The 72,089-nt window shown below is 35.7% G+C and overlaps 3 protein-coding genes and 1 pseudogene across 4 annotated transcripts; 1 reads left to right on the top strand and 3 right to left on the bottom strand.

Moving 5' to 3' along the window:
* Positions 1 to 31,925: 31,925 nt before the first annotated feature.
* On the bottom strand, positions 31,926 to 36,567 carry LOC111892480 (protease Do-like 2, chloroplastic). The gene is made up of 20 exons (XM_023888522.2): positions 36,291 to 36,567; positions 35,745 to 35,921; positions 35,540 to 35,590; positions 35,229 to 35,302; positions 35,065 to 35,128; positions 34,886 to 34,930; positions 34,693 to 34,800; positions 34,535 to 34,612; positions 34,379 to 34,445; positions 34,235 to 34,293; positions 34,062 to 34,161; positions 33,827 to 33,963; positions 33,615 to 33,718; positions 33,413 to 33,500; positions 33,240 to 33,325; positions 33,111 to 33,135; positions 32,922 to 32,993; positions 32,776 to 32,826; positions 32,637 to 32,697; positions 31,926 to 32,557 (listed from the first exon to the last, which is right to left on the bottom strand). The coding sequence occupies exons 1-20, from the start codon at positions 36,486 to 36,488 to the stop codon at positions 32,289 to 32,291; spliced, it is 1,914 nt and encodes a 637-aa protein (XP_023744290.1). The 5' UTR covers positions 36,489 to 36,567; the 3' UTR covers positions 31,926 to 32,288.
* A 612-nt stretch (positions 36,568 to 37,179) lies between these two features.
* On the bottom strand, positions 37,180 to 39,090 carry LOC111892469 (U1 small nuclear ribonucleoprotein C). 2 transcript variants are annotated; one of them, XM_023888512.3, is made up of 6 exons: positions 38,966 to 39,090; positions 38,673 to 38,706; positions 38,516 to 38,558; positions 38,047 to 38,088; positions 37,715 to 37,958; positions 37,180 to 37,629 (listed from the first exon to the last, which is right to left on the bottom strand). In XM_023888512.3, the coding sequence occupies exons 2-6, from the start codon at positions 38,678 to 38,680 to the stop codon at positions 37,349 to 37,351; spliced, it is 618 nt and encodes a 205-aa protein (XP_023744280.1). In that variant the 5' UTR covers positions 38,681 to 38,706; positions 38,966 to 39,090; the 3' UTR covers positions 37,180 to 37,348. The 2 variants fall into 2 exon arrangements, with proteins under 2 accessions (XP_023744280.1, XP_023744284.1); XM_023888516.3 differs by having other exon boundaries at positions 38,976 to 39,056.
* Positions 39,091 to 39,830: 740 nt separating this feature from the next.
* LOC111892993 (uncharacterized) lies at positions 39,831 to 41,563 on the bottom strand. Its single transcript, XM_023889072.1, has 4 exons — positions 41,167 to 41,563; positions 40,611 to 40,908; positions 40,131 to 40,243; positions 39,831 to 40,000 (listed from the first exon to the last, which is right to left on the bottom strand). Exons 1-4 carry the CDS (start codon positions 41,561 to 41,563, stop codon positions 39,831 to 39,833), a joined length of 978 nt encoding a protein of 325 aa, XP_023744840.1.
* A 19,678-nt stretch (positions 41,564 to 61,241) lies between these two features.
* LOC111892984 (AP-1 complex subunit gamma-2-like) lies at positions 61,242 to 64,859 on the top strand (annotated as a pseudogene).
* The last annotated feature ends 7,230 nt before the right edge of the window (positions 64,860 to 72,089 follow it).

The raw sequence follows: 72,089 nt of genomic DNA, 5'->3' as shown, positions 1-72,089 counted from the left end.
TCAACAATTAAGTTGGTGAGTTCATAAGTGTTTTGTATTGAAAAGTATGTCCTTTTGGTAGTAAATCGATGAACGAGGTTTTCAGAAAATCCAATATTTTCTATAAATGGTATGAAAAGTTCCTAGAGTTGGAGTGCGTTAGTATGTTTCATACTTGAATAATAATGATAAACTTTATGCTAAAAATAACGTGGAAAAACTGAATGCATATATGAATCTCGTAAATTAAACTTGTTTTTATACTTTTATGTGAGTTTTATAACCATACTATTGACACTGACTGCCTGTAACAACATTCTTCAGGTGTTGTAGTGTTATGACATTTGTCACCCCAGACCTGCCGGTCTAACTATAGCTAATAGTTTACGTGCGGGGTTGTCAATCCCGTATAGATCTATACACAAGTATCACGCTCTCCCTCCAAGAGATTATGGTATATAATACAGGACTTGAAATGCATACATACGAGTACGTTGAAGTTTGAATACCTCACATTACTTAGTATAAATAGATTTACGATAAGAAAAGACTTTACTTCATTTGAAAGTATTTCATTTGTCAAGATGTATATGTAAAATGTATGAATAACTTGTTAACTATACTCATTATAGTTTCTCAAAAAGTATGTTTCCATTTAGTAAGAATAACTTGGCAATATAATAGCCCTTTAAACATAAAGATGTTTTTATCAATACCCTATAAGATAGATATTATAATTATGTTTCTAAAACGATACTTTGACTTGTAATGTACTTGTATTTCCCCTTAAAACATGAAAGGAATTGAAAAGTAGGGGTATGAACTCACTCGTTTGTTTTGAAGAGAGAGAGGCTAGAGTTGAGCAGAACTTCGACCGCGGAAAGTTGCGTCTTCAGGCTCTTCGGGGATCTCGGTAGCGTAGATCTTTCTTCGGGGGCTCGAGTGCGGAAATCGAGGGCGTTGGGATGATCTCTGGAGCTTAGAAGTATGGGAGAGTGACTGAGAGTTTGAGAAGGTGTGCAAAAACCCGAAGCTCAACCTCTCTATTTATAGGCTGGAAACTCCTCGTACGCGGGGCGTACTACCGGAGTATGTTGGGCGTACTCGGTACGCGGGGCGTACTTCGGTTACGCGGGGCGTAACAATGCGTCACGCCTTACGACTCCGGTCTAGCTAGCATAGAGCACTCGAGCCGATGGGACTTCACACTGGGCCTATTACGCGGGGCGTACTCTTGGATTATGCGGGGCGTAATCCAGTCTTCCATCTTCTAAATTCCGTAACTTTCGCGTACGGGATCCGTTTTTCGCGTTCTTTATATCCACGCGTAGGTGAGATTATGCTCTACAACTTTCATTTAGACTTCGTCGGCTAGTTTTGACTTTATTTTCAATGATATATTTTTAATAGGCCGGGACTCCTAAAGTCCGTTAAAAATTCATAGTTTCTTTATTCGACGTCGGTTTTCGTTTGTCTTTTTATCATTTTACTCCTATTATGGAGATCTTCAACTCTCATTTAGGTTGCGTTAGCTAAATAACACTCGATCTTCAATTCGAGTTTTTAGCCCTCTACTACTATTACGAAACTTTGGAAATTCGTAGCTTCTTCATACGAGGTCCAAATTGGGCGATCTTTTTATGTATGTTTGCAGTTTAACGAACTCTACATCTTTTGTTTAGATACTTAAGGCAAAAATGCATTTTATTGAAATTTCACTTTTTACGTTAAATAACGTTTTAACGGCATGTCGTAAATATACGAGTGGTTATAATTTCTTCAATATAACCCGGTTTTGAACGTTCTTTATGTTTTTGGAAACCTTGGCACGTTATCTAATATTTGATGCATCCCAACTTAGATATTTGAACTCTTTATTTTCGAGGTTAATTTAGTTGGTTCCAAATAGTTTTTGTTATATTTGACATTTGAGCGTTACACTGCTTTGGAAAAATATAGGGTTGTCACAGATAATATGTAAACGCACTAGTAACTTGGTGTTATAAAACATATTATTGCGTATGATTCGGTGAGTGAGTGCAAGCAAGCATTTTATCAAAGTTTATCCTTTCCTTTTATCCAAAGTAGGATAAAAGCGATATCTTTGGGCCCCTCGATGATTTAGTGATGACAAACGTAAATGCTCAGCCGGGCTAGGGCTAATTTGATTTGTTCAATTTGCCAGTCGTCATAAATCGGAAGTCGAGATATAGTACAACGAGAATGATTAGAAATCATGTCTTACGATATCTAGAATGGAGGAATATATGATCCCTTATCTAAGGACATGCGTATCTGATAGGATTAGAGTTGACAGCGGCTTTGGAAAGCTACGATTGCAAATCAGGATCTGAAGTCATACGCATAATAGTTATTAGACTTATCCAAGTGGGAGACTGTTGGATTAGTGTCTAAGTCCATAACTATTTTGGTATGTACTTGACCCGATGGTGCATGGTCCTTTTGGGTTGCCTTCACCAAAGCAACTTGATAGGATGAATTATGGAGAGAAAGGATTAAATATGATTTATTAATATATTATGAGAATAATTTATTAAAGGAGAAATCATATTGTTTAATTAATATCAATCAATAATTAATTGGTAATTAGTTTTGTGACTAAAAGAGATTAATTAAACTTAAGGGACTGGAATTGTAATTATAAGATAATTGTAATTTGGGCTATGGATTGTCTTAAATTAAGGAGTGGACGAATTCTATGGGAAGCCCATAAGGAAATCGTCCAAGGCCTTAATTAAAGGAGTCTATGGGTTGCTTAGGGCTTAAGCATCCAAATTAGGGTTTCCTTGTTAAGATAACCCTAATAGCCTCCTATATATAGATCCCTTAAGGACCAAAAACGTGGAAAAGCAACCTTCTAGGGTTTCGCACGTTTTAGGGCAGCCTCTATCCTCTCTCCTATTCATCCTCTTGCTTATGGTGTTTGTGAACCATTAGAGGAGTGACAATTGTGACTCTAGGCTTTCTAAAGTCAATACAAGGAGATTTGGGATTGTTATTGCTACATAACAATCAAGGTAACATCTTAAACCTATTCTCATGTTAATATGATTACTTGAATGCTAGAATTAGGGTTTATAGTCTTGGATAACTTGCATGTACAATAGAGAAACCTAGATCCAAGCATTAGGGTTTGTACGAGCACATAGGATGTTCTTAGGACCAAAACCCATCACTTGTCACGTCATGAGCTTGCGTAGGTACCTAGGCTTCGCCTCTGGTGCTGACAAGTGGCACTGGACGCAGGTAAAACTAAATATGTTCAAAAATTCATAACTTTTGCATACGAGCTCCGTTTTTTACGCTCTTTATATCCACGCGCAGGTATTTCCGATTACTACAACTTTTCTTTTGACTTCATCAGCTAATTCACAACTGATATTAAATTTAATAGTCTGAGAAGACTACATTGTTAATGACCGTGTAAAATTCGTAACTTCTACATACGTACTCCGTTTGCTACTGTCTTTTTATTGTTGAAATCCCATTAATGAGATATTCAATTCTCATTTAGATCATTTTGGCTAAAAATCAACCGATCTAAAATTCGATTTCTATGCCCGCACTACTGTGGTGAAACTTCAAAAAATCATAACTCCCTCTACTGAAGTCAGACTTTGACGTTTTCTATATGCACGCTCTTAGTTTAACAAATACGATGACTTTCGTTTAGATTACTAAGGCTAAAAAGTAATTTATCAAATAATCAATTTTTTACAATACGCAGAGTCATGCCAGTTTAATCGCAAAACTTCGATGACTCATAACTTCTTCGTTATAAGTCGGATTTCAACGTTCTTTATATTTACGGAATCCTTGTGACATATACCATAACTTTGTTACAATTATTCATCCTAAGTAATATTCTATCAAAAATTCATTTTTAACGCTTATTATTTCTAAATTGACTAGCCCAAATCTGCGGGCGTTACAAGTAAAATGGTCTTTTACCTTGGATAATGGTTCAAGTAGCTTAGATTCTTAATTATGGGTCGAGGTCCATCAATAATTGGATGTTATTTGATGGTGCTAGTGCACGGGGATTTTCTGGATCAGCAGACCCAAATTCTATCTCAGAGATTCAACAACTTGATGTGAGTTTCCTCACTGTGTTTAGCGGGTCGAAGGCATCAATGTCGGCCCATGGTTTGTTATGTTTAGGATGCTATATGTTTGTGTGAATCTTCTATATGCTATGTGTTTATATGTTTACCGGGAAGGGCCTAATGATCATTTTGTATGTTATTTATCTTTGTGATTATTACATGTGTTATGTGTTTATATGTTTATATGTATACCGGGCGGGGCCCGATGATTGTTTACAAAGTGGGGCTTGATGTCGGATGGGGCCAATTATATGTTTATTATGTATGATATGTGGTATCTTAGGGGAACTCACTAAGCTTTGTGCTTACGATTTTCTATTTATGTTTCAGGTACCTAGATTTCAAAAGGGAAGAGCTCAGGATAACTTCATTGCACACACCACATTGTTCTGCATTTTATATAACTCTGTTGTATTTAGATGTTTATTGACATACTCTGAGTTCACTATGGTTTTTATGATATTATTTTGAATAATGGTTTTTTTTAATATAAAATCAAAATTTTTGGTTTTAATTTTTGGGACGTTACACATTCTAAAGTTGTATAAGTAAATTTAATGTCAATATAGTATTTATAGTGGATCATGAACATTTAAGGTTGTAAAACCCGGTTCTCAGGTACTTTGCACTCAAAGCTTAATTATTACTTTTATTTCAAAATTAGTCCCTACGCATGACATACTTGATGTGTACGTGGGGCATAGGTCATTAAACAGTGACACATACCTCATGTAGTATGTTTGGCGTATATGGTGTGTATGTAGGGCATACTCAAGCTAGCCCAAAACCCTGAATTTTACAGTTGAGCCCCATATTTAAACACCTTAAGTCCCTTGAGGTCTCTTCATCACTATCCTCCAGTCTCCCCAAACGGCCATTTCGAAACCATAATCCTTTAGAGATTGTTTTTTACATTTAGAATGTTCTTGGTGCCTTATGAAAGAAGGAGAAGTTCATCATTGAGGATTAGTGGACATGGAGCTTGAAGATCCAAAACATTCATCACCTTTGCAAGCTTTTGGAGGTATAAAGTTCTCACCTTTATGGTTGTATGATTAGATCTAAGTTAGAGCCTTGATTTGCAAGCTTTTGGTCTCATGGTTTTAGTTCTTATGAGTAAAAGAGACTCCAGAGCTCAAGTTTGTCATTTTATGTTGTTTTTGAGGATCACGTGTTATAAAAATGAAGTCTTTGTTGTTACTTCTCACTCATGCAAGAGTTTGAGGTTATTAAAGAGTGTTATGGACCTAGGGCTTGGTTTTGGGCTCCATAAGCCATTGAAAAGCTTAAAGTTGACAAATTTATCAGTTAAGACCTTCACAAGATTAAGATCTATGAGTAGGATTAGTCTTTAAGTATTAAGAGCTTAAAAAGTGGGTTTAAACAACAGAGGGTTACGTAGGGCGTAACCCTTAAGTACGCAACGCATAACAGGTTTGGCCCTTATCATTTTCTATGGAAACTCAATACGCAGGGCGTACGGAAGGAGTATGCATGGTGTGCTCCCAGAAGTGTACTTGGGCCATTTTTGGGCCTTGGGCCATGTTTGGGTGGGTCTAGCTTGGAAAGGGAAAAATGGACTTTTACCCTAGTGAGAGAGAATATGAAATGGACCTTTGCTTATGGGTATTACCCTAATTTTCAATTAGGTTTGATTTTGGATATGTTCAATGTGAGGAGACTTTGTAGCAACAACTCGAGTGGGTGATTGTTTATCATCGGATTAAGGTGAGTCTTCTCATTATACTATGTAGGGTGCTAGTTGTCTTTATGATACTTAGATGGAAAACCCCGGGGGTAGCCTGTGGCATTTGTATGAAAGACCATAGGGGTAGCCCATGGTATTTTCATGAAAGACCATAGGGGTAGCCCATGACACTTGGATCTTAAACCGTGGTGCAACCCATGGAATTTCAAGGAAAGACTATAGGGATAGCCTATGGTACCTGGATGTTAGACCATGGGGGCAACCCATGGTATTTTAGGGAAAAGGCTATGAGTGTTGCCCATGGCAACTCTATGTATGGTATGTGTTACTTTGGGGAAAAACTAACCAAGCTTTGTGCTTACGATTATGTTTAAAATGTTTTTCAGGTACTTCTGGTTAGAAGGGGAGGGCCTGGCATTATCGCACATCATCCACCGGTGTTCTGCATTTTATGATTTTAGATTGTACTCTTATAACTACTTTATACATTGTTATAATTTGATGGTTTTTAAATAAATGTTTGATGGTTTTGATTGATTTAAAAACAAAAAATTTTACTTAGTATTTTTGGTATGTTACATGTTGGTATCAGAGCATTAGTTTGAAGGATTCGGGCACATTCACAGGTGTGTCTGAACTCAAACTGAGGAATTGGTAAAAAGAAAAGATTTTCCAAAGGTTTTTATAAAACAAGAGATGTGATGCGTGCAATCGGCCGAGCTCAAGTAAGTATTTCCCAAAATACTCATACATATTTATCTGTTTTTAGTATGTGTATATGTGTATAACATGCTAGAATAGGCTAAGGATCTACTCAGGATTGTATGATGGAATGTTAGAGATATGCCTTTGTATGCCTAGTGTATGAGCCTCTAGAATTGCATGCTAGAATGGATTACTGACAATATGATATAGTGGCCTGATTAGGCACTGCAATGGTTAGAGCTCGATGCTCGAATGTTGCTTGCATTCTACTTTTAGAAACCTCCACTAGTATCGATTAACTATCATGCGAATATGCTAGGTTACATGTTACAACAATTAGATAATTTTAGAAGGTTAGGTTTAACTCTATGGTGCAACTCTTGTCTGAGTCCAACCGTTCTAGTGTGATACCTTGCGGTCGAAGAATTCTCTAGTCCCCATTGCATGTAATTATATTTGTATGGTAGTTAATGGATATTAGTGGGAATTTCCTCTGCAACTTGATATGTGCATATTTAGATATATATTTAGTATGGATTTTCATTATTTATTAGCTAATTATTTACATATTATGGACAAAAGGTGCTTAACAGTGTTAAAATTGTATTTTCAGTTCAAAAGAGAAGCTCGGAGGTAAAAGGAAGTAGAAGATACAAACAAAAGCTCGGGAAGTGAAGAAAGAAGAAAAATGTTAAATCTTGAAGCTACTCGGCAAGTAGGGACGTCTACTCGACGAGTACATATGAAGATTTATGAAGCAATACGTAAAGTCCTTGCCGCATACGAATTCTTCAAGGGGACTCGACGAGTAGCCCTTGTTTCGAGAAATCTATTAATAGAAGCAACAAACTCGAATTGACTCTCTCTCTCTCTGGCTTTTGGGAAGCTTACTTGGCGACTAAGGAGACTGCTAGAGACCTGAAGAACGTGAGAAAAACCCTAATCCTCAATTCTAAGAAGGATAAGGCAACTTAGATTTAATTTTCCACTTTACCTTTGAATAGAACTATGTCTAGCTTGTTTGAATTCGTTTTTAGGTTTTTATCAACTGTAATTATGAACTAACTTCGTTAGTTTCTGTTTAGGGTAGACAAGTTTGCTCTTATGGATTAATTAACTATTTTGATTAATTGTTATGTGGTGAATCTTGTTATATTAAGCTTGTTAAAGACCCTTATGCATTAACCATAACTATTTTCTGTTAATTGCTAAGTAATTAAGCTGCATGAACATCTCTTAAATGCTTATCTCATATGATTTATGTGAACACATTGCTATATGCCTAGGAATAGTGAATATGAAACTAGGATTAACTAGAGAATGAGTAAATTAATGTGTGAGCTTGTGTGATACACCATCATCAACAGGTTAATTGAATCACCAATTTAATTAGCTAATTACAAGTCTTATTTAACCTGAATAATTAAACTAGGGAATTTATTAGTTTAATCACTTGATCACTGCTTAAACTAATTTATTTTCTAAGGATTGTTAATAACGAATGTGAATCTAATCACCTTACTCGGTAGCCAAATAACAATTAATCCATTACACTATCATAAAAATTAACCATAGGAGTAAATGAGTTGAACCTAAACAGAAACCCTTTTGATCATTGAATTTAGTTGGTTTTTACGTGTTTTTAGTTGTTTGTTGTTTAATTAAGTTTTAGTTAAAGTTCTAGTCTTGCAAAACTAGAGAAAACCCATCTATTTTACTAATTGTTTTAGATAATTCTAGTAGTTAGATTAATTTCTGTTCCCTGAGTTCGATACCCTACTTGCTAATTCATATTACCAATTAATAGGTCCACTGCCTTTTGTGTGTCAAATTCATAAATAAAAAGTAAGTTAGAACTAGTTAGTTTAAAACACATCACAGCTGATGGAAGAGATGATGGGTTTTAGGTAAAACAAATAAACTAGAAAACAATTCCTAAGTTCACATGCAACCTACTTTGGATCTATGTTTTATCTATTGAACATACAACTTTGAATGCAAAACAAGAACCCTAGAGGAGAGAGGCTATAATCGAAATTTACAACCTAGGGTTTAGTAATTACATACCTTTCAATTGTTATAGTAAACAATTGATAATTCCCTTGATCTTGATCTTGATCTTCTTGGAAGCTTAGCACCACAAGTGTAATTCCTCTAATGGAATCACACCCAAACTAGCAAGAAGGAAAGTAGAGGAGAGAGGGGAGAGGGAGTATGCAAAATTTTGGCCCTTAGGGTTTCTTCAAAAGAAAAGAGTGACCAAAACATGAACCGGGTGGCTCCTTATATAGCTGAGGGATCTAGGGTTTAGGGAAAACCCTAGTTATCCTTTGCTTAGGGCCTAAGCAAGGGCCTTATCCAAGCCCCTATGGATGAAATTATTAGGGTTTCCCCTAAAGATTTCGTCCACCCTTATCCAAGGGGGTTCTAGAGCCTTCCACTCAACTATTAGATAATTGCAAACTAGTCCCTGCACCTTATAATCAATTCTTTTAACCCCAAAATTAATTCTAATTAATTTATGGATAACAATTAATTAAACAAAATGATTTCTCATTAATATATTAATCTTTTAACATATTAATAAATTCATTTATATTAATTTATTAATCTTATAATAAATTAATATCTCTCATTTCATAATTTCCTTGTCTGGTTGCTAGGTTTGAGGGCAACCCAAAAGGACTGTGCTGCTATCAATTCAAGTACATACCAATTATAGTTATGGGCTTAGACACCTAATCCAACAATCTCCCACTTGGATAAGTCTGTAACTATAATTGCTAGTATGCCTTCTAAATTTGACCAGCAAATTGTAGCTTCCAAAAAGCTGCTGCCGAACTCTGACCCAGTCAGTTACGTGTCCTAAGATAAGTGATCATATAATCCTTCGTTCTGCTAGATATCCCTAGACAAAAGACATGGAATGCAATCAACCTCTTTGTCCAGAATCTATGTTTCCTGATTCCTGATTTGTGATGATGTAGGACTTCTAATTGAACACATCGCAGAACAGTTCCATAGGCTCCTGGATGGTTGGAACAACTCCGAGATCCCCGATGAAGTTCCTCAACCAAGCTGCTTCTTTCGACGCTTCACTTGCTGCTATGTACTCTGATTCACAAGTAGAATCAGCCACCGTATCTTGCTTGGAACTCTTCCAAGTAACTGCTCCTCCATTTAATAAGAATACCCAGCCTGACTGAGAACGGAAGTTATCTCTATCCGTCTGAAAGTTGGCATCACTGTAACCATCTACTCTCAAAGTATCATTGCCACCAAGTACAAGGACCCAGTCCTTTGTTCTTCGCAAATACTTGAGTATATTCTTCACGGCTATCCAATGAGCTCTACCTGGGTTTCCCTGATAGCGACTGACCATGCTCAAAGCAAATGCCACGTCAGGGCGAGTACATGTCATAGCGTACATGATCGATCCGACAGCGGAAGCATAAGGTACACGACTCATGTCATCTATTTCCTCATCTGTACTCGGGCATTGAGTCTTACTCAATTTGGTATTGCTCTGGATAGGTAGCTCTCCCTTCTTGGAATTTTCCATACTAAACCTCTTTAGTACCTTATCCAAGTATGTGCTTCGACTAAGTCCAATTAGTCTCTTCTTTCTATCTCTCAATATTCTAATCCCAAGAATATAGGCGGCTTCTCCTAGGTCTTTCATGGCAAAACACTTTCCAAGCCAAGACTTAACTTCATTCAAGGTTGGAACATCGTTACCAATGAGTAATATGTCATCGACATATAACACCAGAAAAGTTACTATACTCCCACTAGCCTTGATATACACACAAAACTCATCTTCACTTCTAGAGAAACCAAACTCTTTGACTTTCTCATGGAAGCAAAGATTCCAGCTGCGAGATGCTTGTTTCAATCCATAAATGGATTTCTCAAGCTTGCATACTCTATTGGGAAACTTTGCATCAACAAAACCCTCTGGCTGACTCATGTAAACATCCTCAGCCAACTTCCCGTTAAGGAAGGCAGTCTTGACATCCATCTGCCAGATTTCATAGTCATGAAAGGCAGCTATGGCGAGCAATATCCTAATAGATTTAATCTTAGCCACCGGCGAAAAAGTATCATCATAGTCAACCCCTGGGGTTTGAGTGAAACCTTTTGCAACCAGTCGAGCCTTGAACGTATGCACATTCCCATCCATGTCTGTCTTCTTCTTGAAGATCCATTTGCACCCAACTGTCTTCCGACCTGGTGCACTATCAACCAAATTCCAAACTTGGTTGTCATACATGGACTTAATCTCGCTGTCCATTGCCTCTTTCCACTTGGAAGACTCTGGGCCTGCCATTGCTTCCTTATAAGTGACTGGTTCATCTAAGTTTACCAGTGTTCTGTCACTTATGAACGTGTCACCATCTGAAGTAATATGAAAACCATACAACTCAGGTGGCACACTCACCCTAGTGGATCTTCGAAGAGGTAATGATTTATCAACCGGTTTAACAGGAACTGTTTCCTCTGGTTGAGTGCTAGTGTCATATAAGGTTCCTTCATTAGTTGACTCTTGAATCTCTTCAAGGTCAATGGTACTCCCACTGTCCTCTTTGAATATGAGCTCTCTTTCTAGAAAGACTCCTCTTCGAGCTACAAACACCACGTTTTCACTAGGTCTGTAGAACAAATATCCAAAAGACTGCTTTGGGTAACCAATGAAAACACATTTCTCACTTCTAGCTGCTAGCTTGTCGTGAGTCTCTCGTCTTATGAAAGCTTCACAACCCCAGACTTTAATATGTGCTAACGAGGGAACTTTCCCTGTCCATATTTCGTGAGGTGTTTTGGCAACCTTCTTTGTAGGGACAAGATTGAGGATGTGGGCGGCTGTCTCTAAGGCATACCCCCAGAAGTGAATAGGAAGCGAGGCACGACTCATCATAGAACGAACCATGTCTAACAAGGTTCGATTACGCCTCTTAGCTACACCATTTAACTGTGGTGCCCTAGGAGGAGTCAATTGTGAGACTATCCCACATTCTTTCAGATAGTCATTGAACTCGGTACTAAGATACTCCCCGCCTCTATCGGATCTAAGTATCTTGATCTTTCTGCCCAATTGATTTTCGACTTCATGCTTAAACTCTTTGAACTTTTCAAAGGTTTCTGACTTATGTTTGATCAAGTAGATGTAACCATATCTGCTATAATCATTAGTGAAAGTCACATAGAATCAATTAGCATCCCTTGTGGTTGATCTGAAGGGCCCACACACATTTGTGTGTATGAGATCCAACAGGCCTTCACCTCTTTCACCAGACTCTGTGAATGGTGATTTTGTCATCTTTCCCAAAAGACATGATTCACACATATCATCTAATTTTAGGTCAAATGATTCCAACACTCCATCCTTTTGGAGTTGGGCTATGCGTTTCTTGTTAATGTGTCCAAGACGACAATGCCACAAGCATGCCTTGTCTACACTATTAGACAAGTCAATATTAAGTACACTATTTCCTAAGCTATCAACACAAGTCACTGTTTCATACACACCATCACAAGGTAAAGCTTCAAACACAAAAACACCATTCTTATAAACAGGAATTGAACCATTCAAATCATTAAAAGAATATTTAAAACCTTGTCTGAACAATGCATGAAATGAAATAATGTTTCTCGTCATCTCAGAAGAATAGCAACAATTTATTAAATCTAATCTAACATCATTACTGAGCAAAAGTTGATAAACTCCGATCTTGGTAACTGGTGAAGACTTTCTGTTCCCCATGATCAAGTTTATTCTCCCATGCTTTATCTCCTCACTTTCCCTTAGCCCCTGCAAATCAGAACAGATATGAAATCCACATCCTGTATCAAGGACCCATGAACGAGAAGATAATGAGTTATTAGCAGAAATAGTGTAAATACCTGCCGAGGATGGCTTCACTTTGCCATCCTTGATATCTTGCAAATATTGTGGGCAAGATCTCTTCCAATGCCCCTTCTAATTGCAGTAAAAGCAAATGGCATCTTTTGGATCAGAAACATGGGGAGTGGATAGGCTTAGCCTTCGGGCCATTACTAGATGACACAGCTTGAGCCTTGCTCTTCCAGTTTTGCTTGGGAGGACCTTTCCTCTTCTTCCCCTTTCCCTGTCCAATGGCCAAGACAGGGGCACTTGCAGGTGTGGAGGGTATACTTTTACCCTTCATCCCTGCCTCAGCTGTCTGCAGCAAGTTGTGCAATTGGGCCAAAGTCTGCTCAGTGTTGTTCAAATGGTAAGTTAAGATAAACTGACCATAACAATCAGGCAAACTCCATGTCAATGGCCAATTCCTCATCGAAGTGAATGTTGAGCTTGACCAAACGCTCTATGTAGCGTTGCATTCTTTGCACATGAGATACAACTGATTCCCCCTCTTTCATCTTGCAAGCCATGAGTGACTTGACTACCTCAAACTTTTCTTGACGAGCTCGCTTATGGTACTTTTCCATAAGGTCCTTGTTCGTCTCAAAAGGCCAGTAGTCCTCATAGTACCTCTGCAATTCTGGGGACATGGTTGCAACCATGATGCATGCCACTTTGGTAGCATCATCATAGTGTTTCTTGTAGCCAGCATACTCTTCGGGAGTGGCTTTTGACTCATCAAGTTCTTTGAGCTCATTTTCAAGGACATACTCTTTGTCCTCGAATCTAAGCGCCATCTTGATGTTACGCATCCAATCGTTATAGTTGGAGCCATCCATAACAACTTTGGATCAGATGTTTAGTAGAGAGAAGTTGTGGCTGGAGGATGATGAAGCAGAAGTGTTTCCAGGAGTAGACATCTAAAAAGAAAGATAGTTTTAGTTAGATTCCAAGACACCTCAATATTATAACCCAAAGATATCATATCAAGGTTAGGACCCAACTATGACGATTTACAACTTAGAAATGGGATGCTGAGATCCAAGTTCAAATCTCATAAAGGTAGGTGAATGACGATTCACCAATTCCACCATTAGACAAAAAAGACGAAGTGAAATTCCTAATTCTTTTGAGATACATTAAAACTATTTAATGGCATGTTTTAATCTCGGATTATGCTCTACTATTTGTGACTGGGATACCGAGGATCACAAACTAGATGTGAATAACCATGCAAATGTGCTTGGTAACCTTATTGTCTTTATCATTAACTATTGATGTGCCGGTAAACCACACACACTCCATCAACATGATAATTATAAGATACCCATTACTAGTCTTTATTAGTGCCTTTTAGTGTGCCGGTTAACCACACACGCTCCACTAACGACCAATAAAACATAATGTGCAATTTCATGGATTAGCATACTTTTCACATTTTTCCTAAAGTAACTAGAGTTGGGATTTTGAAAAATAGTGTTCTAGTACTTTCTTTAATAGCATTATACTTTTAATGGGAAGTAGTTGTCCTATCAAATCCGTTCTGCTAACGACCCTCCACTAATCAAGGAAGCAGTGGATGAAAGTGGACACCCATTCAACTACCATTTTATAGGCAGTTTCCTTATACCTCCCTTATAGACTAGCTTCGTGAATGAGGCATACTAGCGATTTGACTGACCATATTCTTATACACATATAATATTTAACTTTTAATTATAATATATATATATATATATATATATATATATATATAAGGTGTGTTTTAATAACATTTTAAAACCTCAAGGGTTTATATTAAAAAAATTTCGAAATTTAAACTATTAAATTTTAAATTTAAATAAACCAATTAATTAGATTTAATATTTATCTATTAATTAACTTTTAATTAATTTATTAAATCTTGTAAGGATTATCTAATTAAATTAAACAATTAATTTAATCCAAATCCATATCCCTTCTAGATTTCGAAAATATGGGGATAGGATAATTTCCTTATTTTTCTCAATTATCCAATAAGGCAACTATTAACCAAAACAAAGAAACCCTAATCTATATAGCATATTTCGAAATTTTCAAGGGAGGAGGCTAGGGTTTTCAAAACCCTAACCCTAATTTCGATTAGGGTTCTTTGGAGGCTAGGGTTTTCAAAAACCCTTTGATCCACAACCCTAAAAAATCAAAAAAAATGGCCTTTAGGGTTTAATAGCTATAAACCCTAATTTGCAATTCAACAATTATAACAATTCAATTTAAAACAAACAATGGCTCTGATACCACTGATGGGTTTTAGGTAAAACAAATAAACTAGAAAACAATTCCTAAGTTCACATGCAACCTACTTTGGATCTATGTTTTATCTATTGAACATACAACTTTGAATGCAAAACAAGAACCCTAGAGGAGAGAGGCTATAATCGAAATTTACAACCTAGGGTTTAGTAATTACATACCTTTCAATTGTTATAGTAAACAATTGATAATTCCCTTGATCTTGATCTTGATCTTCTTGGAAGCTTAGCACCACAAGTGTAATGCCTCTAGTGGAATCACACCCAAACTAGCAAGAAGGAAAGTAGAGGAGAGAGGGGAGAGGGAGTATGCAAAATTTTGGCCCTTAGGGTTTCTTCAAAAGAAAAGAGTGACCAAAACATGAACTGGGGGGCTCCTTATATAGCTGAGGGATCTAGGGTTTAGGGAAAACCCTAGTTATCCTTTGCTTAGGGCCTAAGCAAACCCAAGGGCCTTATCCAAGCCCCTATGGACGAAATTATTAGGGTTTCCCCTAAAGATTTCGTCCACCCTTATCCAAGGGAGTTCTAGAGCCTTCCACTCAACTATTAGATAATTGCAAACTAGTCCCTGCACCTTATAATCAATTCTTTTAACCCCAAAATTAATTCTAATTAATTTCTGGCTAACAATTAATTAAACAAAATGATTTCTCATTAATATATTAATCTTTTAACATATTAATAAATTCATTTATATTAATTTATTAATCTTATAATAAATTAATATCTCTCCTTTCATAATTTCCTTGTCTGGTTGCTAGGTTTGAGGGCAACCCAAAAGGACTGTGTTGCTATCAATTCAAGTACATACCAATTATAGTTATGGGCTTAGACACCTAATCCAACAAGAGATAGGTGTGAATAGGATCCTAGGAGTACCTAGGAAGTATGATAGCATGTCGGATACGTTGTTAGAAGGATTGTCGAGTTATTTGTAGTATGGAAGTAACTTAGGGGAATTAGCATGATCCTTGAGGAAAGTACAGATAGGTGTGGAAGGTAGTATTGGGCTCGTACTACTGAAAGCACAAGATCCATACTCGATACAAGGGAAGTCAAGAGGATACTAAGGAACTCACTAAGTGTGGAAATTCTTCGAGTGTTTTCTAATGGCTGTATTGTTTATTTTTAGTATAGTGGTCACTCGAGGTGGTTCGATCATGGTGAGGGATCAGGTTCGGGTTCTGGAGTCGGACCCTTGGACGAGCAGATGCGAGAGTTCATTTCGACGGAGATCACTCACAGTATTATGGATTAGGCTCCTATGATCTTTGGTACGATCAAGGAGGGTATTATTGAGTTGTTGGATGAGCATCTGGGCGCATTCTGTATTGAGATGGTGGCTATGGTGGGTGCACGATCTCTGACTTTTTGAGAGTTTCGTGCATGTGGGGATCCTGAGTTCTTTGGGAAGGACCCCATTGCTAGCAGACAGTGGTTGGCGGACATCGGGAACACATTCCAGACTAGCTTTTTCCCCGAGGGGTCGAAGGTCAGATTCGCATCCCGCCTTTTGAAGGACAGAGAGCATGATTGGTGAGAGGAGGTAGAGCAATCCTTGGGAGGCAAGGATCTTGAGACCATGTCATGGTAGGATTTTGTGATGAGATTCAGGGTTGATTTTGCGCCAGTGATCGAGGTTCAACAGTTGGCGAGGGAGTTTCCAGACCTTCTCCAAGCTACTAAGACTGTGGCGGAGATCACCGCCATGTTCTGTGAGAGGAATTTGTTTGTTCCATAATATGTAACGAACGAGGAGATGAAGAAGGCGAGGTATCATGACATGCTGAAGGATGAGATTCGGGAGTTTGTGAGCATGTACAACTACAAGACCTTGGAGTACATGATAGCGAGGGCCCGGGAACGGGAGATTGATTTGGATACTATGAGGAAGAGTAATTCGATTCAGGTTTCGGCTCAGGTGTCAGAGGTATCAGCGAAAAAGCCCAAGGTTGTTGATTCGCGTTCGAGAGGCTAGTAGGGTCGAGGCCATTGTGGCAAGTGCGACAAGACGCACGATGAAGTTTGTAAGGCGGGTGGTTCTGGCTGTTACAAGTGCTGCAAGACCGGTCATTTTAGCAAGGATTGCACTCATGGATCAGGTCTGATTTTCTTCCATTGCAATTAGACAAGCCATGAGAAAGTTGATTGCCCGGGGTTGGAAGGACGAGAGGTTACAACCCCTGCTCTAGCGACTTTGAGGATCACTAATGGTCACTAGAGCAAGGTGAAGGCGCCAGTTGTGAGGAGTCAAGCTTTTTAATTGACAACCGAGGAGGCTCGTGCAGCACCAAATGTGGTTACTGGTATGAATCTTCTCCTTGTTTCATTTATTGCTTTGATGTTTATGATTATTATATTTATGATGTTATTTAAGGATGTTCCTAGTGAACGGTGTTCCAACTTTAGTACTTTCCGATTCGAGCACCACCCAATCTTTCGTATGTCTTGCGTTCAACAAGAGATTCGGTGATGCTCCAAGGGAGCTTAATTACCCGTTAGAGGTGGAGATCTCCAACGATCATCCATTGCGAGTATCGAGGGTTCATCAGGGTTGTGTATTGGATAGGGTTGTTCACTATTCGGATAAAATCGAATTATCCAATTGGACAATTTGGATTGGACTATTTGGTTCGGATATTCAGATTTTTTGATTGGTTTTCAAAAAAACCGAATTATTATTTTGGATTTCAGATTGGTTTTGGTTCATAAAATAAGAACGAGTAGTCCAAAAAAACGAATAAACATTTATATTTATCTATTTATAATATATATCTATAGTTATTTATTTATTTTGTAATTATTTTTTCAAATAGGTTCAAAACGTTTCACTCAATACAAAAACATTAATATGCATTTTCTCTCAAAAGTTTTGTATCTATAAAATATTTAACTATAATATATCTTCTTATTAGTTGTTTATAAATTTCAAATCAAAACAAAATATTTGTTTTTGCTTCTTGTGTAAAGTTGGGTAATTTTATAATTATATGTTGTTTTAAAATGTTTCGGTTTTGAAAACCGAATTATAAAAACCGATGCAACCGAATTGTAATTGGATCGGATCGGATCGGATTTGAATTTAATTTGGACAATTCGGATCCATGTTTTGAAAACCGAAATCAATTTGGATTTACTTGATTGGATCGGATCAAACCGATCCATCCAAACAAACACCCCTAGTATTGGAGTTATTGCATGAGCGGTACCCGATTGATTTGGTTCCTATACCTTTGCGCTAGAGCAAGGTAATCGTGGGTATGAATTGGCTAAGCCCCAATGAGAAGATGATTGATTACGGGAACCAGTTAGTTCGGGTTTTAACCCCAAGTGGGGGAGAACTAGTTATTCATGGAGAGGGTGCCCAACATGGACCATCTCTATGTTCAAACACGAGAACTAAGAGATATCTATAGTAGGGTTGTTCTGGGTTCGTGCTCTATGGATACTAGAATAGGGGGAAGAAGACGGTTGATGATGTGCCTATCGTTCTAGATTACCCAGATGTGTTTCCGTAGGAATTTCCTGGAGTGCCTACGGAGAGACAGGTTGAGTTCCATATTGATCTGGTTCCAGGTGTGGCTCTGATAGCCAAGGCACCTGATCGGTTAGCACCACCGGAGATGTAGGAGTTTTCTACCCATCTTCGGGATCTGTTAGACAATGGGTTTATCAGGCCGAGTAGTTCACCCTAGGGAGCGTTGATACTACTTTTGAAGAATAAAGACGGTTCCCATAGGATATACATCGACTACCGGGAGTTGAACAAGTTGACGGTGAAGAACCGTTTTCCGCTTCTGAGGATTGATGATTTATTCGACCAATTACTGAGTGCGTATTGGTTCCCCAAGATTGACCTGCATTCAGGCTATCATCAGATGAGTTTTAGGGATGAGGATGTGTTGAGTTCTGAATGTTGCGTCTTGGGCTCGGTTTGGTTAGCCCAGTTTTGTAACCGGTTTGGGCCTGTCCAATCGTGCTTTGTTTTATTCTAGGGTTTTAGTATTTAAGATGCATGCATGCATCATTGTAAGTAACGATTAAATAATTCTCTTTATTGTATTGTAAACCCTAGCTTGCCTCTACAGTGGACGTTCTTAATCGATATCTGCTAAGGCATGACTACATTTGAATCATTCAGCATTATCTTGATTCCATCTTGTGTTCATTGTTTCGTTTAATATAATTGTTTGTTCTTCTTTAATTAACCTGTAAAAGATCTAAACGATCTTAGAGATTTTATCTTATCAGGATTTTCAGAAGACGGCTTTCAGAACTCGTTATGGTAGTTAAGAGTTCGTAGTGATGCCTTTTGGGCTCACCAATGCGCCAACACCGTTCATGGACCTCATGAATAGGGTTTGCAGGCCGATGCTAAACCAGTCAGCGATTGTTTTCATTAATGATATCTTAGTATATTCTAAGACCAAGGATCAATATGATGATTACGTGTGAGAGCTTTTGGAGACTCTGAGGAGGGAAAGGCTTTATGCCAAATTCTCCAAGTGCGAGTTTTGGTTGCATGAGGTGTAGTTCTTGGGACACTTTGTCAATCAGAAAGGTATATTGTTCGACCCAACCAAGATCAAGTTCATGATGCGGTGGGAGGTGTCGAGGTCTTCATCTAAGATTCAGAGTTAGGTTAGCAGGGTATTATCGGAGGTTCATCGAGAACATCTCCATGATTGCAGTTCCATTCACCAAGCTGACGAAAAAGACTGTCACTTTTTGTTGGGTGCCTGAGCAACAGGCGACATTTGAGACTTTAAGGTAGAATTTATGTGAAGCTTCTATTTTGACTCTTCGAGAGGTTATGGATGATTTCATAGTATATTATGATGCATAGATTTTGGGATTAGGTGTGGTGTTGATGCAGAGGGGTCATGTGATAGCTTATGCTTTGAGGCAGTTGAAGCCTCATGAGGCGAATTATCCTAATCATGATTTAGAGTTGGGGTCAGTGGTTTTTGCTCTCAAGATTTGGCGTTTTATTTTTATGGGGTTCGTTGTATCATTTACACGGACCACAAGAGTTTGAGGTTCTTGATGGATCATCCAAATCAAAATATAAGGCAATGCAGGTAGCTCGACATGGTGAAGGATTAAGATTGTGAGATCCTTTATCACAATAGGAAGGCCAATGTGGTGGTCGATGATCTTAGCTACAAGATGGCTGGTACTCCTATCAAGGATTTATGTTTGAGGATGAAAATGATTACCCCGCTGCTGGAGCAGATCCGAGAGGCTCGGGTTAAGGCTATGAAAAAGGAACATCGGAAGAAGGAGTGCATAGTGGTTCAGGTGGCCTCTTTTGATTATGATAGATTATTGACCCTTCACCATAGAGTTTAGGTTCCATATTTCAGGGGTATGTGCAATATTTTGATGGATGAGGCACACAAGTCGAAGTTTTCTATTCATCAGGGTGCGACTGTAACGCCCGGGTTTCGGGGCTAATCATTTTATATGATGTAATAGTCTAGGTCAACTATTGTAACTCTTTTGGAAGTAATAAAGATGAAATATTTGAGTATTATGTGAATTATATGAATTTATATGCTTATTACTTATTTATAAATGAATAATAAAATGAATAATAAAATGAATAATAAATGAAGAATGATAATAAGCGTCAAAATTAAAGTGTGAGATAAGACCGATATCTTTAAATAAATTTGTAGTGGTCGAAACAAGGATTCTGGGGATATAAAGAGCGCCGAAATCTGAGTTATAACGAAGAAGTTATGACCCGTCGAAGTTTCGCGACGGAACCGGCACGGCACCAGGAGACGTAAAATAGTGAATCTACGATAGAAGACTTTTTGGCCTTATTAATCTAAACCAAAGTTATAGAATATGTTAAACCGAGAACATCCATAAAAAGAACGCCCAAATCTGACTTCGTATGAGGAAGTTATGATTTTTCTAAGATTCGACTTAGCAGTGCACGGCCCGAAACTCGAATTTTAGTTCAAGCGGTTTTTGGCTTACGCGACGTAAATGAGAGTTTAAGATCTCATTAATAGGAACTCAACGGTAAAAAGACATATGAAAACGGAGTCCGTATGAAGGAGTTACGAATTCTTCGCGGTCACTTAACAGTCTAAACGCCTCCTACTGTTAAATTTAAGATCGGTCGAGAATTAGCCGATGAAGTCTAAATGAAAGTTGTAGATATTGATTTTACCTACGCGTTGAAAAAAAATAACGTCGAAAACGGAGTTCGTATGCGAAAGTTATGAATTTTTGAAAACCGGCTGATTTCCACCCCGTGTGCGTCGCCACGTGTCAGCACCAGGCGAAACCTTGGAGCCTACGCAACACCACGATGTGGTGAGAGCCACCATGACGTGGTGACGCTCCAGGAGCACTATAAATAGAGGTTCCTGGGAAACCCTCAACCTCACACCTTCACCCCTTCTTTCTCTCTCTAGAAACACTCTCTAAACCTCCCGAACCCCCCCCCCCCCAAAAAAAAAAAAAAAAAACGTAGGGAACCCCCTAGCACGAGGCGGAAGCCCCAGAGCGCCTGACGGCTCCAAAAGGAAGAGCCTTCGGCTCAGAAACTCTGCTCCGGCAGAGCCCGATTTCCAAGGAAACCCGCTGTAAGTGGGCTATACCTACCCTATCTTTAGTATAACTTATGTTTTAATATAGTAACATTATTAGGAACTTATAATGAGTATTTGGGCTATTATTATGAGTTATATAAGAGTGTTTCTTAACGCTTATATAATAGTAATAATATATAGACTATTAATTAGTCGCGGTTAACGTTAGACTAAACTCTAGTGGTAATGATACTAGGTTTTGTCCGAGGGAAATTGTTTTAACAGTAACAAAGTGTTGTCCGAGTACCGAGTCATCACCTTATCAGGTGAGTGCATAGTTACTTTCAGCTTACACATAGATATGAAGTATTTTATATAAATTGCGTGCTATGTGTGCATATTATTTGAATACTTGCTATCTATGCTGGATGAACGTTTTTATACATGTTTTCAATGATTTAAACTGTATATGTATTTTATATCTACGAAAATGTTGGGGTAAAACATGGGTAGGTGTAATAGGTGATGTGTGATAAAATGATGAGAGGTCTCGATGTTGATGTTGTTGATTATGTCATCTAGCGGAGTATGGATGACGACCACGGACTCTTCTAGATAGTCCAGTGGAACGCTAGCAGGCTCGCAACCTGTAGGTGTTTGTGAACGATGTGTTCACCGGTGTACTCCATCCCCCACATGGTTACCTTTAGGAAATTTATTATTGAGGAATCCCCTTAGTAATAGTGTCCATCCCGATGATGATCCTTAGGCTAAGTCCCTTATGATAGGTGTTTAGGGGTGTAAAGTAAGGATAACGGGAACGGGTAATCGGGTTATTGTTGATTGATGAAAATAAATAACTTATTTATTGTGGGTTGAAAACCCTATGTGCTCACCAGAATCCCAAGCCTAACCCACTCAGTTTCTTGTATTACAGGTAGTGGCGCATGAGCATAGATGTGATGTTTTGGATGAGGGATTACGGATATAGGCCTGTAGATATAAAATAATGTAGTAAGACTTATATTATACTGTTTATGCTTTTGATCTGTAACGAACATGACATCCCAAGTCTTTTAATGAAACGTATTTCTTTGGAAATGCTTTTGATAAATCTTTATCATATTTTTTTGGGACAAATTCCGCAACACTTTTATTTAAAATGTTACTCTGATTTTTAAACAAAGCATAAACAAAATCGGTCTTTTCTGGCCATGAAAATGGGGATGTCACAGCGACAAAGATGTATAGAGACCTCCAGCTTAATTTTTGGTTGCCTTGCATGAAGCGGGATGTAGCCTGATATGTGGAGAGGTGCTTGACTTGCAGGAAAGTCAAGGCCGAGCATCAACGATCTTATGGAAAGATGAAGCCGTTGGGTGTTCCCAATGGGAAGAGATCACGATGGAGTTTATCATGAAGCTACCACGGACTACACGAGGGGTGGATTCAATTTGGGTTATCGTGGATCGACTAATCCAGAGTGTGCATTTTATTCCTATTCAGTAGAGCATCTCTGTAGAGAAATTGGCAGATGTTTATATCCAGGAGGTTGTGGCTCGACATAGGGTTCCTGTATTAGTGGTTTCGGATTGGGATATACGCTTTACTTCTAGATTCTGGAAGAGATTACTTGAGGAGTTGGGTACTCAACTGCACTTCAACATGAATTTTCATCTGCAAACCGATGGATAGAGTGAGCGAACTATTCAGACTTTGGAGGATATGCTTCGGTCATGTGTGCAGGATTTTGGCGGTAGTTGGGATATGTATCTTCCATTGGCTGAGTTCTCTTACAAAACATCTACCACGCCAGTATTGATCGACCTCCTTTTGAGATGCTCTACGGGAGGTAGTGTCAGACCCTACTTGTTGGGGTAAGGTCGGTCAGTGAGTCATGGGTAGCACGGAGGTGGTGCTCCGGACTACCGAGTTGATACAACAGGCGTGCAGGAGATTGCAGACCGCGCAAAGCCGACAGAAGAGGTATGCTGATAGGCGTCGATCGGATTTAGAGTTTCAGGTCGGAGATATGGTAATCCTAAAGGTTTCACCTTGGAAATGTATCATTTGGTTCGGGAAGTGAGGTAAGTTGGGCCCAAATATATTGGTCATTTCAGGGTTATTGCCCAGGTGGGAAAGGTTGCATACTGTTTGGAGCTACCCGAGGAGCTCAGACAGATTCACAACTCTTTTCACATTTATTAGTTGCGGAAGTGCTTCGTTGATGACTCCGCAATGGTGTCATTGGAGGATATTTGGGTGGACGAGTGTCTGAACTACATAGAGAGACCGGTTGTGATCCTCGATAGGAAGATAAAGACTCTGTAAAACATGGAGGTGGGTTTAGTGAAGGTGAAATGGCAACACCGGAAGAGTTCAGAATGGACATGGGATCATGAGGAGAAGATGAAGGAGCATTACCCAGAGTTATTTGCAGTGACGGACTGCGAGGAAAAAATTTGATTCAAGTGGGGGAGAGTTGTAACACCCGGTTCTCAGGTACTTTTCACTCAGAGCTTAATAATTAATCTCATTGCAAATTTGGTCCTTACGCATGGTGTACTTGAAGTGTACGTGGGGCATATGCAATGTTTTAAAAAACGGTTTTTTAGTTGAACTGGTATGGTGACCGGTTCCCGATTCAACCGGTTTAACCGGTTCGGCCGCCGGGTGAACCAATTTCTATATTTTTCATGTTTTTTTTCTATTTTCCTACACATACATATAAAAATTATTAATTTGATGTTTACAAGTTCAAACATTAAAAATATACATAAAAATAAGTTGTAGATGAATCCAAATACATTAAAATAACACTTAACCATAAGTTTTAGTGTTTTACATCAATCCATATACGTCAAAAAAAAAGTATAATACCGAAACGAATATACTTTTTGATGAATACAAACACATCAAAAGAATCTATGACATTTACCATATGTTTTTGTTTAGATAAAACTAAATAGATTTGAAAAAAATCACCAAAGTTTATGATGTAAATAGTTTTTTTTTCATGTGTTTTTATTCGGTTCAACCGGTTTATTTGACCGGTTCAATCGGTTTTTTCTAAAAACCGGCCGGTTCAATCCAGTTCAGAAATCAATGTAAAACCGGTGATAGTTGAACCGCTCTCTCTCCCGGTTCCCGGTCCAACCGGTTCAAACCAGTTTTTAAAACATTGGGCATATGTCATTAATGAGTGACGTGGACCTCATGTAGAATGTCGGGCGTATATGGTGTGTACGCAGGGCGTACTCAAGCTGACACAAAACACTAAATTTTACGGTTAAGCCCCTATTTAAACACCTTAAGTCCCTTAAGGTCTCTTCATAACCAACCTCCACTCTCCTCAAACGGCCATTTTGAAACCCTAATCCTTGAGAGATTGTTTTGGACCTTTAGAGTGTTCTTGGTGCCTTATGGAAGAATGAGAAGTTCATCATTAAGGATTGGTGGGCTTGGAACCTGAAGATCCAAAACTTTCATCACCTTTGCAAGCTTCTGGAGGTATAAAGCTCTCATCTTTATGGTTGTATGATTAGATCTAAGTTAGAGCCTTGATTTGCAAGCTTTTGGTCTTATGGTTTTGGTTCTTGTGAGTAAAAGAGACTCCAGAGCTCAAGTTTGTCGTTTTATGTTGTTTCTGAGGATCACGAGTCATAAAAATGAAGTCTTTGTTATTACTTCTCACTCATGCAAGAGTTTGAGGTTATTAAAGAGTGTTATGGGCCTAGGGTTTGGTTTTGGGCTTTATTAAGCCATGCAAAAGCTTAAAGTTGACGACTTTATCAGTTAATACCTTCCCAAGATTAAGATCTATGAGTTGGATGTTTAGTCTTTATGTATTAAGAGCTTAAAAAATGGGTTTGGACAACAGAGGGTTATGTAGGGCGTAACCCCTAAGTACGCAGCGCGTAATGGGTTTTGCCCCTATCATTTTCTATGGAAACTCAGTACGCAGGGCGTAAGGAAGGAGTATATTACCTTAATTATTAATTAGGGTGGTGTTGGATATGTTCATTGTGAGGATCATTTGTAGCAGCAACTCAAGTGGGTGATTGCTTATCATCGAATTAAGGTGAGTCTTCTCACTATACTATGTAGGGTGCTAGTTCTCTTTGTGATACTTGCATGGAAGACCATAGGAGTAGCCCATGGCATTTATATGAAAGACCATGGGGGTAGCCCATGACATTTGCATGAAATACCATGAGGGTAGCCCATGACAGTTGGATGTTAGACCATGGGGGCAGCCCAAGACATTTCAAGGAAAGAGCATGGGGGTAGCCCATGACACTTGGATGTTAGACCATGGGGGCAACCCATGACATTTCAGGGAAAAGACCATGGGGGTAGCCTATGGCAACTGTATGTATAGTATGTGGTATTTTGGAGAAAAATCACTAAGTTTTGTGCTTACTGTTATGTTTAAAATGTTTTTTAGGTACTTCTAGTTCAAAGGGGAAGTGTCTGGCATGATCACATAACATCCACAAGTGTTCTGCATTTTATGATTTTGGATTGTACTCTAAATACTATTTTCTTCATTGATATACTTTGATGGTTTTGAAATGAATGGTTGATTTAAAATAAAATAAAAATTACTTAATATTTTTGGGATGTTACAAAGGTTACACAATCTAATGCACACATTTCAGACTGACATTTTGGACGTCAAATCAATCATTCAAAAACACTGCACACATTCCAAGACATAGATTCTAGACACACATATTTCAGACTCGTGGACACAAATTTCAGACACACATTACCATTTCGGACTAACATTCCGGAATTGATTTTCGTATTCCGGAGTGTTAGTACCATACAAGAGTCACTTGTAATTGGTAATCTAGACTTATTTCCTTTTCAAGGAGCGGTACTAACACATTTTAAGGTCTTATATGGTTATTATATAGTTAAAACTAGATATAACTAAGAGAATTAAGTTATTTCGGATTTGTTTCTCGTATTCAAGAATTGTTTTACACATTTCAGAATAGAGAAATTCGTTTTTAAACTAAAATGTAGGTAAGTTAAACAGTTGAACTCACATAGTTTGTGGAATCCATGGTAGATAGGCTTAAAATCAGTGTTCGAAATTTCGGTAGCAACAAGTTCGGAATTTCAGTTTCCGGAATGCTTATTCAGGATTTTGGGTGTGGGTTCCATATATATAGCAGTGGGCTACAATAGTGGGTTTGACTTGTTTTGGTGTGCTCTGGAATTCTCATTCCGGAGAGAATGGTTATTTAAAAAAAATTATAAAAACAACCTAAAATATGGTCAGATTACTTAATTTCCTTTAATCAGCATATGTTATTCATTACGTGAACTTAGTTAAAAATCGAACGGGTGTGAAAATTGCCCCAAAGGTATCAAGATTAAGATGCTTACAAGTTACAACTCTTAAAGTATTTTATAAATAATCTTTGGGGTATATTTGTCACAGTCAAACTTGGTTTATAGTATATTCTATGCCATCATTAACTGATCCACCAGTAATTGTCGTTAATTCAAAACTATTGGATTCCATATAAATATTGCCATTTTCATGTAATATAAATAAAAAGATTCTACATTTCAAGTTTTCTTAATAAAATATATTTCACTTTAGAATAATTTGTATGTTGTTTAGCATCTCATGGTTCTAGAGAGAAAATGGGCAACAGACTAGACCCCATCCAACCACCGCCGAGAAATTATGCTACTAACCTTCCTAAATTTTCAACTTAAAAGTTAGTCGTGTTTAGGAACTTTAGATATATTTTTTTTAAAGTGATTCATATAACATTAAATAATAAAACAAGATAATAAATTCTATAGCATTTAATATGAAGAAGATCATTACTTGACATAAAGAATCAGATAATAAAAATAGAAGCACTTTTGAGACTTGCTAGTCTCTAAATTATCAGTGTGAAAACATACATACAAACACCAATAAATGTTTTTTAAGGTTATTAAATCATAAAGAAACGTTGTTGAAATATGAAAATAATGTGTTGAAGTTTATTTATTTATTAGTAAAAATGGGAGAAAATGGATGCGTTAGGTTGTTTCACAGGGTGTCAAAATTGATACAGCAAGTGGGTTTAGGAAAGGGACAAGATTGCCCCTGTGGTATCATGTGATTGTGGTGGACTCTTGTCTTCTTACGTCTAATAGAATTTCGAATCACATAAAATAATTCCGGCCACACCTCCGCCAATTATGGAGGCTCGGTGATTTTCCGATCTAGAAAAGTACAACTATTAATGCCTGATGTACAAGTATAGTTAACAGTTTGATGTGCAGTGAGTTTCGGTAACAACTTATTAAAAACCTGGTTACTATTGAAAACCAAAACCAGGAGATTCGTTGTAAAAGTCCAATTTACCCATTATGCCCTTCCCAGATACAAAAAGGAAAGCAAGGAATCGGAGATAAACACTTTGTTAACTTTTTCTTAAACTTTTCACATGGATCTGAAAAGATTTGGAAAGAAATGAAGATAAAAGACTTCACACAAAACAAACATTGATATATTAAATATGGTAATAATAATAAATAATGATTGTTATTAAAAAAATCAGTTTTTTATGCAGTAAAAAGGTCAAAACAGTCGAGTATACTTCTACTCTTTTTTTTATTATTATTGACCAAATGATAATTAGTATAACCCAAATATACCTAAATTGATATTTACTTGATGTTTAAAAAGTATGGTTTTAATAAACAATAACATCTTAAACTCATGGGAGAAAAAACACTATTTTTGATCAACCAAATCATGTACAAACAACTAGTACCGATAGAATTTTCACAAGTAATTTATAGTCAGAAAAGAAATATTGATAGATGGTCAATTTTTCCAATAAAAAAAGTATACTCAACAAAATAAATGATCTCAATGTAAAGAGCTTCCAAGATTCAAGTACCGACATGATATGGTTAGGAGCTTTCTTTTTTACTTATTTAGGTTCGACGGAGTTTCTGCCAAGTAAGAGTAATCTATGAACTTATTTAGGGGTGAAGAAAATCAACATGTGTTCATACAATTTGCATTTGATATATTTGGTTTCCTCACGTCGGATATGGTAAATTTTCTTAATAGAGTACAACGGATCATACATAACAATATTATATCCCCTAGATTTATGGATGTAGTTTTTAAAAGAATTAGTTTTAACATACAAAAAGGCTTAGCAGTGCAGTTTGTTGCCCATTTGTCATCTCACTTATTGTACGATGATAATTAAATACAATTAATAGTTAAAAAAAATCAATCAATGAAAGAAGTAAGCTTCTCTTTCTCATTCTCTTCTTTGAAGATTAACAACTCATCAAAAATATGTTTTATTCTTAATATATCATGTTTTCATATTAATTATTTCTAACAATGTCAATGAGTAAAAATATACACTTTTTTGGGCATGTTTGTTGAAGGGGTTTTTTAATCTGGGATTGGAACTGCTCTCAGTTTTTCATTCATTTAGATAATCAATATTTCTATCATCAAGCTTGAAGATTGGTTAAATTCTCAAGCCTCATTGGTGCAAATCAAAACTCTTTTTTTTCTGCCCATTAGGTGTTCGATAAAATGTGATGTCTAAATGAGTTTTTTTAAGTGTTGAATCCATTTTAGGACTCAAGAAGATGTAGAGTCTCTTCCTGGTGTGGTTTTACATTGTGCACTTCAACATTTTGTTGGAGTGTCACATTTTACTTTGGATTTCTGCTTCTCATTTCAAACCACCTCTTGAGGCTTATAAGATTTATTTGTGTGTTTATAGCGTCTTCTCATACATATGCGAGCGGAACTTGGTCGTGTCCTTTCGGGGGTTTCATTGCTGCCTGAACGGTGAAGTAGGTGGTAAGGGGATTTCTCGTATGATTTCTTATATCAAGAGCTTGCACCTCCCTACGGATGAGCGTATAGTTGTATTGCGAAAGGATATTTCTTTCGACTTGGGACTGTTTATGTCAGTGGTAGCAACATTGAAAGAGTTTGGTCAATGGATATGTAGGGATTGTATGAGTCTACGTGCCCTAAGTCACTCGTGTCGCCACTCAAATGGTCTTGTTAAATTTAATGGCAATGTTGATGACATGAGCGGACATATTGTTGGTATTCAAAAGTCGTCACCCAATTAACCGGAGGCCGACCTCAATGAGGGGTTAGTGTTGGATACTCAGCTCCTTGATCTTGTGTTTAAGCTACCTATCACCACAGTCAAAAGCATCCCTCTTAATTGTCGTATGGCTTTCTCGCAGGCTTTAAAAGCAGGCCTTTCCAACGTGGTTGCTCATCCCGGATCCGTTGAAGCGTGGGTTACATTGTTAATTCTTCCTAGATGTACTCTTCAGGTGTTCAGGCCCAAGAATAGTCAAGAATGCAAGTATGGGAACAAGAAGTCCTTGCAACATCATAACATATTAAGCGCATTAGCTACTTGGGGTACAAAAGATGGTATAGCCAAGCTTGTTAAAAACTTGGTTGACAACGCAAGGCTGGAGCAACCAGGCAAAAAAAAAAGAGTATATTCAGGAGAATAGAACATGAGGCGACACCCAACGTCAGACAATGTCTTCGTAAGGTAGGGGTGGCAATTGTTGACACGAAACGAAATGAAATTGGGACGAAACTGAAATTCGAATTCGTGTTCGTGTTAAGTGTAAAAAACACGATGTCGTGTCGTGTCGTGTCGTGTTCGTGTTTAAAATTCGACACGAAATTGACACGATTTAATATTTATTTGTCGTGTTTTCCGTGTTTGTCGTGTTTTTCGTGTTATGTATGATTAAATATTAATTAAATAAACTAATTTTTTCATTATGTTATATTTGGCGTGTCGTGTTTGTCGTTTTTTAATCGGTTCGTTTTCGTGTTAGTTAAAAAAACACGAAAGATTTGGTTGGATGGAGTCTCGCAGAAGAATATTATTTTTATAAAGGGGCGCTACAACTAGCAGCCACTTTCTTATTAGTAAGATAGGTTCGTGTTGTGTCGTGTTCGTGCTACATAAAACCTTGTTGTGTCGTGTCGTGTCGTGTCAAACAAAAACACGACACGATGGCCCGATTTGCCACCCCTATCGTAAGGTGGCAGATGGCCATTTCACGGTAGCAGTGAAAGTAGTATGTTCCTCGAGGGTTGCTCCATACAAGGATGCTACCACGAAGGCATTGGAGGATAAGCATCCACACAAGCCACCACCATCCATGTCGAGTATCATATGTTTAGTACCTTCCCTTATGGTGGATATTGACAATGTCCTTGGGGGCATTAAATCATTCCCTAAAAGAACTTCGTGTGGGAGAGATGGGTTGAGGGCTCAATACATTTTAGATGCACTTTGTGGAAAATGTTCAGCTATAGCCAAAGACCTCCTACATGCTATTACATGTGTGGTTAATCTATGGCTAGGGGAAATATGAAACTTTTTTCAGAGAAGAACTACATTGATCTAAGATGCTATATGAACGTGTGTAGCGTGTAGTATATGTGTTTATTCTATTGTAGATAGTAGAGAAAGGAAAAAGTAAACAAACTCAATTCAAAAATCCAAATCGTTTCTATCGACATAACTGGTCGAGTTAAAAAAAACCACTTGGTTGTTTTCATTTTATAAACAAACATATATTAAATATGATTAAAAATATATATTTTCAAAATAACAATCTAATTTTACTTAAAAAAATGATATGATTTTTATAAGTATTCATATGCATTTGAGCAACCTTGGGTCTTAAAATTTAAGTTTGAACTCAAATCTTCAAGGACAACCAACTAAAAATGTAAATAAGGACCAAAATAAATTGATTATGAATCATCACCCAGTAGTTATCATGTGTGCTGTTACTTTAGAATGTTTTATTAAAAAGTCTATTTACCACTAAACCACCCAAAAACTGGTTTAAGTACGAAAAGATAAAGAAACACAATAATTGTGTCTGATAGGAAACAGTTATAAAACAAACAAGCAATACAACACAAAAGATTTAAGGTACAAACAAACAGAGAAAGAAAACAAGAATTGTCCAAAATTGATCACCAAAGGAAGGACTTTTTTCAGCATTCCGAAAACCCAATTTTTTAGGCGGCACAGCTAGCAGATTCCTAATTTCGTACCTCTTTTTGTCATTTATGTGTCTCTGTGGTCATAATCTCATAACTTTGTTTGTGTTCTTTCATCTGATATCTGAAGACCTATTTTTTCAGGAGCAAACTTTTGATTTTTTTATTTTTGATTTGGTCATTCTGTATTTCTGTTAATCAGGTTTGTAACTTTGGATTTGAGTTCATCATGTATTTGGTTTCTTACAGTGATTGTGTTGGTGGAACGCAAGGTTTTAAAAGGAACACAAATGGTTTTGGCCTTTGATGACGAATTCCATCCCAAATATGACATAAAACACAAAAAATATTGCCAAAATATGTTGGCTTTTCTGTATATTGTCCTAAATTACATATTAAATACCAACTTCTGAGAAGAAAAAAAAAAGTCGAAGTAGACAAAACATGGTAACTCAGCGATGAATAACCCCATAGCAGATCAAAATGGTAAAAATTCTGAATAACCCTACTACCAACACATAAAATATCTGAATCAACTTATCATATTTTTTTTTCAAATATTTTTTGTGGGAACAGAAAAAGCTTACAATCCCTGGTGAATTAGACTTAAAATGTAACCTATAATTTTGATTTTATTTTCCATAATAAATAATGTTGAAAATGAACTTATTAAACTTTGGGTGTTTCCCTATAAATGATGAAATAATGAGATAATGACACAACTACAACTACAACTACAGCTACAAGTACAACAAATGGTTTTGCTTGCTTACCATCATGTATTGAATTGTCCATTCGCTGCTTGCTGCAACTTCCTTGTATCTCTCTCCTCTCTGCAGGCAGTAAAAATAAGTTCCCGTATTTCAAACTTTGACTTAACCCACTTGCTGCTGGTGCCTGGTGCCTGGTGCCTAACTGCCTAAGCCTAAAAAAAATGGCTGACTGAGTGTGTTTACAACTACAAGTTGTTAATTAAGCTAAGCCCACTGAAGCCCATCAGAACCAAACTCTGAATTTGTGATGGGTGGTGTGTCACCAACACCAAGATCATTGTCATCCATCACTTGGTTTTCTCCGATGCCAATGCCAATGGGGTCCACGTATGGCTCCAGAAGATCGCTAGATCTCTCGGATGGAATACCATAATCTTTAAGAATGCATGATGATGCAGCTGATGAAGCCTCTCGCTCTAATACAGCAAGATAATTGTCTTCGAATTCGAATATCAAGTACTTCTCCTTGCATGCTGCCAACCAACATTTTCCATAAATTATATTCAAAAAAAATTTCTTTCTTTACAGAGAATCAGAATCAACTCTACTCACAGTCAATAAGATGAGCAAGATGATGAATGTTCTTTATTCGGGTTCCATTGAACTTCAGAACCTGTCCAATCATTTTACACAACAAAACAAACTTAATATTTCTGATACTAATTTATAAAATACATGCATACATACATACCTGTTCATTGCTCATATCCTCGTACCCAATGTTAACCTCATTTGCTAATACCTAAGTAAGTTGAATACATTAACATTACATGGTCAAAACATTCAAATACCATTTGAAGAAAGGTTTTATATTCATAACTCATATTTAATACCTACCTGTGACAAGATCACTATCTGTTCTCCTTTGAACCTTGCCATGGAATACCGTGCCTTTGTCAATAGTTTCAGCTAAAAAGAAACACAAACCACAAATCATCAACTTCTAAACTCTAAACTCTAAACCAACCAACCAACCAGCTTGTGTGTTTAATAAAAAAAGTAATCAAATTTCTTTTTTCTTTTTACCCCTATGCTGTCTTCGCATTCCTCACTGTCAGGATAAAAGATAAAAGCATTAGCAAGTACTTGATAAATAAAAAAGTATTTAGACTTTAGACTTTAGACTAATGAAAGGAAGGGAATAATAGTCTTTACTCTATCAAAGGTTCTGACAAAGGAGTAAAAACTAAGCCAGCTACTATCAAGTATGATGGCTGACCACCTTCAATATGATATGGTACCTATACACATACATACATACTCAATAACTCAATATTTACAAGTAAAAAATATTTTCATATTAGAAGGTGAATTTGTTCAAATCCTACCAAATGAACTCGTGGATTCATAGCGGTTTTGACTTTCATGAAATCCCCTGCTCTGATGATACCAACCTCTGCCGTATCACCAGTGAACCTGCATTGCATGTGAGGTTGGTAGGGATATAATGATAATTACAATTTTTTTTTTTAAAAAAAAAAAGAAAAAATCACTGTAAATATGACAACAATAAATGGTTAAAGGCTTTACTTTTGACTAATGAGGTAGCGGAATGCAATGCGTTCGGTTGATCGGAATGGAACTGTCCCTTCTGATCCAACATCTACACCATCAAAGCTTACAATCACATCCCCCTAAAAAATAACAAAAACTGTAAAAAAAATATATTTACATATACATAATGAAGTATGTTGAGTTGAGCATCTCTTTATTCATTTGTAAACCAGAAAATAAAATAATACCTCCTTCAAAACATTGCTGGCACCGGAAGTGGGTTCCACACGGCGGACAAGAACACCCTCATTAGATGGCACTTTCAAGCACGCACGTAAAGCTGGATTCTCTAATTTTTGCAATAATATTCCAAGGGAAGGGAAACCTGAAACAATGTATATTCATCAAATCAGTCCGATTAGTTCATGTAACTAACAACAGCATATGAATATGTTTGATTGAATTCAATATACATTCTCTCACCAGTGTACTTCCCATTTCTCTCATAGTCATCCAGAAAGTGAGACACAACCGTTGTTGGAATTACATACCCAATGTTCTCAACATCATCAGACCTGTACACCTAAAAATACCATTCCATTCATTTCAGAAGAAGAAGAAGATCATAAATATTACAGTGTTAGTTAGTTAGTTACCTGAAATGCCACACCGATGCATTCCCCCTGATCATTGAAAGCAGGACCACCGCTATTACCTACAAAATGGCTGGTATAAGCAGTGGTTACAGCAGGAAGAAACATGGCATTAGTAAAATATGAGCTGACACATGATGTGCATACCAGGGTTAATTGCTGCATCAATTTGAATGCCCAACAGTTCAGCTGATCCATGAGCATAGGATGTAACCTGTCAGTTACAAACCAACACTATTAGTCTATTACTTTACTTTTATACACAGTTAGAACCCAGACTAGAATTTGAGAAAGTGAACAAACCTCTATTCGAGATACAACACCTTTGGTCACTGAAATGGTGTCTCCTCCAAGCGGATACCCTACAACAGTAACTGCATCCTGTTGAGGAAAATGCAAAATGCATAAACCAATTTTTTTTTTCTATTTATAGCAGGTGGGAAGTGGACAGGGCTATTAACCTGAAGACGAGGCAAATGGCCAAACTGAAGTGGTTCGGCTCCTTTCCAGAATTTCTCATTTTCCACTGAAAGCAAAGCTATGTCACATTCCATACCTTTAGCTAAAACCTGTCAAGTACAAACATTTGTTAATAATAAAAACGATGTTGATTTGATGCCAAAGAATTACGACAATTCAATTTTAAAAGTATACCTTAGCCACATACTTGGTATCATCACCCCTTCTCTTGACTTTGACCTGCAATATTATTATATTATTAGATTAACATTGGCCTCTTCAGTGAAATCAACAAACAGAATGCAACAAAGCTCCACTGATGATTGACATGATACAGTCATACAGAAATAAACAGTGTAAGTGTAAAAACTTACTTGTGTGTTGTGTTCCACACAGTGAGCATTTGTCAAAAGCTTTCCATCACCGATCATGAAAGCACTGCATCAACAATGACAAACAATCATTTTACTGTGGACATAGGAAATAATAATACAAGTTTTCTTTTTCTCTCTAGGAAGGTATAGGGATCAATACATGCCTTCCTGTACTTGTAAACTGCCTTTGCTTTTGCCAAGGAAGAGAGTAATCAGGTGCAGTATGAGTGCAATAAACCTGAAGGAAATAAAGAAACAAACAATTTTAACTAACCATGGTGAGCAATGAGAACTACAAGGGTGTTGGCATAAAGCCACACTATAAGATCTAAGATATCCTTAGTATCTTTCTCAGGTTAAAAAAAAAATCTATTTAATTAGATGCAGAAGCATAATATAAGAATTTATAGACAAAATGATAGGGTGTTAATATTCGTGAAGACTGAGGAGTTTGGTTTAAAATAGTTAGATTTACCTTCACAACAGCATTAAGAAAGGCAGCATCTTGAATTTTAGCAGTCTCAGCCTGGAAAGAAAAGTAAATTAGGGATCGTTTTACAGATAAAGGGTCAAACAGTTGACTGTTGGATGATGTCCCCTTGACTACTAAATGTGGTTCCCTACATTATCAGTAGAAGGAAAAGTATCGAATTATGAACTGGAATAAAATTTCTCAATACCTGTTGATCCGTCAAGTTACCCATAAAACCTTTAGCACTTTTTCTCTGTGTACCAAATGACTTGAAAGCTGTTGATTGAGGTTTTTCTGTTTTTTTAATACCACTGCGATTGTCAGCATCTGAATATTTTCTTTCATCTCTTGATCTTCTTGAAATTTTTTGAGAATTAGCTTCTTTCTGGATTAAAATACACCAAACAAATAAATAAGCATGCTCAACAACCAAGTCACTATAAGAAGCATATATAACTTAGGGAAATGTGTTCTTGAATTGGCTATATCACACAAGATTCTTTTGAGGAAGAAACAAAATCCGATCGCTCAAAAAATCCCAAGCAGCTATGAATCTTGTTCAAATGATGAAAAAGGTTTAATCAGCAAAAAGAAAATTCTATAAACTAAAAACCAACGAATAATAGACCGCCTGTGACCTGACCACCATGACAACTGAACTAACTGGAACAGCAATAAGTTACATTAAAAAAACTCAAACTGAATTTACACATACGTTACTAATGAGCTCACGATGTTCAATTACTTAATATACCTCAGGTGACGATTTGTGAGTATGTTCCTTGGGAGTTCTCTTCCTCGGATTTTGACTCTGACTAACAGCTTTCGGAATGACTAAACGAGTAGCCGGTATTTGTGACGCGGAGAACAACCGTTGGGAAGAGACTGTATAGCGAGAAGTGCTGGTGGAGGCTAACGCATTAAACCAGCAAGACGCAACGGTTATCGCCATTTTTCACGTCGGCCCTAGGTTCAGGTCAGAGTCCGGAAAGAGAAACAGCGTCACTGTTGTAAAACTGGGAGATTCAATAACTTGAATTGCCTTATCCTCTCTTCTCAGTTCTCACTAACTTTAAATCAATTACTCAAATAGTCCCTTCACTTTTACTTTTTACAAATTTAATACACATGCTTTTGTGCTACACGTATTTTGCACCAAATTATGACATTTATCTCGAGTTTTGGCATTTTTAATAACCAAATAGCAACATACTTTATTATTTGGATGGATGAATAGGAAGGAAACATGCATATTGTGGATCTAATAGGTTTCAGTTGCAGGCTTGAAAGATTAAGATTTCACTATGGGATATGCTATTTTAAAAGCCTCATCATTCAAAGTGACCAAAATGAGAAAGTGTATATGTAAACCCAACACATCTTTATATCATTCAGGTTTTACCATCCGATAGGGGTTAACAGAACAGTTTGTTGCCCATTCGTCATTTGTCTTCCAACTTTATATAAAATTAAAAATTTTAAGAAAAAAAAAACTAAACAAATCCAATAGACCAATACATAGTTCTGGTTATATAGCAAGAAAAACTCAAAAATACGTTTGTCAAATGCTTTCTTTGTACGAAAAAGAAAGTGCTTGCGGTATATTAGGTCTAAAATTCATGCAATAACTGCTTGCTACCATCTTTTCACCTTCAAAATACTGAGAAATACGAAGTGTAAATTCAATGAGGCATTTCATACAAGGTGAATTCTAAAATATTGAAGAATATAGCTGGTATTAGAGAAGACAGGATTCATACAAAAAAAAAAAAAAAAAAAAGACACAACAGTGTTTTGTAAATTGTAAAGAGATCAATGGTCAGCTTCCTGAGATTGCGCAGGGGCATTTGAAGTCTCAAAACCTCCAGATGGCGGTGCATTCAGGTTGGGTTGATACATGTTTGGGTTAAACATTGGGGGTGCACCTGAAGCAGGGGTTGGGGTTGGGGTTCCCGAGCTCCCTGGAGCATTCATTGTTATTGGCCTTGGCATACCATTGTTGACCTGACCGGGACCAGGCATGGACGGATTGACCTGACCGGGCATGGAAGATGTGCCCGGTGGTGAGAACATTGGAGGCATCCCAGGATATCCTGGCAGATCAAAAGAAAATAAAAAAGTTAGTCACAACATAACACTTGAAGAGGATGCATGATTAGGATTTGGGTAGAAGAGTACCAGGCATGGGTCTGGGCAAAGGGGCAAGTGGCCTCATTCCAGGGATTAATGATGGGTTCATTGGCATCTGCGGATTCCCAGGAATTGGCATCATTGGAATAGGAAGACGAGGCCTCAGTTGATTGTAAGCAGCACCAACTTGCTGATATGCAGCAGCTTGTCCAAGATGCTCCTTCACCTTTTGGTCGATCAAATATTGATTTTGTTGTGCTTCATATTGCTGATAGTAGATTCGAACATTTGCCTGTATATCATATACACCCATGTTCATGTTAGAGACAAATCTTATAAACTTGTAGTAGAATTTTTCAGATTACACAGAACAACAGTACCTTGTGTTTGTACCCTGCATTGTGCTGCTTCCTTACAGAAGGCTGAAGAAAAAGGAAAAAAAAAATGTCAATCACATCACTGTAAGAAAACTATTCATAGCAGTTAAATAGAAATGGATTCAAATGGATTTTGTTCGCCCATCAACACTTTGGGCATGATCCATCAACCTAGACAGTATATCAAACTTGAATGAAATGAAAAATGGATCCTCATCCTCTTCTCTTGGTAACTTTTCAACCACCATTCCAGACCAAAATAAAGCAAAATCCCACCCCCACTCATGGAGGCATAGTAATCCCTGATTCATAAGTAATACCACTACTCCATATAGCAAATACATACCATATGAAAACATAATTACAAATTACAATGGAATACATACCATATGAAAACATAATTACAAATTACAATGGAATCAATATCAACATTAAGATGAAATTGATGGAGAGGGGATGAAAGAGGAATTACAGAATCATGCGTCAAGTAAGTGTCACAATAGTCACAGTAATACCTGTATAATTCAACCAAATTGGGGAGTTCAAGTCATTACACTCATGATAGCCATAATATATCGAATTCAATACTAGGAAGAAACAAAAAACAGAAGAAAATTAGAAAATCTAACCGAGGCATCGTCACGTCCAATCGTTGTGTATGATCTGTTGACATTTAAGAGGAACAAATACACAATTAGCAAACATTCTCCAATACATCGGCCACATCAGTGTTTTGATTAGCATATTGAAAGCATCCTACACCATCGATTGCAGTAACGTAGCCTAAAATACATTTGCTGATACTAAATTGGGTTAAAAGAGTACAAATATTTTCCTTCGAGTTACGATTGAAAAACTGCATAGGCTGAAATTAAGATTCTAACGAAACGAGTGAGAAACCGTACGATCCATAACTTAATACCTTAACTTACGCGAATGGTAGCTTAGCTGCAGATCAGAGAGGGTAGCGCAAAAACCCTAGCTTGAGCGGGAGAGAGACGAAGAAAGAGCGTGCATCATAGCGGGAGTTGATTATTTGGGGTTTAAGAGCCCCCTCGGCTTTGAAAACTTAACACTTCACACCCACATATTTTGTTTTTGTATGCGTAGAAGAGCTTTATTATGGAGATTTTGACTCCACTCAATTGAAAACTAACATTTTAACTGAAAAGTTAATCGATAGATTTCTTTTGTTTTAGAACCGACAAATATTATTAAGGTCCACCGTCTAGCAAGTTACTAGACGGGGTCATGAGAGCAATCAAGAAAGAGGATTACAACTTGTACTAAAACTATTACAAACATTTCAGTGGGCAAATACACCATTCAGCCCACTTATAGTGACAATTTGATCTTCTATGTTTAAGCCAAGTAAACACTAGAGACTTTGCACTATCCATTATCTTAGAGTGAGGAGTAAGTATGTTCTTAAACACCCAATCACAACTTGATTTCCATAATAGCCATACTACACCATAACATACACTAATTAGATTGTTTCTCCTTCTCGAACATCTTCCCCGTATTTTTAAGAAACTGATAAGATCTCAAATGGTTTGAAATTGTAGAGCATGAATGTCACACCATTAAAATACCCACTCCCATATCGTAACCGTCACAAGGCATTGGATCAGAATGTGCCCAATACCTTCATCCTCAAGTAGGCATTATGAGCATGTGACGTTTGCAACTGGCACTCCTCTTCTCTTTAACGCCATATTGGTTGGGATACGCCCTAGATTAGTTCTCCAAATAAAATGTGTAACCTTTATTGGAACGTCGTGAATCTATGAGATGATTACTTCATTATTCGTTGGTTCTATATTATTAATCTTTAATCTGAGAGTATCTGCATCATAGATACCATCATTCGATATGGGACATTTCCATACATAAGTTTCTGCAGATGGTTGGAAATCGCCTATGGTAGCTAGTAACCTGTGTGGAGACTGTGAACCTGTTCATCAGATGCAGGGGCGATCTCCAATCCCATGTTTGACCCGCCACTTGTATCCTTTGGTTAACCCTACATGTTTTCCGTCTTTCCAATAGATACAGTTTTGGGAATCTATTTTTAACGGGCTCACCTTCACACCACCCATCTATCCAAAAGATAGTGTCATTACCATTTTTCACATGTTTCTTTAAAATGTCTTGAAAGTTGATTCCAACCCTTTTTATATCATTCATTACCTCTGCCCTATTGTTCCAAACACATGGAATAGTTTTCTTAGATAAGCAATTAGCAGGTTTGTTGTGTAGGTTATGAATACCCATAATTACTCGACTCCATAAAGTTGAGTTGTTCGTTTTTAATACCCACCACCATTTGACTATCAACGATAGGTTAAAGGCCCTAAGAGAGCCTAAACCCAGACCTTGTTTATCCTTTGGTGCAACGACTTTTTCCCAAGCTACCCAAGGTATATTATGCTTGTTATCGCTCCCACCCCATAAGAATTGTCTTCAGAATTTTTCAAGAACATCTATAACTCCCACCGGTGCCACAAATAAAGAGAAAAAAATAAGATGGTAGGCTACCAAGAAGTGCCTCAGCTAGGGTTAACCTTCCTCCAAAGGATAGTGTTTTTGATTTCCATAGAGGTAATTTCGCATAGAATCGATCAATTATGGGCTTCCAATGCTTCTTTAACTTCATGTTTGAGCCCACAGGAACCCCAAGGTATGTGAAAGGCAAAGAAGCTGGTTGATGACCCAATGGCGCAACCCAACGAGTGACATCCGGTATATCAACTCCGATACCGAATATCCTAGATTTGTTGAAATTAACTTTCAAACCTAAAGCCACCTGAAAGCACCTCAACACCCTTGATAAGTTCCTAATGCTATCTTGACTCCACTCGCCTACAAATACAACGTCATCAATGTAAAACAGGTGTGAGATCATCATTTCCGAATGTAGTATTTTTATTCCATGGAAAATACCCTTCTGACAAGTCGTTTTCATCGTAATGTTAAGCCCTTCCATTGATATTATAAATAGGAATGGTGAGAGCAGGTCACCCTGCTTCACTCCCTTTTCCATTTCGAATTCTACCATTGGGGAGTCGTTGATGACTACCGATAGTCTAGATGTTTGAAGGCACCCTCTAATCTACATACGTCGTTTATCTCCATACCCCATTTGAATAAGAATTGATTTAAGGTATTCCCAGTTTATAGAGTCAGAAGATTTCTCGAGGTCCACCTTAAACAATAGGACTTGTTTCTTCACCTTCTTAGCCCATGCACACAATTCATTAACAATTAGAGATTTATCGAGAATGTTACGTCCTTTCACATATGTTGTTTGGACTTCACCAATATTCTTGTCAATCACCCCTTTAATCCTGTTGGCTAAACTCTTGGAGATTATGTTGTATAGACATCCAATTAAACTAATTGGTCTATAATCTCCCAGATGTAGTGGGTCTTTCATCTTTGGGACTAGAGTGATAAAAGACGAATTACACCCCCGCTCTAGCTTTCCGTACTTCTTAAAGTGTTTAACGAATTCCATAATACCCCCCTTTAATACATCCCAATATTTTTTAATAAAATCGAAGGTGAATCCATCCGGACCGGGTGCCTTATCACCTCCACATGCCCATACAACAATCTTGATTTCTTCAGAAGTAAAAGGTTCATCATTTCTAGAGCTAGCAGTGGAATCAAGCCTATTAAAGTTACTGCTAATAAGTTTTGGTCTGGAAGGCCATCATTCCTAGAACTTCTTCTGATAGAAAGCAAACGCTTCATTTTTTAATTGCTGCCACATTTGTATTCTAGGAGTCGTTAATAATCAAGCCGTGAATGAAATTGTTGCTATTCTTGTTGTTGACATACGCATGGAAAAAATGACAAAATTTCATATATTAACTCATCTGTTCCAAAAAAATTACAAAATTTCATAATTAACCATTGTTTGTAAAATATTGTATTTTGAGGACTTCTATGAAAAAACATGACGTCGTTGGTCATATGGTTTCAAAAATTATACGAATGATCATTCTGTTGTTAACTTTAACTTTTAAATAGTTAGTTTTTTTTCTAAATGACCAAAATCCAATTGAACTAAATTGTAACATACACATTCTGAAATTGTGTATTGTTATTATTAAAAGTGAATAAAATTGAGTGTTGAGTTCTAACAGATAGTTTTTACTAGAAATGAAGTAAAACTATGTTTAGAATCACTCATAAAATATTGGAAGTCTTATGAGATTCCAATTAATAGCCAAATAATGAAAATTTAGCAAAAATATAAATTTTGAAATAAGTAAAATTTTATTATTGAAAGTTGTAGATAATCTCTTTAGAAACATTTAGGCGAAAACCTCGTCGAAATCCGAGTTATAACGAAGAAGTTATGACTAATCAAAGATCCGCGACAAAACCGGCACAGCGCCGAATGACATAAAAAGTGAGTTTTTGATAAACTACTTTTTAGCCTTGGTAATCTAAATGAAAGTTGTAGTATTCGTTAAACCGAGAAGTTCGATAAAAAGAACGCCAAAATCTGACTTCGTATGAGGAAATTATGATTTTTCGAAGTTTCAGCTTAGCAGTAGATAGCTAAAAACTCGAATTTTAGATCGAGTGATTTTTAGCCGACACAACCTAAACGAGAATTGAAGGTCTCGTCATTTGTAGTACAACGGTAAAAAGTCTGACGAAAACGGATGTCGGATGATAAGTTATGAATTTTTAACGAATTATCCTGTCCCGGTCTGTTAAAAATAATAATATAAAAATTAAAGTCAAAATTAGCTGACGAAGTCTAAACGAAAGTTGTAGAGCGTAATTTTAGCTATGCGTGCATATAAAGAACGTCGAAAACGGAGCTCGTATGCGAAAGTTGTGGATTTTAGAAGTTTTTGGTTCAATTTCTGAGAATTTCGCATGGTTGGTGTTCGGCCACGTCACCCTCGTCCGGATCTCGCCCCGTGTCCACCTTGTGTCCGAAGCAGCTTATTCATCCGAGCAGCTGGCAACGTGCATCGCACCCCCTCGCACCGAAGGCTCGGCCAATCCAAGACCGCCACCTGCCCTTCCCGTGTTGACCTGCGAAGCGAGCCACCTGGAGGCTCGCATGCGAGCCACGTGCTTCGTTCCTCCTGCTGCCTCATGTCCTCGCTGCTGACTCATCCTTCTCAGCCGACCTTCGGACCTCGCCTATAAATAGGGAGGCTGCGAGATCTTCCGACTAGAATCCCAAATTTTGCATTTTTGGCCCCTTTTTCAATATTTTCACTATTTTAAATTGCCCTGAAGCCCCGGTAACATTTTTAAAGCCCGGGATATGCCCCGAAGTGCCCGGAGAGCCCGATAAATTATTCTTTTCGGTTTGAAGCTCTACCCTCTCAAGGCCTATTTTTCAATATATTTTCCGGTTTTCAACGACGAAAACTATTTATCGAGTTGAAGTGCTACTCAAATTACTATTTTAAACCCCCGATTATTTTAAGGTGAGTTCAATATATATGAATAATTGTATGTTATGTGTTATATGTGCTATGTGCTTTTCAGTGTTATTATTCTGAGTTATTTTCCCGCGTTATTTTTATTCGCTATTTTTAATAGCAAAGTTATACCTTTGACCATGTGATCAGTGAAAGGACTTAGATTCACGGTGGTACTGGTATGTAGCCTCTGGCCATGTAGAACATGTCTCGTAAGAGAATGACTTCTATTCTATGGCATTGGCAGAAGGTTAGATAGGAATGGTATGCAGCCTCTGACCATGTAGAACATGACTCCGTAAGAGAATGAACTCTATTCTATGGTATTGGCAAATGGTTAGACAGGGCTATAAGCCTGAAAGCTACCAAAATGTTAATCAGAAATTATATGTCTTATGTGCCATTTGGGCCAAAGCTTTATTGATGCATATCAACTATTGAAATCATTATGTCACATTGATCGTAAATCTTTGAATCAAATCTTGAGTTGGTATTGAAAGCCTGACATATGATACGCATATGCTATTGTTGTTCTTGTTCCCTTTTGCTTCTGTCATATTGGTATATATAAGGCATAAGATTATATTGTATCTATTTATTGAATTCACTAAACGTTATCGCTTATCCCTCTCAATATTTAACAATTGTAGGTGATGAGTATCCAATATAGTTTTATACTGCTGAAAGATTTAGAATAGTTAATACTATTTCTATGTATTTTAATGTTCATGTATGTATATGAATAGTAGATTCCTGGGTAGATATGAAATGTAATAAAACTTAGTCGGTTTGTATCCAATCTTTTGTAATCACTTTATCAATATAAAATATTGTTTTATAAATATGCATGTAGCATGTTTTGAGGAAGTAACTTAAGAATAATGTTGGAATAGTATGAAAGTTTGGGTCTTTCATAAATACGAAAGTTGGGGACTTTCAATCATGGTATCAGAGCAATGGTTTAAGTGAACTAAATATCACGGATTGGTATTTAGACTTAAACTGTTGGAAGCTCAATATATGAGCTGATTCATAATAAGTATATGGATACAAACCATAGGAAATATTTAAGTGGGGGATTAGGTAGTGATAAACCCTAATATTCTAAGATATTAAATTACTTCAAAATTTTAAGAAAATTAGTTTAAGTGAACTAGGAGTTTTGAGAATTTCTAAGCTTAAACAAGAATTGTTAAGTGAAGATGATACGATATGTATCTGGTATATTTTAGGTTGAATACCTAACGGAGTCAAGCACTAGAATATTAAGAGGAGATATGCCTTATATTCTAATATTTGCTAAATGATAAATGAATATAGCATGCCTTAAGGTGCTTATCTATAACTGCTATTATTTGAGAAAGCTTAAGGTCTGTTGCCAACCTTGGTTTAGAAAATTTTATGTTCAGAATTCTAAGAATTTTCTTAATAGAATTTTTCGAAGTGATAAAGAGACTTATGATAGTTGACATCGATAAGTTTATAAATAAACGATCGCGAGATATCGTAAAATAATAAATATGAATTGTTATCGTAATAAGTGTATTGATACCAATAGAGTGGTAATATACATTTAAAGTATGTTTTATATATAATAACATCTTTGGAAGAAAGATGTGCGTTTGAAACACGTTTGGGCGAGACAAATGTGTTGGTGCAAATCCACGAAGTTGTTTCCACCGCTGTTTAGATTGAAGCAGTGATTGTTTAGAGAGTCAGAAGAACTGAATATGGCGGTCAATACTTCGATAGTATCTCAATCGATGTTGTACAAGATTTAGAAGAATTAAAGGAAGGACTAATGAAGTTTTCAGACTCAATGGGCCAAGACTTTGTCAAAAACATTGTAATGTAGTATGCAGTTCGAGTAGTAACCTTATACAAGATGTTCAGACTTAGTATTTAATAATACTAAGTGATGATTGACTTCTATCCCATCCTTATAGAAGTTCCATTGTGTGTTAAGCTGACTTTAACATACAAGATTGGGATGGTGAATTAAATCATTTAGTGGTAAGTGGTTAAGCAACTTACTTGTTTAAGTAAGGTAGAATGCTTAATTAAAGAAGAAATGCACCTATAGTATCGTATGAGAAGAGATGGTGTAGTCAGGAATGACAGAGAACCAAGTTGAAGCTAGTAGAGCTTGCTGAGATGCAACTAAGATGCATACTTCTTAGGATAGACTCCTATGAAGTAGACTTAGACTTACTCACATACAAGAATAACGATGTCAAGGAAGAATAATGAAATGAACAAATGTGCATGATGGATTGCATGAGTTAGAAGATTATGCAGGTAGTAGAATACCGTTTGTCTCCATGCTGCTAGAGTAAATTTTGGAATAGTGTGTCTTGTAAAGTAGACACTACTCAAGAAAGAATTTATATGAAGAAATGGAAGTAAAATTTATATCGACCTATGGAAAAGTATTAGGATATATTAAAACGAGCATATGCATGAGAAGAATCCTAGAAGGCGAGTATAGGTAATCCAATATATGTTTGATAGAAACGTGAAAACCCTAGTTGAGTCTAGGAGAAAGTGTTGTATATATTTGTTTAAACACATTCATGTGTGATAAGTTGCTTTGTGAAAACTTTTGAATGGTGACTTGGGAACTGCAAGACAATACTTGGGACGAGTATGAGTAGGTGTGAATAGTAGTAGATGATGGGTTTTGGTCATAAGACATCCTATGTGCTCATACAAACCCTAATGCTTGGATCTAGGTTTCTCTATTGTACATGCTTTGAATCCAAGACTATAAACCCTAATTCTAGCATATGGAAATCAATATTAACATATAATTAGGTTTATGATATTACCTTGATTGTTATGTAGTAATAACAATCCCAATTCCTCCTTGAATTGACTTTGGAAGGCTTAGAGTCACAAGTGTCACTCCTCTAATGGCTCACAAACACCATAAGCAAGAGGATGAAGAGGAGAGAGGTTAGAGGCTGCCCAAAAACGCCTACAAACCCTAGAGAAGGCTTAGCCACGTTTTTGGTCCTTAAGGGATCTATATATAGTGAGGCAATTAGGGTTATCTAACAAGGAAACCCGAATTTAGTTGCTTAAGCCCTAAGCAACCCATGGAGCCCTTTCCATAAGGCCTTGGACGATTTCTTATGGGCTTCCCCCATAGAATTCGTCCACCTTATAATAAAAGGCAATCCATGGCCCAAATTGCAATTATCTTATAATTACAATTCCAGTCCCTTAAGTTTAATTAATCTCTTTTAGTTACAAAACTAATTACTAATTAATTATTGACTAATATTAATTAAACAATATGATTTCTCCTTTAATATATTATTCCCATAATATATTAATAAATCATATTTAATCCTTTCTCTCCATAATTCATCCTATCAAGTTGCTTTGGTGAAGGCAACCCAAAAGGACCATGCATCATCGGGTCAAGTACATACCAAAATAGTTATGGACTTAGACACTAATCCAAGAGTAGAGGCCTATACTGCTGGAAGCACAGGACTCACACTTGGATCAGGAAAAAGTCACAAGATTACCAAGAAGCTAGTAAATGATTTCGTTTTATTCATGTGTGTCCTTACCTTCGTTTTGGTAATGACTAAGAAGATCATTATCGTTAAAATCTTAATGTCATAAAGAATCGAGTCCGATTAGTATAAATCTGCGAAAGGAGTTGATTGGTTCAGAGAACCATGTGTTATATAGTGATAAAACTTTAATAGGAATACTGAAGAAGTAAATGGTTGAGGTAGTCGATAGAAATATAACAATCTTCATTAAAGAATTGAGCAATCATTAGCCAGAGATGTGACTTTCTATGTGGCGTTACTGGCCACAAGAAATGTTTATGCCCTACTCTTACTAGTCAAATGGCGGGGAGTCAAGTTTCCGTTCAACAATCAAAGAGTACTCCAACTAAAAAGGAGGAGGTGCCAAAAACTAAAAGATGTGTAGGTCCAAAAACACGAATTAGAGATACGTGGTGCTATTCTTTCTGTTCCAAAGCATCTACGTGCTGATCAAACTCTTTTCATTTTCTTTATTCCGTCAGCTTGATTTATTTAATCTGATTCTAATACAAGAGTTTGGTTCGTTATGTGTCTTGTGTGTTATAAATACAAATGTCATTAGAATGAAACCATTCGAGTTGCTGTTATAGCAAAAGTAAAGACCTTATCACGTGTTTAGTTTATAAACCAAGAAGGGGCAGGAGTCTACAATGAGAATTGAGTTTTAACTCAAAGATTAGGATCGAAAGCCTGGTGGTTGTCGAAGCCAACAAAATAAATACCCTAAATATTACACACTAAAATAGTGTATAGTGGTAAAGGGATCGTATCCACGGAGATTGGTTCAATTTAAATCTCAATGTAAATCACTTGTTTAAGTACTCGTAAAACAAAAGTAAAAGTAAAATGGGAGATTTTGATCTTTTGAGATGTTTAAAAGAAAACTGGAATTGCACTAAGATTTAAAAGCACAAATCAACAAAAGAAAAGTTTGATGTAAAATCAATAAAAGAAAGATGGTTGACTCTGGACTTTCATTACTTGAACATTTGGTTAAATAATCATGAGAATACCAAGGTGCAATACTTGTGTTTAAAATCTAACTTGGCTATAGCAATTTATAAGCATAACTTGCCTCAACTCTTCTTTTGTATTAAAATGACTAGATAAGCTCATAGCACATTTCCTAAATCAAAGTCACAAAACTAATGAAGCATGTAATTTTGTAAAAATCAATTAGCATTAGGTTTTAAGAGTCACCAAATCCAAAGAGTAATCTATTGCTTTCATTACCACTATGGAGAAAACATTTTCTTAGTCTAAATGAAATGAAAACAAACATTTTAACTAATTGTTGCTTGTTGAATTGAAGACCCAATACTTAGCCAAGAATTTAACCAACAAAAATAACATTCACATATCAATATTCATGACTAGAGATATATAAACATGAAGGAAGTTTTCATAAAAAATATAATCATAGATATTCAACACAAGTTCATGGAATTCTTCAAAATAACCAAAACATTCAAGCAATTATATCCAAGTCAACCAAATGAAAATTTAGCTAAGCATGGCCAAAATTAAACAAAAACAAGAGAGATTAGAGATACCAAACATTGTTCAAGATGAAAGATGAAAGAAATCCACAAATCTTCTAATCTTCTAGAGAGAAAAAGTGTTTGTTTCTTCAAGTCTTCATAATGAAAAATCCTCTCAAAACTTCAGTAAAAGTGGTCAAAAATCAGATCCAAAAGTTGCCCAAAAGTATTCCACCAACTTTCCCCATATAGAGACAAAAGGCTAAAATTCGGGTTCTTCACAGTGCGATCCACGCGGACCGCGTGAATTCTGTTGAATGGGCTTTTTGGCCCATTTAATTGGCACTTCTTGATTACTCTTCTCATCTATGGTCCAGTCCGTTTGTGCAAGTTCTTGATAGCCCAATTATGTCTTCCAAACTCTTCCAAGATGCTTCAATGCTCCTTTAATCTTCTATAGCTCGAATTCTCGTCGTCCCGCCCGAAATTTAAGTATGACGCGCTTCTTGCTTATATTGACACCAAGCCCAATTGCACCACTTCAAGTCCATGAAAAAATTGCAAGCCTCCAATAGTCCCACACTCCTTCCAAACCTCCAATAACAAATAGTCTTCAACAAATCCTGCAAATAAGCTCAAAAGACTAGAAAGCACCCGGTAAGGAGAAAAATAACAAAAAGAGAAAATATGCGTGAAGATTAACTAAAATGAGGTGGTTTTAACTAAAAATAAACTATGAAAAGAAGTAATAAAAACGAAACTATCAAAGCCCAATAGAGAATGATGAGCGGGTGCAGGTTTGAGCACCGCTAGTAATTAATAAGTTTGAAGAGTTTGACAATCGTTTGCAAAGTAAAAGTTAAAATATCGTACATTTTAGATTACCACAAAAAAAAGTAAGTTAAAACTCGAATGTTGTGACTAGTAATTTTCTCGTAAACTCTAGATCTACTCACATCTTATTTGATATCAATACCTCAGATTCTTTCGTGCCTTATAAATTCGTATATTCTTTTCAAATTGCTTGTTACGCAATTGTCCAATCATTTCATATAGATAACATAGGAAATATATCATTACTTGCTGATAAAGCCTATAAAGTTAGTGTTATAGGAATTGAAAGTTATAATCTTCCTGCTAACCTAATTCCTATCTTTGATATTATTCTCGACATGGATTGGTTGTTAAAGAACCACGCAGAGCTCTTGTGTTACAAAGAGATGATATGCATCCCTATCGAAAGGGAAGATTCTATTTATGTCTACGGTGAAAATAATAAATTTCTTTCTTAAAAACTCGTAAATTATGTCGAAGGGATATTCTACTTATCCGGCTTATACAGTTAATACCTTGAAAGAGGAGAAGAAAACTGTGAATGATAACCTTTGGATAATTGTCGACAAGCTGACTACGAGTGCATATTTTCTCGCCATACGTACAACGGTTCTAATGGAGAAATAAGCACAAGTTTACTTAGACGAAATTGTGGCGAGACATGGTGCGCCACTAAAGATTATTTCCGATTGTGATACTCGTTTCACTTCTCACTTTTGGGTGAGAATGAAGCATGAGTTAGGATCTCGAGTTGCTCTTAGTACAACTTATCATCCTCAGACAAATGATCAAAAGAAGAGAGCAATCCAAATAGTAGAAAATATACTGAAGGTATATAAAGTACTGTATGAGCGTAAATGTCATACTCAAATATGTTGGCGTGACATAGGACAGAAAATCTTTGGAGGATCTGAAATGATTCAAGACATCACTGACAAGATATAAATTTTCCGAGAAAGAATGAAAGCGGCCCAGGATCGACAAATGTCCTATGCAGAAAAGAGGAGACGACCCGTAGAATTCAGGGTGGATGATTTAGTAATACTGCAGGTGTTTCATGAGAAGGCGTTATGCTACTTTGGAAGAAAGAACGGTTGGTAAGCAAACATACTGCTTGGAATTGCCTGAAGATTTGACAGATATTCATAAAGTGTTTCATGTGAGCTATCTGTGTAAAGGTTTAAGCATATATGATGAAATGGTTATGTTATCAGAGGTGAAACTGGATAATAAGTTAAGTAGAAGAGATCGTAAATGAAAGAACGACTAATCTAAATAATAAAGATGTAGAGTTGGTGATTTTCATGTAGAAACACCGTCGAGGCTGAAATTATACTTGGGAAAAGTAAGAATGAAATAAGAGTGAAGTATCCATAATTGTTTTAATCGTTATGATTTCGGGGACGAAATCCTCAAAAGGAGGAGGTATTTCTAACATACACATTCTGAAATTGTGTATTGTTATTATTAAAAGTGAATAAAATTGAGTGTTGAGTTCTAACAGATAGTTTTTACTAGAAATGAAGTAAAACTATGTTTAGAATCACTCATAAAATATTGGAAGTCTTATGAGATTCCAATTAATAGCCAAATAATGAAAATTTAGCAAAAATATAAATTTTGAAATAAGTAAAATTTTATTATTGAAAGTTGTAGATAATCTCTTTAGAAACATTTAGGCGAAAACCTCGTCGAAATCCGAGTTATAACGAAGAAGTTATGACTAATCAAAGATCCGCGACAAAACCGGCACAGCGCCGAATGACATAAAAAGTGAGTTTTTGATAAACTACTTTTTAGCCTTGGTAATCTAAATGAAAGTTGTAGTATTCGTTAAACCGAGAAGTTCGATAAAAAGAACGCCAAAATCTGACTTCGTATGAGGAAATTATGATTTTTCGAAGTTTCAGCTTAGCAGTAGATAGCTAAAAACTCGAATTTTAGATCGAGTGATTTTTAGCCGACACAACCTAAACGAGAATTGAAGGTCTCGTCATTTGTAGTACAACGGTAAAAAGTCTGACGAAAACGGATGTCGGATGATAAGTTATGAATTTTTAACGAATTATCCTGTCCCGGTCTGTTAAAAATAATAATATAAAAATTAAAGTCAAAATTAGCCGACGAAGTCTAAACGAAAGTTGTAGAGCGTAATTTTAGCTATGCGTGCATATAAAGAACGTCGAAAACGGAGCTCGTATGCGAAAGTTGTGGATTTTAGAAGTTTTTGGTTCAATTTCTGAGAATTTCGCATGGTTGGTGTTCGGCCACGTCACCCTCGTCCGGATCTCGCCCCGTGTCCACCTTGTGTCCGAAGCAGCTTATTCATCCGAGCAGCTGGCAACGTGCATCGCACCCCCTCGCACCGAAGGCTCGGCCAATCCAAGACCGCCACCTGCCCTTCCCGTGTTGACCTGCGAAGCGAGCCACCTGGAGGCTCGCATGCGAGCCACGTGCTTCGTTCCTCCTGCTGCCTCATGTCCTCGCTGCTGACTCATCCTTCTCAGCCGACCTTCGGACCTCGCCTATAAATAGGGAGGCTGCGAGATCTTCCGACTAGAATCCCAAATTTTGCATTTTTGGCCCCTTTTTCAATATTTTCACTATTTTAAATTGCCCTGAAGCCCCGGTAACATTTTTAAAGCCCGGGATATGCCCCGAAGTGCCCGGAGAGCCCGATAAATTATTCTTTTCGGTTTGAAGCTCTACCCTCTCAAGGCCTATTTTTCAATATATTTTCCGGTTTTCAACGACGAAAACTATTTATCGAGTTGAAGTGCTACTCAAATTACTATTTTAAACCCCCGATTATTTTAAGGTGAGTTCAATATATATGAATAATTGTATGTTATGTGTTATATGTGCTATATGTGCTATGTGCTTTTCAGTGTTATTATTCTGAGTTATTTTCCCGCGTTATTTTTATTCGCTATTTTTAATAGCAAAGTTATACCTTTGACCATGTGATCAGTGAAAGGACTTAGATTCACGGTGGTACTGGTATGTAGCCTCTGGCCATGTAGAACATGTCTCGTAAGAGAATGACTTCTATTCTATGGCATTGGCAGAAGGTTAGATAGGAATGGTATGCAGCCTCTGACCATGTAGAACATGACTCCGTAAGAGAATGAACTCTATTCTATGGTATTGGCAAATGGTTAGACAGGGCTATAAGCCTGAAAGCTACCAAAATGTTAATCAGAAATTATATGTCTTATGTGCCATTTGGGCCAAAGCTTTATTGATGCATATCAACTATTGAAATCATTATGTCACATTGATCGTAAATCTTTGAATCAAATCTTGAGTTGGTATTGAAAGCCTGACATATGATACGCATATGCTATTGTTGTTCTTGTTCCCTTTTGCTTCTGTCATATTGGTATATATAAGGCAAAAGATTATATTGTATATATTTATTGAATTCACTAAGCGTTATTGCTTATCCCTCTCAATATTTAACAATTGCAGGTGATGAGTATCCAATTTAGTTTTATACTGCTGAAAGATTTATAACAGTTAATACTATTTCTATGTATTTTAATGTTCATGTATGTATATGAATAGTAGATTCCTGGGTAGATATGAAATGTAATAAAACTTAGTCGGTTTGTATCCAATCTTTTGTAATCACTTTATCAATATAAAATATTGTTTTATAAATATGCATGTAGCATGTTTTGAGGAAGTAACTTAAGAATAATGTTAGAATAGTATGAAAGTTTGGGTATTTCATAAATACGAAAGTTGGGGTCTTTCATAAATATGAAAATTGTATGTTGATTATAATGAAATGTTAGATGCTAATTTTTTTCTTTTAATTATGTTCGCTTTGTATGCATGTGAATACAAAAAACACACATTTCGACCATTGTTTTTCTTTTTTTATGTTATTTTTCAACAACTTGGTAAAAAGAAGAAAAAAACTACATTTTAATCTTTTGTTTTCTATTTTTTTTATAGTTTTAGTTACTTATGGATTTTTAGAGTTTCAATTTATTTTGATTCAAGTAATTGAATTTAAATTTGATAAACCATGTTGGAACCGTTTTTCTTATTATTATTATTTGTGAAATGAATAAATAATGTTTTTTTTTTTGTAATTTTATATTGTTAAGGTTCATATTTGTTTTACTTTGATGTTCCACCAAATAACCGAAGTTGTTATTTTTATTTATTTAATATAATAATTAGGTTAAAATTTATATTGACTTATGTGTTTTAAATTTTTCCATAGTAATATACTCTAATATATTCATATATTTTACACTTTTTGTTTTTTTTTTCATAATTTTTATATTTTTCGTATTATTTTTAAAAAAAATTGTATTTTTAATTTTTTTTCTTTTTATTTTTCATCAATTTGTTAACTTTTTTTATCTTTTCCAAAAAGAGTAAAATGTATGAATATACTAGAGTATATTACAATTTTGGTGTTTGATTTTTTTTTTAGTTTTCTACTTTTTTATAATTTTAGTAATTTATGGTTTTTCTATTTTTTTTTAATTTTGAGCCAAAGATGGACATTCTCGAAGAAAATGACTGATACCGACAAAAGATGGATACTTGAAGGAAGAGGAGTTGAAAAATACACAAAAAGGATGTTGCTGAACTGTTTGACCCGTCGTCAGCATTTTGGTTGTATCCCATGACTTGTAACTCTGATTAAGGCGATTCAAAATAATGATGTGAAAACTAGAAAAAAAATTGGACGACTTTAGTTTTTGTCCCAAAATGTAAAATTCAACTCCCACGACATGGTGATCATCCATCACGATGTGGTAAATGAAACTTCGTGATCATTAAGTTGACTTAGAGAATACGACATTTAACAAAAGATCACAACGTGGTGCCTATTCACCACGTCGTGGTGGTCAGATTTTAGGAAAGTATATATATATATATATATATATATATATATATATATATATATATATATATATATATAAACTTTAAATCAATTCAAGAGTAAAGGCATGAGGGATGTGATTATTCACGAGGAAAAACCCTTCTTAGAACCCTTGGAGGCAGAATTCGACTAGAGATCAAAGGATAAAGACATTGGAGCAAGGATTCGCATCTACACATTCAGTTTGCTTAGTTTAATGATGTTAGCTTGGTTTACCTTTTGTTTATGTGTTTTTTAGTTGTATTTATAGCCTAAAAACCCTTACTTTCGTTTAGATTAGATGAACTTTTAATTACTATGTGTTGATTTCTTGTTTGATGGATTGATGAAGTTAGTTTTAGCATTAAATACTGTTTGATAACTCTAAACCTAGCATGTTAAAGTTTCTATCTTTATTACCTTGTCTCAAGATTGTGTGGTTTTACTAAGTTAATCTCATGAAATTGATGTACCTAGCTATTTATGATCATTAAATTGTTAGAGTTGGTGATTAGTCATATCCTAATATAGGTGATAAGTTAGTTGCTTAAATGTGTTAGAGAGCAGTATTTGATGATAATATTTGCTTGATTATTAGACTTGACTAATGAATAGTACTTTGTAGATTCTATCATTCATGGTCTAAATTACCTTTAAAATCAATTTAGTGTCCTTAACTTGCATGATCATTAGGGTTAAAGTTATTGAATTGACTTATGCTAGTTTGTCTGAACATGATAACTAGTAACCTTTATTTGGTAACTAACAGAAGTAATCCATTGTCTTGAAATCAACCATAGGGACAAAAGGGATTCGAAGCTAAATGAAAATATCATTTATTCTTGATTTAAAATTGTCTTTCTAGTTGTTTGCTTTAGTAATTAGTGAAGTATTTTAATTAAGTTAATATAAACTTGTAAAATTAGATAAAACCCCTCACTTTTAGTTAATTCTTCTTAGGTTAACTTTTAGTAGTTACTTTATTAATTAAATAATGTTCCCTATGATCGACACCCGACTTACTTGCTATTTTATAATCCGAATAGGTATGCTACCTATAAGTGCATAGTTAGTTAAGTTTTGCTAGGTTATAAATTTAAAAGTTGATAGGTATACTTTATGCACATCATCAACAATTGTAAGCACAAAGATTAGTGAGTTCCATAAAGTATCACATACAACACATCATAAATAAATAGTTATGGGTTATTAGCAACCCTGAAGACTTCCCGAAGTCTCAATGGGCAAACAACACGCCCTGTGGATTTTTAGTTATCCTGGAGACTACCCGAAGTCTCAGCACACACAGTAACACATATCACAATAATAAAAAAATTAACCCAACTGGTCAACACATATATTCTACTACACAGGTAAAAATAGTGAGGAGACTCACCTCGCATAAAAGATTGGTACAAGTCACACCCGAGCTGTCGTAACTAGACTCTGCCTATTACTCGCACCAAATAACCCTATTTGAAAATTAAGGTAATTATACAAACTGGACTAGTCCCAAGCCAATTCTAATCCACAAATTGGGGAAAATTCCATTTTGCCCCTTCCAAGACCAAAACCGTCACAAGTTGACCAAAAGTCACACTTGGTCCAAAAATTCAAAGGTCAACAAAATTGACCTTACATTTGGCGTACCAAGGCTCTACGCTTAGCACAGAGCACAGCGTCCTGAAAATGGGCTCCCATATAGCTACGTTGGTCGTGTTGGATTAGGTGTCTAAGCCCATAACTATAATTGGTATGCACTTGACCCGATAGTAGCATGGTCCTTTCGGGTTGCCTTCAATCGATGTCTTACAGCTCCTCATAATTATGTTGTAGGGATACTCTGATATTATACATTTTGAAAACAAGTTTTGTAATGATTAATGGTTTTGAAATGTTTTTAAAAGTTTAAATTTGGCATGATTTTTATGGGTGTTACAAGGTTAAGGCACTGTTTTGCACCTTAACCGTTATGCCATTGATCTTTGCGTTGGCGAAGGCCCGACCTTGGCCTCGGTCTAAATCTAAACGAGCTCTGACCTGTCCAAGTCTGGCGTTAGTTAGTCTTCTCCTTTTTTGACGTTATCCCTGGGGGATACGTAACTATATATATATATATATATATATATATATATATATATATATATATATATATATATATATATATAATCACACAAAATTCAACATAAGGGTATTTTAGTAAATTAACTTATATTAAAAAAAATGAAATTTCCGTATTTTAAGGATAATTAATTCATGTTTTTTTTTAAATTCGAATTTTTAAAATAATTCAAATTTAATTTTAATATAATATTTAGTAATAATCGATTTTATTCTGTCAGAATAACAAAAAGTCAACCATAAACTGGTAAAAACATTTTCGATTTTATTCTTGCAGAATATGGTTACATTCAAGATATATATATATATATATATATATATATATATATATATATATATATATATATATATATATATATACACGAATTTTATTCTTTAAGAATCACTAATTACATTAATTCGTAAAAATAAGACTATAAACAATTATTACATTTATTTTGAAAAAAAAATCTAACCTATAATGGTTTAAGAATTTTTTTTAGAACAACATCATATTAAAAAACAAAAACCTCAAGCAAGGAGTTAGAGAAAAGAACAAATTAAGGCCGGATTGGATTTTGTAACCACGTCATCGAGTTAACCCGAGCCTTTGAATTCTGAAACGAAAACCAACGAAAAGAAAGATCCACAACATAATCAAAGAGTCTATAATGGTTTAAGAATTACATTTAATCTTAAAGATTAAAACTAAATATGGTTACATAAAATATATCAAAATCTAACAAAAACACTAATCCATTCTAAAAGAATATTACTATTAAGAAACATATTATACATTGTGGCAAAATACATTATGATAGAATACATTCTCGTTCTTCATATTTTTTTCTTTTTTCACTTCAAAACCTAAATCCACAAATAAAAACATAATCAAAAGTTTCAAATATTAAAAATTTAGTGCATCCTAATAAAAGAAAAACTTTAAATTATGACAGAATGAAGTAGAAACTATAAAATCTAATATATTAGGGAAATTTCCAGAAAAGTCCTAAAGTTTTACCCTAATTTACGAAAAAGTCCCAAACTAAATTTGTTTACGGAAAAGCATGAATTACCGGTAAAAATGACGATTTGACCTTTTTTTTTCGGTTTACCGGTTTTATTACTTACATGTTTCACTAAATTCCCATTATTTTACCCTAATTTGCGAATAAGTCCCAAAATAAAATTTACTAATGATTTGACCATTTGCTCTATGTAACATATTTTTTACCGGTTTTATTGCTGACGCGGACGTTTAGTCATTAAATGAGATGATGAGATGGATATGTTGCGTTATATAATGTTATGTATAGTTTAAAACTTGATATCACGATGTATTGTATATCTTTTTGGAACATAAAATACATCCAACGAAGACTACAATAATTATATAAACTAACAAAAACTGCATTATTTTTTACGTTTATAAGAAATATCAAATTGTCTATCTAATCTTATATAACCCAATATATCCATCTCATCAGACATCAAATCATTTTCTGTCATTTTTTCTTGGAAACACACATTTTATTGGTTTCATTGTTGACGTAGATACATAGTCATAAATGAGTCGATGAGATGGATATCAAATTGTACAGTAAATGTGACATTATATAACCCATCGTATTCATCTTATCAGCTAATTTAATAACTAGGTGTCTAAGTCAGCAATGAAACCGATAAAATGTATGTTACATAAAGAAAATGGCTAAATCATCAGTAAATTTTATTTTGGGACTTATTCGCAAATTAGGGTAAAATAATGGAACTTTAGTGTAACATGTAAATAATAAAACCGGTAAACCGGAAAAACGGGGTCAAATCGCCATGTTTATCGGTAATTTATGTTTTTTCGTAAACAAATTTTAGTTTGAGACTTTTTCGTAAATTATGGTAAAATTTTAGGACTTTTTGGAGATTTACCTGTGACATCCCCAAAATCTTGGTCAGAAAAGACCGGTTTCATTTATGCTTTTTAAAATAATTTCAGAGTAAATCCTTTTGATTTAAAAGAGTTGCGGAATTTGTTCCCAAAACAAAATATGATACAATAATATTTATCAAATCATTTCATCAAGAGATGCATTTTTCATTATATAATCAAAACTCGGGATGTCATGTTCCGATACAGACCATAAAGCATAAACGATAACATTACAAGTCATTCAACAAATATATACATATACAGACTTGTAAACAAAACAACTTGATGATTCATCCATTTTATGCCCTCGCGCCACTACCTGTAATACGAATAAACTGAGTGGATCAGGCTTGGGAGCCTCGTGAGCATATAGGGTTTTCAACCCACAATAAATAATTATATTTAATTTCGCCAACCAACAATAACCCGATTACCCATTCCCGTTATCCTTACTTTACGTCCCTAAAACAACATCTATCTCAAGGGACCTAATCTAGGATTTTCATCGGGACGGACATTACTGCTAAGGGGTTTCCTCAACAATAGATATCCTAAAGGCAACCATGAGGGGGATAGAGTACACCGGTGAACACAGCGTTCACAACACCCACAGGTTATGAACCTGCTAGCGTTCCACAGGACTGTCTAGAAAGAGTATGTGGTCGTTACCCATACTCCGCTGAATAACTAGATCAACAACGACAACATCGAGGCCTCTCATCTGTTTATCCACTACAAGAAAAATAGCCTTTTACGACGCGCAAACCACAACACTCATTGATTTATGTTACGTAATGGAGAGTGACGTTAAAAAAGTGTCATCTCTTCAAAAAATTTAAGGATTTAGGTCACGCATTATTGCATGCCCTTAAATTAGCGTCATACGAGAAAAAAAATTAAAAACACGGAGGGCGCTGTATCTTAAATGGGCGTCCTCTATGAGTGTCGCTTTATAATTTTAATGAAAAGCGCGTTTAGTAGATAGGGGGAAATGAAATCCCTAAAATTTAGAACACCCGCCTTCTTTTTTATCCTCCACTTTTTTTTCCTTCATGCCCTAATTACGATCCTTTCTTCCCCCTCCATAGATTCGACTGCCGCCTTGCCTAGTTATCGACACTCCTTCCCTTGTTCCTCACTTGCCTTCTTCGCCTGACAATATCTCAAGAAGTACAACTCCGAAAGCGTACAAGTCGGACTTATGTGTCGGAACTCCGGTAGACTGAAATTCATGCAACATGTAGCCTCGTGTGCCCTAGAATTTCACGAATCTTGAATTTGGCTTACTTGAATCTCGTTCCAAGCTGCTATCGGTTTCGCCACAGAGTTCCGCCGTTCCAAAATCGCATATTTTCGCGTTGAGTGACTATGATTAGGTTACAATTATGCTTGAGACGACGATTGGGTTACAATTATGCTTGAAAGTGTGAAGAACTTACATGCTCCATCTACTTCTATCCTAGAGCCGACGATGTAGGGCCTTACAGCTTCTCATCCCACACAGCGCCGATGATTTAGGGCCTTACAAGCCCTAGCTCGGATTGAACTAAGGTATGCTTTACTGAGCATGATTTGTCATGATTTTTTGTTCTGCTTACAAGCCCTAGGTCCAATTTCAAGAAATATCTCATTCTATTCAATGAAGCAGGTCTGATTCTTCTCTTCTGGTTGCACTAAGGTATGTCGTGCTTACCGTTATTCATCTAGTCTCTTCTTCTTCTTCTTCTTCTTCTTCTTCCCTGATATCTTAATTTTTCGTGTAACACCTACAATTTCTTCACTTTTGGAACACGTTCAATTTCTTCACTTATTCTTCTTCTTCTTCCCTGGTATCTTAAGCCATATTAGAACCCTAATTCCAGAAGAATCTGATTGGTTTTATAATATTTCATATATCTTTTTTGATGTTTTTACTGATTTGTTTCTATTAAAACAACAAATGAAATGGGTCTAGGAAAAACCATTGAGCTGCTTGCCTGTATATTTGCACAATAGAAAATCGGACATACATGTTGATGATATAAGAAACAAGACAATACAAGTTGCTGGAGAGCAGAAATCTAACATCAAAAGAATGAAGAAAGAGTGTGTGTGTGGGGCTGTAAGTGAAATCTCAAAGTATAAAGTTTTTTTGGGTACAATGTGATGTCTGTGATGCTTGCGACATGCAAATTGTGTAGGCTATCCATATAAAGAAACAAATTCAGAACCAATAAAAGATTCAGAAAGCCTGAATGGTGATTCAAGAAAACGCAAAAGTTAAGGCTCCAAAATCGTTATCTATGATGGGGCTCACATTTGTCCATTTTGCTTAGAACTGAGTCAAGCAACCAGTTCCCCTGTTCCTACTAGTTCAACTCTTGTAGTATGTCCAACACCAATATTGCCACAGTGACATGCTGAAATAACTCGGTAAACCTCAACTATTGTTATTTATTGATTCAGCTTTATTGTACATATGCATGCTCCTTCATGTAAATGGTTTATTTCTTTTTGCAGTCATACAAGTCCAGGTTCACAAAAATATAAAAGAATACGATTTGAGAAATGAAAGAAATAAAACGAGACATTGTTGCATACTTTCATTTGATTTAAGTGCTTTGTATTCTATACATTGTCTTCCGCTTTTCAAAAAGGGAAAAACAAAGATAGATGCATACTCGCTTACATCTCTCCCACCGAAGCGAAAGTGGAAGAATTTAGCGAGAGAAATCAAGATTTTTGGTCATCATCATCACGTTTGCATTAGCATCCATAGGCTACAGATCTCAAATTCCTCTTTAGATCCTCGTAATTGACCTTTCCCCAGATCTCGATTTGATCAAACATACATATAATTGCAGTCACCGGTCTACGACCCGGTTATATAGTTTGTTTTTGCACTAAACATCTCTGGATCTGATCGAGCTCTCTCGCGGTTTCAAAACCGACCCAATCATGAATCCCTTTTCGTCTGGGACGCGTCTAAGGTGAGTGTCTTGTTTACAACTGATCTTATGTTTTAAAGCTTTTCCTTGTGATCAATTTTGAACTAGTTCTTCATTTCGACCTAATTTGTATTAACGTTATCTCAAGTTGTCTATATTGAGAGTTAGTTCGCGTTCGTAATAGTACATTTAATGGAATTCATCCATGTATTTCCCGATTGGATGGGTCACTCAAATGAGTAAGACACTGTCACCAACTTATAAGATCCTAATCTGGGTATGAAGATAATCCATGAACTTTGTCATGAACCATCCCTCGCAAACCATATGTCTCTCTACTTAAGATTTTCCATCTTTTTGGTTTATCCTTCACCTGCAAAAGATTTGAATACATTTCATACCACATGCGTAATTTGTTGTTAATTAGTTGGGTCTGAAACTATAAATGAAACATTATTGGTCTACAGCAGGGACATGATTAGGGAAATATGAGCCTGCAAAACTGCTGCAGAAGAGCGTGTTGTTGTTAGAAAAGAATGTGCTTCTATTCGTGCATCAGTTGGTGATAATGATAATGATTACAGACACCGTAACTTGGCAAAGCTCATGTTCATTCACATGTTAGGATACCCCACACATTTTGGCCAAATGGAGTGCTTGAAACTTATAGCAGCTCCTGGATTCCCTGAAAAGAGAATAGGATATCTGGGACTTATGTTGCTTCTTGATGAAAGACAAGAAGTTTTGATGCTTGTCACCAATTCACTAAAGCAATATGCTCTTGTCTTTCTTCACTCTTATCTTTCCTATATCTTGTGTTCAAGCAAGATGGTTGACTTGAGAATCTTTTTTTTCATCATCTGCAGAGATCTTAACCAGACCAATCAGTACATTGTGGGACTAGCTCTTTGTGCTTTGGGTAATATATGTTCTGCAGAAATGGCTCGTGATCTTGCACCTGAAGTTGAAAGATTGCTGCAATTTTGAGATCCAAATATTCGTAAGAAAGTAAGCTGATGTTAACATTTATTTCATTTCATGATCTCTCAAGGATGTTTCATCTAATTCTCACATTTCATATGAAGAATCATACTCACATAAGTTCTTACAATTTACAGGCAGCATTGTGCTCAATAAGGATTGTAAAGAAGGTCCCTGACCTTGCAGAAAATTTTGTCAACCCTGTTGTTTCCTTACTTAAAGAAAAACATCATGGGGTTCTTTTAACAGCAATCCAGCTCTGTACAGATCTTTGTAACCTTAATGAAGAGGCTCTTGAATTTTTCAGGAAGGTAAATATACTTGATCTTGTTAAAGATCCTCTATTATTTGTTGGTATTGTCTTCTTCTAGTTGTTGTTCTCTTTCTTTATCTTTCTAACGTGTCTTTGCGCTAAGAACTGTTTGACATATGATTCTACAAGTGCAAATTAGTAATTTTAGTGATGAGATATATTTTCTTTTTTCTTCCTTTGGTGTAGAAATGCACATAGGTGTTGGTGAAAGTTTTGAAGGATGTTGTCAATAGCCAATATGCTCCTGAATATGATGTTTCAGGTATTGCAGACCCTTTTCTTCATATAAGACTGCTTCGCCTTTTGCGTGTTTTGGGCCATGGAGATGCTGATGCTAGTGATTCCATGAATGACATTCTTGCCCAGGATAGCTTTTATTTTAATAAAGCTCATTGTGAATTGTGATATATAATTCAAAATTATAAGAATTTATGAAATTCCTTGTGTAGGTGGCAACAAAAACTGAGTCAAACAAGAATGCAGGGAACGCAATACTTTATGAATGTGTAAAAATCATTATGAGCATTGAAGATAGCAGTGGTATACGTGTTCTTGCAATCAATATATTGGGAAGATTCTTGTCCAATCGTGACAACAATGTCAGGTGAGTTATGTCTTAATATGTGTTATGAGTATTCCCTTTATTATGGTCTAAAACATTGGGATTTGTTATACGGCAGATATGTTGCATTGAACATGCTAATGAAAGCAATTTCAGTAGATGATCAAGCAGTTCAGAGTCATCGTGCAACAATCTTGGAATGTGTAAAGGTAAAACTTTTCTCATAACAAAAAGAAATATCAATCAAGTTATATAAGTTTGTTGTGGTTTCTGAATGCTTCTTTATGATTCAGGATTCAGATGCTTCAATTCGTAAAAGAGCTCTTGAACTTGTATACCTTCTGGTGAATGGGACGAATGTCAAACCTTTGACCAAGGAGTTAATTGATTATCTACATGTAAGTGACCAGGACTTCAAGGGAGATCTTACTGAAAAAATTTGCTCCATTGTAGAAAAGTAAGTTGAAGGTTTCATTTTTACCTTTTGATTTGGTGAATGTAATATTTTGATGATTTCAACTTATCATACACACAATAACATTTCTTCATTAGTGTTGTAGGCTTTCCCCTGACAAGATTTGGTACATTAATCAGATGCTCATGGTTCTTTCTGAGGTATGTGTTATGGTAGTAGGTTCTTGTAAATGATGAATTTCATTTTCCATGCATTTCTAGTGACCTCTAAATTGTTATAAAAACCTTGGTGGAATGGAAGTTATTAGTATGCTACTAAAGACTTATAAGGGACTCCTAATTCTTGTTTAGGGTTAGTTACTTATTTATACAACAATGTTTCACATTTTTTCTGATTTATAAAGTTTGTTGTTATACATAATATGCAATGGTGTTTCAAAATAGGACAATGGTTCATGCAACCTGGTATGACTTATGTGTATGATGTGGCATAAGTTTTTAAATTTTTTGACACATCAGCTGCTTAGTTGTATTTTAACAGACATAAATAAATGATTTATGGCATGTCAATTCCTCAACTCCACTCCATTATGCAAGATGATCACCATTGGTTCTACCATGTTATTGGATATTTGCAGAATTGGTTGTTTTAGGGAAGATATCCTACTATTTTTTTTCTTTATTATTATTTTTTTTATATTTTGTGACATGGATTTTTTGCGGGTTAAGCGATTAAGCGATATCTCACCTCATATGAACCATAACCAATAAATATACACTTTTATCTTAAATATGAACCTTAACTATGTTCCAATTAAATATGGGAGTTGTGTTGTACTTATGATTAACGGGTATGCAATGTAATCTCTCTTGCTTAGTTGCTTCTTGCCCTTTGATAAGTGGTATCTTACCCTATACATTAACATTTTAAGGGAAGTCAGAACTCAGAAGCTATCTATATGCATATTTTTTTTTATCTTTTTCAAAGTAAATAAGATTGTTAATTATGTATTTCTTTTTAACAAATTGGATTTGTGATTTGAAAATTGTAAATCTCAGATTAGGGAGGACACTTGTAATGGAACTGATGATTGTTGCTGGAAAGGTTGTTCCTATTTTACAGTTGGAACATGGAGTAGCTGTTGTTACAGTGTATGCAGGGTCATTCATGACTTCTCTTGATATGGGAGATTTGTTAAGTTCATTTTGTTTTCTGATGCAAAAAAGTGGATAATATCTTTGTGTTGTGTTGTGGTGTAGCGTTTTCAATATCTATAATTAAGGCAGAGCAAGCAATTCTGCAATGCCTGGATGTTGCAGCTAAGGCTCCACATTGGCTTATTGGTGTTGATGGTTAGTAATTCCACCTGGCCTCGTTAAGGTAACAACATATATGTTGTTCAAGCTTTAAATCCCTACTTGAATTTATATTCCATTCATCATCTAGAAACTAGTTTCAATTAGAAACCATGTCAACTTAGTCAAGTTAGTTGGCTTAATTGCCCTATGTAGAAGGAATTCATATGAACAAAAAATTTCATGAAAATGCTTTGTCTTCACCTTCAATTCAGTCACCGGTATGTCAAATGACAAATCTACCCCTATAGGACGCCTCCCCATGTTCCCATATGCATAGAAAAACATAATATATTCAACAGGGAGCTTCAGTACATGAACAAAGTGAGGAGACATTATCCCTATCAACCCTACAAATAGTAACATTATTTCTACCAATAATGCCCTTGGTGTTGGTCAAGCTCATAGATAATAGCCTTATGGACGTGTATGTTATCATATTACATCCTCCAATTACTACCTTAACATATATTAGTTTTTTTTGCAGCTCTCAATCTGATTTGGAAGCTAATTTGTTTAAGGTATATATATCTATCCATGTTATCTCCATTATAGCCATGTCTGAGTTTTTACAGTATACCCTCCACATCCTTATCATTATAAATACTATGTTTTGTTTTGAAAATGAACTTGCCTCAACAATGGATGTTGCTCTTGGGATTTTGATTATTGAGTAAAGACTTGGAGTTGAATTTTATTTAAATCTTGTAGCATTATCAGCAAGATGCAGTAAAGACTTGGTGTTGAATTTTGCTAAGTCATTATTGAGTGAGATGGGCCAATGTACAACTGCTTATCCATATAATCAGCTGTTTGGAGCATTAGTCTTAAAGAATTATGAAATGCAAGATGCAACTTTAGTTAGTTGGAATTCGATGTACATAATAGATTATATGCAAAGTTATATATTGTAAGAAATAGAATTGTATGACATTAAATTTATGCAATGGATTCTATTTTTAGTATATGATATTTTATTTTCTATTATGAAACATTAAATACAAATTTAATTTGAAAATAAGTAAATCTATAAATAATATTTTTTTAAACATTTAAAATTATGATACGCAAAAATGTGTGTCATCTTCATTTATAACATGGCCTTTCTTGACAGGGGCTTTCTTGATACACATTGTGTGTCATTAACACGCGCGTCGTAAGGTTACGACACGCGAAAGCGTGTCGTCTTCCTTTATGACAGGGTCTTCCTTGATACGCATTGCGTGTCGTAAACGCGCGTCGTAACTGCGCGTTGTCTATAGACGACACGCAAAAGCGTGTCGCCTCTCTTTATGACAGGGCCTTCATTGACGCGCATTTGCGCGTCGTCTGAGCCTTTTACGACACACAATGAGCGTCGTAAAAGGCTGTTTTTCTAGTAGTGATCACACATCAACTATCTACCCATGTTCTACCCAACATATTAGTAGATAAAAATATATATTTTTATACATGGTTTAAAACATGTATAGCATTTCATTCAATACATATTCCACATAACAGATGAGGCACACCCACATAACACGTATTTCATAGAGAATAAATCAGATCTATGAGATAGAAGAAAGTGAATATACATTCACACATATAATCAACAACATATACACATAACACGTATTTCGTATAAAATACTTCGTATTTATGCGTTAGAAGAAGGTAACTACACACTCACTTGATCAGAAGATGATCGGACAGCACTATGACTTGCAGAAGTAGTATTCTTCGGTAGATCTAGAAGATCTTCACAAAAACCGGGCTCCTCGTGGGCAGAGCTTCGGCTCGGGAATTACACTTCTTGGGATCTTCGGGGCTTCGGAACTTGCTTCGTGGCTCGGGAATAATACCGGGGCTTCGGGATACTTCTAGCACGCAAAACGATGCAAAACGGGAGAAAGATGAGAGAAAAAGAGCAAAAATATCGGCTGCCCTCGCAAGCCTTTTATAGGAGGCTGAGGCCTCGCAGTACGCTGGGTGTACTGCTTTACGCGGGGCATACGCCTCCGAAATCGTCACTGCTTATGTATCCGAAGAACTCGAGTGCGAGGGTCGTCATGCTTCGCTGTACGCTGGGTGTACTTCGGATAAGTCCGGTGACTCCCCTTCGGATAATATCAGACTTAATAATTAAATTTAAATTTTAATTATTTAATAAACTTCAAAAATTTATATCTTCTGCATACGAACTCCGTTTTCGACGTTCTTTATATCCACGCGTATGTGAGACTACGCTCTACAACTCTCGTTTAGACTTCGTCGGCTAATTTTGAATTTATTTTTATTATTTATTTTTAGTAGGCCGGGACAGGAAAACTTCGTTATAAATTCATAACTTCTTTATTCGATGTCCGTTCTCGCCTATCTTATTATCGCTTCGCTACCACTAACGAGATCTTCGATTCTCGTTTAGATTGTTTCGGCTAAAAACCGCTCGATCTCAAATCGAGTATTCGGGCTGCATACTGCTAAGTCGAAACTTCAGAAAATCATAACTTCCTCATACGAAGTCAGATTTGGGTGTTCTATATATATTCGGAAACCTCGTTTTGGCCACTACAACTTTATGTAAAGATATCGAGTTTATTTTACACTTAAATTTTGACGCTTATTTTTTTTTTTATTCTTAATTAATCAAATCACATAATTAAGCAATTAAGCACAAAACACATAATACTCAAATAATGCACTTCTATTATTTCAAAACGGGTTACAAAGGTTAACCTAGACTATTATATCAACATTAATGACAAGCCAAGAAACACAGACGTTACATTACCTATTATAATAGAAAATAAAAACTATAAATTTTAACAGAATGTTGTAGAAATTAAAGAATTATAATTTATCTCAATAGAATATAATCCTAAAATTGCAATGAGAATAACTGCCATAAAATCGAATAACATTAGCTCTATAAAAAAACATCAATTATCAAAACAGTAAAACACACACAAAAAAACTCCCCAAATATTAGCATTTATTATGGAAAAAGAAAAAAATAACATGTAAGACATGTTTCATTATCATCCAAAATAGTTCAACACGTCAAAATTACATCAGATTCTGACAGAATCTTTCCAAATAGTTCAACATGTCAAAATTACCTCATTTACACCAAAACATTCTCTTATTGACATTATATCAAACACTTGGAAGACATGTTTATTATCATCCAATTAAAGCATCAACAGTCCATACTTCATAAAAGTTTTACAGGTTAATAAATCAAAGAAATTGATAAAATAATTCAATACTTGAATGTAAAGTGCAAATATATATATATATATATATATATATATATATATATATATATATATATATATATATATATATATATATATGTATGTGTGTGTGTGTACGTACAAATGGTGTCATAAATGTGCGCAGAAATATGTTGAGGTTTATGTGAGCAAAAGCCAAGGTTTTACTATCATTATGAATATTTGATTAAAACTAAATACGTACTTGAAATCAATGGTTAGTGTCTTCAAATATTAATCAAACATTTTTTTAATGGGATGTAATTGTAGGTTTTTTTTTATAGTTTTGTATAAGACACACAAACCTTTTCTTTTAGTTGCAAGTTGTTTCGTAATGGTTTTGAAATCAATGGTTACTGTCTTCAAATATTAATCGATGATTTTTTTTATTTCAAATTCAATTTAGTTGCAGGTTCTATTCAATTGATTGAGGAGACCACAAAAACGAACCCTAAAAACATAGCAGGGAAAAAATTGAGTTACCTTTTGATACGCTGAAGAATCACAGATACACATAAGAAAGTGGTAGGGTTTCCTCTAAGTTGTGCGTCATAATCGATGGAAAACGGTGTTGGCTCCAACTCTCCTCTGTTTTTCGATCGCCGGAGGTTTGGAATGGGATAGAATACTTGTCGATTGTGGAGGAGAAACACGATGATGAAGGGTCGGTGTTTTTGTAAAGTTAACAAGCTAATTTTCCTAATTTAAAGGATATTAAATCTTTTAAATATTTACCATAATTAAGTGTAGTCAAGATTACTATTATACCCTTTTATTATTTATTATTCAATTTATTTTTGTTTAATTATGATTGGTTGTTAGAGACACACAATACTTATTGAAAACGTATGAACCTAACTCTCTCTCTCTCTCTCTCTATATATATATATATATATATATATATATATATATATATATATATATATATATATACCTAACAACCTTATATAAGCTTAGGTACCTAACTCCATAATACTACACCGATTTGTATCATATTTACATTGTAATTGCCCAAGATTCTTAAACTTCAATCCCATAACTTGATTACTTTCAAAATATTTAGACTTTCACCATTATCTTCCTTTTACATCACGTCTTTCTATCGAATACCTCCTGATAGGCTCCATATACTATCGCTACAAATGAAATGATGTACGATGAATATAATGGTGAATGTCTGAAATTTTTTGTAGTAAATCAAGTTTAGGAATGAAATTTAAGAACTTTGGACGATATATATATATATATATATATATATATATATATATATATATATATATATATATATATATATATATATATATATATATATATATATATATATATATATATATATATCATTTTATTGAATTTTATAGAGTTAAATTCTTTATATAGCAATTCATTTTTAGAGTTTAATATATGTCGGACGCTCTAGCTTCTTTCTAAATTTTATATATATATATATATATAACATTTTATTAAATTTTATAGAGTTAAATTCGTTATATAGCAATTCATTTTTAGAGTTTAATATATGTCGGATGCTCTAACTTCTTTCTAAATTATTTGTACGTATGAAGCTCACTTGGTTTTACATCTATATCTTGCATTCCCACTAATCCAAGTATCAATCGAGACTATATATATATATATATTTCTTCTCCACACACATGAATATATTCATGAAGATTGTATGTGGAGTTTCATCTTAATATCTAATTGCATTGCCACATTGGTGACCATTAAGCCCTTTGTTTTAGAGTAAATTACACGAGTGGTCCCTATGGTTTGGGATAATTTGCATGTTTGGTCTCTAATTTATCTTTTTAACTCGGAAGATCCCTACAATTTGTTTTTGTTGCGTGTTTGGTCTTGTTTTACCTAAATAAACTATTTTGACTTTGATTTTTTAATTTATTTAAATAAGGTGTGACAGATAAGGTAAGGTAAGGTGAAATGGAAGTAGGGTTGATGTGTGTTTATTTAAATAAATAAAAAACTCAATGACAAAATAGTCTTTTTAGGTAAGACAGAGACCAAGCGCGCAACAAAAACAAATTATAGGGACCTTTCGAGTTAAAAAAATAAGTTAGGGACTAAACATGCAAATTACCCCAAACCATAGGGACCATTCATGTAATTTACTCTTTGTTTTATTACTCATTAAGGTAATATATTTGCAACGCCTTTTGCCCTTTTTTTTTTAGTTTTTTGTTACTTCTTAAGGTAAAATATAGTCCTTGACATTTACGTTCTTAAAGTAGAGTGTGGTTGCAAAAGATTGGAGATGGGACCAGGAAAAGAAAAATGCATGACATGCAAAAAATGTGTAAACATGGTTGCATTCTGAGTTTAAAATTGGCCAGAAAAAACGTACTTCAAAAGAAAGGGCTAGAAATTAAAATAGTTTTGTGTTTTTCAAGCGAAAATAAAAGAACAATATAAAGCCTTAAAAATATCTTTTAGAGGGCCATGAAATCTAGAAAGAAAGGAAATGGAATAATTTATAACCAAAAAATACAACTCTTTTCTAATTCCTCACAAAACGATAGAAAATTTTACCTTATAAAAATATAATGGTAAATTCTTTAGTTATTTTGTTCTCATTTCATCAGAGAACACAAATCCTTTGAAATATAACAATATTTCTGGCTTAACAACCCATGAAAAAATTATTGTTTTTTTAACGGTATAAATATTACTGGATGGAACTTAGTAAGAAGTTAGAAAAAAAACATTTATCAAGTAGAGGAATTAAAGACAAGTTGCTCAGCCACCTAGCCCAATTCATTTTCAACTTTTTATGCCTATTACAGATCCACAAAAGGAAAACGAAACAATTTATTAGGCTTGATCCTTTAAAACAATATGTTATTATGAAACTTCCACAAGGACCACAACATCCAAAAAACGTAATGATCACCTTGTTGAAACATTTTTTTTAAACATTCAACCTTATTTTGTCTTCCCAAGATAACAAATCCTCAGATGAAACATTCATAGGAGTAGAAATTGTTAAAAGTACAACATCTAAATATATGGTATTCATAACATTGCAATATGATTATTGATAGAAAGAAATTACAAGGTTCTTAATGAAAAGCATAAAGACTACAAAGAATAAAATAGATATAAATACTAGTTAGACAAAACTCAAATGAGCTAAAAACTAAAGAGCCCGTAAACACATGAACTAATAATATATAGGCTAACATCCCCTCAAACTCACAATGCAACAACGATAAACATTGAGAGTTTGTCACACAAGAACTGAAACCGAGAAGCCGATAGAGCCTTCGTAAAAATATTCGCAAGCTGCAAGGTTGATGAAACAGACGGAAGTGATATGGTCCCGAGCTATAGGTGATGATGGGTAAAGTGACAATCAATTTCAATGTGCTTTGTTTGCTCATAAAAAACAGAATTATTTGTAATTTGTATCGCACTTTTGTTATTACAATGCAGGGGAGTAGATGAAGAAATGTGAACTCCCATATCCGCAAGCAATCACCGTAACCAGATAATCTCACATGTAGTCACTGTCATAGCAGGTCCTGTTTCTTGCTCTCCCATGAAATGAGAGACTCTCCAAGAAATACACAAAATTCGGTGTTGGATTTACGATCATAATGATCGCCATCCCAATCAGCATCACTATAGGCACGTAACTCATGAGAAGACGTCAAGGGAAGCAAGAGGGTATGAAACTGAGTGCCACGAAGATATCTCAGAATATGGAGTACAACTCCCCAATGAACAGAGGTAGGAACGGTAACAAACTAACTGACAACATGAACAATATTTGGACGAGTAACTGTGAGATAAACCAAACTTCCCACAACAATGCAATAAAGATTCGGATCGGACAAAGGAACACCATCAATAGGAGAATACCGTGCATTGGTTTCAAGAGGAGTATCAACAGTCCGATTTTCAGAGAGGCCTGCCCGTGTAAACAAGTGAGATATATATTTAGTCTGAGAAAGACGACAC

This window comes from Lactuca sativa, chromosome 5, assembly GCF_002870075.4.
Source record: "Lactuca sativa cultivar Salinas chromosome 5, Lsat_Salinas_v11, whole genome shotgun sequence".
In the NCBI taxonomy this organism is placed as follows: domain Eukaryota; kingdom Viridiplantae; phylum Streptophyta; class Magnoliopsida; order Asterales; family Asteraceae; genus Lactuca; species Lactuca sativa.
Note: the sequence above shows the minus strand (reverse complement) of the source record. Positions and strands in the feature narration are given on the sequence as shown.

What these genes read in the sequence shown, in the direction of transcription:
- LOC111892480 (XM_023888522.2), bottom strand. Translation starts at nt 36,488, where the DNA reads ATGGCGATAACCGTTGCGTCTTGCTGGTTTAATGCGTTAGCCTCCACC. An exon ending in TTCTTAATGCTGTTGTGAAG is followed by an intron (nt 35,303 to 35,539) that starts GTAAATCTAACT and finishes TATTTCCTTCAG; the next exon opens with GTTTATTGCACTCATACTGC. An exon ending in TGAATCCACGAGTTCATTTG is followed by an intron (nt 33,326 to 33,412) that starts GTAGGATTTGAA and finishes GTATGTGTATAG; the next exon opens with GTACCATATCATATTGAAGG.
- LOC111892469 (XM_023888512.3), bottom strand. An exon ending in ATGCAGGGTACAAACACAAG is followed by an intron (nt 37,959 to 38,046) that starts GTACTGTTGTTC and finishes TATGATATACAG; the next exon opens with GCAAATGTTCGAATCTACTA. An exon ending in TTTGCCCAGACCCATGCCTG is followed by an intron (nt 37,630 to 37,714) that starts GTACTCTTCTAC and finishes TTGATCTGCCAG; the next exon opens with GATATCCTGGGATGCCTCCA.
- LOC111892993 (XM_023889072.1), bottom strand. Translation starts at nt 41,563, where the DNA reads ATGGAATTCGTTAAACACTTTAAGAAGTACGGAAAGCTAGAGCGGGGG. An exon ending in ACACTATCCTTTGGAGGAAG is followed by an intron (nt 40,244 to 40,610) that starts GTTAACCCTAGC and finishes TTGGAACAATAG; the next exon opens with GGCAGAGGTAATGAATGATA. An exon ending in GATAGATGGGTGGTGTGAAG is followed by an intron (nt 40,001 to 40,130) that starts GTGAGCCCGTTA and finishes TCTGATGAACAG; the next exon opens with GTTCACAGTCTCCACACAGG.